This window comes from Gossypium arboreum, chromosome 3 (genome assembly GCF_025698485.1).
Source record: "Gossypium arboreum isolate Shixiya-1 chromosome 3, ASM2569848v2, whole genome shotgun sequence".
Taxonomy (NCBI): Eukaryota; Viridiplantae; Streptophyta; class Magnoliopsida; order Malvales; family Malvaceae; genus Gossypium; species Gossypium arboreum.
The window spans coordinates 34,589,990-34,662,078 of record NC_069072.1 but is presented as its reverse complement, the minus strand read 5'-3'; the positions used below and the strand labels follow the sequence as shown (position 1 = coordinate 34,662,078).

The following is a 72,089-nucleotide window of genomic DNA, read 5'->3' as shown; positions in this document are numbered from 1 at the left end:
ATAGTCATTTTGCCCAATTATGAACTTTTGGGCGTCTAAATTGATATGATGATGAAATAAATGAATTTTATTAAATTAGATCAAGAGAAACTTGATTCAAGTCTTGATCGGGGTAAGAACTAAGTTTACGAGGATTAAACTCGTCTTCATCATTTTGTATCGAGGTAAGTACATATGTAAATAATGAGTTATTGAAGCTTACTTGGGTATATTTTAATAATATACATGTTTAATTAGCTTATTGTTGTTATGTATCTAAATTCTAATTGTTCTCATGAATGTTTAAATGACATGTTATGCGAGTAAATTACAATGTGAGCAAATGCGATGCTATTCGATAAGATATGAAGCCTCGTTGAACCTTAAACATAACATAGGATACAAAAGGGCACGTTATGAAAATTATGTGGTCTGAACTCATGAGTTAAGTCTGAGTTCATGAGATAAATGCTATAGGTAACATGGGTCCGAGTACTGACTTTGTATACAGACCCGTGAGCGGCTCAATGAGCATACGTTACATGAAAGCTATAGGGTCCAGGTTCTGACTTGATAAAAAGGCCTGTGAGTAGCTTAAATGTGAGCATTTCATAGTACGAGGTAGGCCTAATTTCTTATATGGCATTTAGACACAAATTCCTCGCTTATCCATATGTATTTCGAGAGTTCAACGGGTAACCCAAAAATTTAGTTGGTGAATACTTTGATGAAGTATGTATACCGAACTCATGGTTAGGACCTGAGTAAAGAACTAGGCGCATTAAGTATACATGAATGAAAGGAAGAGTAATATAGAGACGTTACGTGATTTATATCTTTTAAGTATGACAAGCTATTTTTGGATGAATATGACTTTCTTTTTATTACACTTTATTTGCATATATGTACTTACTAAGCTCCCACGCTTACCCTCATTTCTTTTCTTTCCTTATAGTGCCGCCAAGCTAGCATTGGGGATCCAGTGACATCAAAAGCTTCGATCACACTATCACTCAAGACCTTGGTATAGCTAGTTTCATTTTTTTTTCGTTTTCTGGCATGTATAGGGACTCGAGTCTTGTTTAGTGTTTTGTTAGTTAGCCATAATGTGTTGGTTTATATGATGAATATGATACTCATTTTGTATAAGGCCATGAGTGACGGTCAATACTCATTTTGATTTATAAATAGAAGATGATATTTTCATGGATGAGTAAATTGCATAAATGAAATGTTGTTCATTGTGGTTATTTTGGCTATGTGATGTGCCCTTATGTTAGTATAGAGTGATTTTTGTGTAGTTACATAAGTAAGGGTGACAAAAAGGCTTGGTAAATGGCCTTATTTTGTCCACACGGGTAGGCACACGGGCGTGTGACTAGGCCATGTGTGAACACGGTTCACTACATAGGCATGTGATATGGCCGTGTGTCCCCGGCACGTAAGAATTGTAAGTCAGTATGCATGGTATTAAGTACACAGGCAGAGACACGGCCGTGTATCTCAGCCGTGTGAAGGGCACGGCCTAGCACACGGGCGTGTGCCTTGGCCGTATGACCCTTAAGGATTGCTGACGTCAGAAACAAAATGTCCAAGTTTTTGCACATGGGCTAAGACATGGGCATGTCAAGGCCGTGTGAAGGACACTAACTAAAGACACAGGCATGTTCCAGGCCGTGTGAAAACCCTTGTAGGTTTGCATTTAGAATAATTCTACACGAGTATAGGAAACGGAAGTGCCCCTGTATTACTTATGTCGTGTGAACCACACGGGCCAATAGCACGACCATGTTGAAATGTCAGATAGGCGTGTTGCCCCTCCCACATGGGCGTGTGCCCCTGTGTTAAGAGTTATTTTCAGAGTTCTTTAAAGGACTCGAATTGTCTCCGAATGGGTTCCAATGGATGTTTTGGGCTTAGTAGGCTCTTATTAAAGAGTTTAAAAATAAAGTTGAAAAAGTTTTAATTTGACCATGCTTTGGTGTTATGAAAATGTCTATATGCATAAGTTTAAGCTAGGTAATGCCTCATATTCTGACCCGACGTGGGGCACAAGTGTGGGGTGTTACACTCAACCATTTTGCAAAATAGTCCCACCATTAGCTAAATTAAGTTACAAGGGTCCCAAAAGTACAAAAATTATCAAGAAAAGTCATCAAAATCACTTACTTATGAGAGAACTTAATGGCTGAAAGTTTCAAGCTTCAAAAACCCCTTTCTTGCTGATAATTTCAGTGGAGAAGATGAATGATAAAAGATGAAGTCCTTTTTGTTTTATTTTATCTTATTTCTAGTCAAAATAAGCTACCAACTCCACCAAATTTTGAATTTTTTATTCATCTTTGTCCCTATGGCCGGCCACCCCTATTAAAATGGGTCTATTTTCCCTTTAAAGACCCCTAATTATGATTCTCTAGTTATTTAACACCATTTGCTAGAAAAACAAAACTTTTTCCCTTTATGCGATTTAGTCCTTTTTCAAAATTAAGTAAGCAATCGCTAAAATTATTTCACCAAAATTTTCATGCACTCATATAATCATGCTATAACACATAAAATAATATTAAAAATAATTTCACTGGCCTCAAATTAGTGGTTCCAAAACCACTGTTCTGACTAGGCCCAAAATTGGGCTGTTACAGTATCGCACTATTTGATATCCGGCAGATTTTCTGCATTATTGATTATTCGGTGGTTTTACCATATCGAGCTATGATCATAATGTTTTAGAGTTTGGCATACGAATTTTGGGGAACTCATGGTGTGTAACGGATGGTATAGGTAGGAACCTTTTTTGCATTGCATCATGTGCACGACATATTTGACTGTTATTGATTTATGCTACGCATTGTATTTTGTTGTATTGAATGGAATCGAAATTAATGATTGTTACTCGAATGAATGATGACCTATGCTCATACACCGTTTGACATTAATTTGATAATGGCTATGTAATGACATGAAATTAGGACCGGACTCGGCATTCAGAGAATCAACTTGGACCTCGAATTATTATTTTTTAATTAAGTATTATTAAGCCTTTATTGGTTTTGGCTTGTAATTTTTAATTATTTCTAGTCTGTGGCTTGGTAACTTTTCTTTTGGGGATTTTTACATGCATGAATTACTCAAGCATAATAACCGGATAATGCATGATATCAGGCTTAAGTAAAATTTGATACTTTTCCCTAGTTTCCACTACACTGGAAAGGAACTATTTTTGGAAAACAAATCAATAAGGAAACTAATTTTCCAAAATGACTCGAAAAATGGTTTTTTCATTACATTAGTTTAACTTCGAGTTTTTTTTTAAAGAAGAGCGACAAGCAAACAGGTTTTCTAAAACAGCAGCATCAACAATAAAATGAATCCTAAGCATACATGACCTAATGAATGAATGTTTTTAAGCTAACTCAAAGTACAACTACAGTTTACTCTAAAATGAGTTTATTTAAAATCTTAAAAAGTAACGTAAGTTAGCTTAGCCATTTCGATGGCTAATGTATCCTTCTTAATCTAGCAATAACATCTAAGCCGGGTTTGGGAGGTTACATTTAGTGTTATCAGAGCCTTGGTTCAAAACCTCAGAATGAGTTTTTAAATCTACTTAAGTAAGCCTACATGCATGCATACATGAAAAAGGGGAAATTTTGGGAAAAACAAGCCACAGACAATTTTGAAAATAATATTCTACAAAGAAATTCAAGTCTAAGACTCTGATGTCGGTTTTTATAGAAAAGTTATTGTTAAATTATATGTAAACATTTGTTGTGTATTACTGTAGACATAGAACTGAAATAGTTAGTATTTAATTTTTATTTGAAACTGTAAGTTAGTAAACTCAAAATTGATTGAAGTTAGCTAGTGATCATTTTTTTTCTGAAACTGTAGATCAAATTTAAGACCATAAGATACATAATTAACAACTGTAGAATGAGGAACCATTGGGCTCAGCGTCGAGTTACCGAATTTGAGTCATTTGCTTAGCAAAGAATTGTGCCTAACCCTTTGAAGACCCACATCGTGATTGTGCCTACTTCTGAAGGTGAAAACCAAGATGTTGGGGATGATGCATTGCCTGTCCCAAGCGATATTAGGAGTTTTAGAAAAGGTTTTCAAGATTATGGTTGAAAGGACTAATATGGAGGGAGAGACTAAATGCTTGGAGTTCAAAAGAAAGGAAAAGAATAAAGTTTAAAAAAGGAGAGAGTCTGCTTCCACTAGACCAAATCCGTGACCTTTAAAGTGGGCCAAATGAGTTAGACCTCAAAGAAAGGTTGTACTAGTTATTACTGGAGAAACTGTTAGATTAGCTAGGATTAGCTTAGCCATTTCAGTGGCTAATGTAGCCTTCTCAATCTAGCAATAACGTCTAGGCTAGGTTTGGGAGGTTACACCCCGTTACAACCTTCTAAAGACCTCTTGATTGGTGTGTCATCTCATTTTTATAGTGATGGAGATTTGATTTTCATACAAGACTATGGTAATAACATTTCTTTTTCGACTATTGAGTGCACATTACTTAAACTTTAAACACCTTGAGAGCTTGAGTGAACTTTCGTGTGGGTGTTAACTTTTATCGAGATTGAATTTTACGTAATTATTGAGATGGGGGAGATGCCTGCCGTTTTTAAGCCTTAAAAATTAGCCTACATTTTTGGATTTCACTGTTCCGACACAATCATCCAAATTCAAGGCAATTTCAGTTCTCCAGCTCCCTTTTCTTTCAATATTTTACTTGTTGTGATTATTATTTGTTTGTACATTGAAGGCAATTTACATCTTAAGTGTGAATAGGAATTTATATGTTTATGTGATATAGTCCTTGAATTGTTTTTCATGTTTAAGTAATTTTCTAAAACCAAACACTAAAGTTAATATTTTTTAATTTGGAGTTCTTATTAATTTTGGTGTCGAATAATTTGTGGATTTTTGTGCATTGATTTATTTATACTTTAAGACATGAGAGAGTCAAGCATGATAGGCTGTTTTTTAGAATTAATATTTTAGGTTGTCTCCCTAATTTAAAGTGTTATCTTGAAATTTTAAAATATACAAGTTTGACATCAAACCCATAATTTTTTGTGAGCTTTTGAGCCTATAGAGCATAGATTTTTTTTGGTACTCATTTTATTTTTGGTCATGAGTATGTCAACTTGATTAGTTATTCTAGAACCTAGTTCGGTTATACATGTCAAGACCACATTATTAATTGCATATATTAAGATGATAGAGTCACTTAGGATTTAACCCACTTAACCTTTATCGCAACTTACCCATTGAATTAACCCCTAGTAAACCCCATTGATCATAACACATTTTTTTTCTTATCACCCTATCATGTTAACTCGAAAACCATATTAATGTTGAAAATCACTCTCATTATTGACTTCATTTTTGTAGATTCGATTTTGTTAGTTGCCTGACTATAGTTTATCTTTTGTATTACAAAATTTTACTTTTTCTTAAAAAAACAAAAAAAAAAGGAAAAAAACTAGTTGAAAAAATTGCATGAAAAAAATTTTGATTGAGCTTGAATCGTTAATCTCATCTTTTGTATAAAAGCTCATATCCGCTTTTTACTTCTTATTGGTGTACATTGTTTTAATTCAGCAAAGGATTTTTTTTGTTTGGTAACTTATTAACTTGATTCTAGATTGTAACCAACTTTTATGACTTTTTCTATACCCTTCAACTAAGCACCATTACAACATTATAAAGACCTCTTGATTGGTGTCATCTCATTTTTATAGTGGTAGAGATTTGATTTTCAAGCAAGCCTGTAATAACATTTCTTATTCAATCGTTGAGTGCAAATTTCTTGAACTTTAAACACCTAGAGTGCTTGAGTGAACCTTCGTGAGGGTGTTAATTCTTATTGAGTTTGAATTTCAAGTAATTATTGAGATAACGGAGATGCCTATTTTTTTTTAAGCCTTAAACATTATCTTACGTTTCCGGATTTCATTATTTCTGCACAATCATCAAAATTCAAGCAATATCAGTTCTTTTACTCCATTTTCTTATAATATTTTTCTTATTATGACTTTATTTGTTTGGACATTGAAGGCAATGTACATTTTAAGTGTGGGGAAATTTTATATGTTTATGTGATATAGTGCCGGATTATTTTTTGTATTTAATTAATTTTCTCAAATCTAACATTAAAATTATTTTTAAAATTTGGATTTTTATTGATTTTGGTTGGGAATAATTTGTGGATTTTATGTATTCTTTTATTTTTACATTAAAATACGAGAGAGTCAAGAATGATAAGTTATTTTTTAGAAATTATAATTTTAGGTTATCTCCCTAAACTAAAGCGTTATCTTGAATTTTCAAATTAACAAGTTTGACATCAAAATCATAATTATTTGTGAGCTTTTTTGAGCTTATAGAGCATATTTTTTCGTGTTCATTTTATTTTTGGTTATGAGTATGTCTCATTTTATTTTTGGTTATGAATATGTCAACTTGATTTGTTACTCTAGAACCTGCTTCGATTATACATGTAAAGACCACATTATTGATTTGATATACTGAGATTATAGAGTCACTTAGGCTTTAACCCGCTTAACCTTTAACACAGGTTACCCGTTGAATTAATCCTAGTAAACCTCGTTAATCCTACCAAATTTTTTTCTTATCACTCATTCATGTTAACTCAAAAATCACATTAATGTTGTAAATCATCCTTATTATCGACTCCCTTTTTTCCAAGATTTGATTTGGTTAGTTGTCTGACTATAGTTTATCTTTTGTATTACAGAATTTTACTTTGTTCTTAAAAAAAGAAAAAAAAAGTGGAAAAAAATTAATGAAAAAAATTCAATTGAGCTTAGATCGTTAATCTCATCTTTTTTATAAAAGCTCGTATCCACTTTTTAGTTCTTGTTAATGGAATTATTTTAATTCAGCAACTATTTTTTTCTTTTTTTGTAACTTATTAACTCAATTCTCAATTGTAACCAACTTTTATGACCTTTTTCGTACCCCTAACCTAAGCCCCATTATAATTTTGTAAAGACCTCTTGATTGGTGTGTCGTCTCATTTATATAGTGGCGGAGATTTGATTTTCAAGGAAGCCTATGGTAAAAACATTTATTGTTCGACTGTTGAGTGCACATTACTTGAACCTTAAAAACACTGAGTGCTTGAGTGAACCTCCGTAAGGGTGTTAATTCTTATTAAGCTTGAATTTCAGGTAATTATTGAGATAGGGGAGATGCCTAATATTTTTAAGCCTTAAAGATTATCCTACATTTTTGGATTTCACTATTCTGGCACGATCATCCAAATTCGAGGTAATTTTAGCTCTCTTCCTCCCTTTTCTTATGATATTTTGCTTGTTGTGACTATATTTGTTTGTACATTAAGGACAATATACATCTTAAGTGTGGGGAAGATTTTATATATGTATGTGATATAGTCCCCAATTTTTATTTTTATTTTTTTTGTGTTGAAGTAATTTTCTCAAACCTAACATTAAAGTTACTTTTTTTAAAAAATTTGGAGTTTTATTTATTCTAGTTAGGAATAATTTTTAAATTTTTATGAATTATGTTATTTATACTTTAAAACACGAGAGAGTCAAGCATGTTAAGATGTTTTTCAGAAACTATTAATTTAGGTTGTCTCCCTAAACTGAAGCATTATCTAGAAATTTAGAAATTTACAGGTTATTTTATTTATACTTGATTTGTTATTTTAGAACTTGATTTGGTTATAAATGTCGAGACTACATTATTGATTGATATATTGAGAATATAGAGTAACTCAGGATTTAACCCGCTTAACCTTTAACACAAATTACCCGTTGAATTAACCCCTAATAAACCCCATTAATCCTAACACATATTTTCTTATCACCTGTTCATGTTAACTCGATAACCACATTAATGTTTTAAATCACCCTTTTTATTGACTCCCTTTTTTGTCGAGATTCGATTTAGTGAGTTGCCTGATTATACTTTATCTTTCGTATTGCTGAATTTTACTTTGTTCTTAAAAAAAGAAAAAAAAAGTTGAAAAAATGAATTAAAAAAATTGATTGATCTTTGATCATTAATCTCATCTTATTTCATCATCTTCTTCCCCAAAATTCTATGGAAGCCCTAGGAAAGAGAAAGAAAAACAATAAAGCCTAATTGGGTAAGTATTCTTGTCCCGTTTTTTAGTAATTTTTATATTTTCGAGATCATAATAACCTAATCTATTTATTTTGGGGATTAATTTGCAAAGTTATCGAAGTATCAAAATTTTTCCATGGATGAATATGCTGAAATTCTAAAATTTATGGTAGAAATTGAAAGGTTTTTAATAGATAAACAACTTGTGTAAAGTGAATTTTCATGAAATTGTGATTTAGGGACTAAATTGTATAGATGTAAAATTCATGGAAAATTTTTTTATTTTTATGAAAAATATGTGCTGTAAATGTTATATGTAAAAATCAGTTAGGCTTGGAATAAGGATTAAATTGCATCAATTTCATTTTCCAAGTTTAGGGATGAAATCGTCATTTATGGAAAGTACATGGGCAAAATTGTAATTTTTCCTAGGATGTGAATTGAATTAAATTGAGTACGAAATGGATTAAATTGATGTTAAATTCATTTATATAGATCCGAAAATACCTAATACTGAGTTGGATCGAGGAAAACAAAAAGTATCGGATTAGTAGATCCTTGTATACGAACGTTTATTGAGGTAAGTTTGTGTAACTAAATTGTGTATATTTATATGCTTGAATTGAATGTTGTGTATGTGAATTGTATAAATGTCATATACATGAAATTGATTACATATCTGGCAAAGCCCGATAAATATTAAATCTCGTTTGAATAATGGAATTCGATGGATACAGGATTTCCAAAATTGGTTGCAGTCCTGCATATGTCACGAACACAACACAACTGCTACGAGCAACCTGTTATAAGTCCTCTCGAACTTCCCGTTATATGGTTCCTGCGAGCATCCTGATTGATAGTTATCCTGCATGTGTTGTGGACTACTGCAACTCTTTGTGAGCGTCCTGTTATATGATCGGTGGTGATCCTGCATATATTTCGAACACAAATGCAGCTCTTTATGAGAGTCCTAATATAGGCTCTTTATGAGCTTCCTGATATGGGTCATTTGAACTTCCTGTTATGTATCTATCTGAAGCTCCCTGATAATAGCTCTTCAGAGTTACTTGTTAAGCTCAATAAGCTTCCTGTTCTAAACTCTTATAAGCTTCCTGTTATAGCCCGGATAAGCTTCCTGTTACATGACTCACATGAGCATCCTGTTATATGGCTCGAGAGAGTGCTGCCTAATTATGTGCCCTGGGTACCCCTGAATATGAGTTGACGGTTTATAGTGTTGTACACTTCAAGTGTACTACATGTGTATCCATTGATATTTCAAACAAATTCAATAGGCAAAGTTCTGTTATGGCTAATCTAAACTTGAGATGATTTATCATAGAAATGTATATGTTATATGAAAATATGATAAGAAAAGTATATGTGTATGAAGGTTTTTACATGTAACACCCCGAACCCGAGACCGTTGCCGGTGTCGGACACGAGGGGTTAACAAGCCAAAACCACTTATGGCACCGACCAATTTGACATTCCAGGCAAGCTGGAAAACTGCGTTGCTGTCGCCTTAAAAAGCATATCTCGAGTTTCATAACTCGAAAACTGATTCCATAAATTTTCCCTGAATTTAGACTCATATATCCATCCATGGATTTATTTCTAGAATTTTTGGTTGGGCCAATTGGTACAGTTTATTAGTTAAAGTCACCCATGTTACAGGGGTCGACTACACTGACCTTCGCGCGTTACAACTTGAATATCTCTCTGTACAGGGTTTCAATACTGATTCCGTTTGTTTCTAATGAAACTAGACTCAAAAAGGAATCTTCACATATTAGGCATGACTTCTAATTCATTCTGGATAATTTATGGTAAATTTTCAAAGTCGCAACAGGGGACCCAGAAACCGTTCTGGCCCTGTCTCACGATAACTTTAATATCTCTTAACACGTAACTCCTATGACCGTTTCGTTTCTTCCATATGAAAGTAGACTCATCAAGGTTAATTTACATAATTCTTTCACTATTTAATACCATCCCTACAATTTTTGGTGATTTTTCACATTCCCGTCACTGCAGCTGGCAGCACCTGTTTTTAAGGTAGGTCTTACCTATTTTGTAGTCTCCATGAACCAACTAGTCTTGCCATACATAGGTTCACCTATGATCATTTTTAGCCATTCCAATGGCTGATCATGTGACCAACACTCCCATTTCCAATCCATAATCACATCATGAAACCATATATATATATACAAATCACAAATGGTCTAAGTTCATACTTTACTTCTACGAGCCATTTTAGCATGGCCGTACACATGTACATCACAACACATTTGAACCAACAAGGGTAGTCCTATACATGCCATTTCAAAGTTCAACCAAAATTATACCAAAATGGAGGCTTTGATAGTGTGGATGACTTGACTTCAATGATCCCGTATCCGATCGCTAACGAACAAAATCTATAAAACAGAGAGCCAAAGCAACGGGTAAGCATTTTTATGCTTAGTAAGTCTCAAGCAATAAAATCAGCTTTAACTAAAGCATTACATTCACATAGCCAAATGAATCATTTCATTAGTACACATTCACATAATCATACTTACTTCACACTTCATCATTGTATACTTTCACAAGATATCAACCAATTCAATAGCTGAAAATTCGTTAGTCGATTGAACGAATGTTACTCAAACATATCGACTTTTCCAATGCACATATAAACATACCTTATCCTTTGGGCTTTTCGAGCGTACTAATTAAATTTATTACAGCAACCAACGCTCACCTTCAGCCCAAGCTTCTTGAATACAACCGGATATAACCACATGCACGAATGCCTTGGTCTTAGCCGGATAGAACGACTTGCACAAATTCCTTGGTATTAGCCCGGATTTAACAACTTGCACGAATGCCTTGGTCTTAGCCGGATGTAGTCACTAGCACAATTGCCTTGGTCTTAACCGGATATAATTACTAGCATAAATGTCTTGGGACTTAGCCGGATATCATTCAATTGCTCATGCACACATATACATCAATAATCATTACACATCCATATTTCATTTTCGTTACTAAGGCTCAAACACAAACATATCACTAGCATAATCGCCTTGGGACTTAGCCGGGTATCATTCAAATACTCATACACACATAAATCAATAATCATTACACATCCATATTTCATTTCACATAATTGAGTAGGGTCATTTCTTGAGGACTTACCTCGGATGTTGTCGAACGGCTTCAACGGCTATTCGATCACTTTTTCCTTCCCCTTATCCAATTGTGGCCCTCTAAGCTCTCGAGCTTTATGTTAACAAGTAAATTGATTTAGTCGTTTGAATATCAAAGGGGAATCCAAGGTACTTAGCCCTTATGAGGCCGCACACAATTATATTCACACACTTGAGCTCATTAATTATAACATAGCATCAAGCACTCATATGGCCGATTATACTTAGTCATACTTGCACCAAATCAACAATAATTTCAAGGTTTTTCATACTATACATGCACTAGGCCGAATCTACATGCAAATTTCACAACCATTCTTCAACAAATTTCTCCTTTAAAGAAACATATTTATCACTTTCTTCATAACCAAAACATCATGTGCAAACATATATACACATATAGGTGTAAGGTCAATTTCAAGGTATCCATAACCATCCAAAACACAAATTTTAACTAACATGCAAGAAGCATAAACCATGCTCATGAATGCATCATGGCCGAATACATCACAATCATGCCCTTTCAACTTCGGTCATGGTTAAACAAAAAAACTCAATGTCTTACTCAAGATTGCTACAAAGAAATTTCAAGAGTAGTCAATCCATCATTGCATGCATCATTAGCAAGCTTCACATTTAGCATGCAATGGCTTTAACACAATAATAACCTTGGCCAAATACCATTTCCATGGCATAACAAGGATTTGAACCATGGCTAACATGAACATCAAGTTAGCAACCAAAACATGCATGAATCTCATGACACAACCTCATACATACCTTAATCTTGATGCAAGTTTAGCCAAATCTCCTTCTAGATCTCTTCTAAACAAAGAAAATGAAGCAAAAATCTCTTCTTCCTCTTAAGAATTTCGGCCAAAGGAAGGAGGGGAAAAGATGAACAAATTTTTTGTTTTTCTTTATCACCTACACGGCAATGGGGGATGCTACACTCACACACATTTTTTTTTGTTTCTCTTCCCACATTTTAATTATTAATCATTTCTCTCATGCTCCATTAACAAAACATGTTTCAACATGTTTTCTTTGCCCATAAACCATGTCATGGCCGCCACCACCTATAAAAGGGGAATTTGACATGCAAGTCCATTGTTTTGCATGCATGCTTTAATTAGTCATCACACATTTCCCATCATACTTTCAAAGTTTACTACTAGGTCCTTTCTAGTGAAATTCACATTTATAGCTCTAAATCAAAACATCAAAAATGTCACACATGAATACACACATATTATAGGCATCAAAATAAATTTTAGATTATTTTTTTATGCCTCGGTTTTGTGGTCCCGAAACCATGTTCCGACTAGGGTCAATTTTGGGCTGTCACATTACATGATGAGCTTATCTTTATTACTTGAAAAGTATTAAGAAATTCATGACTAACTTGCTTGATTGAGTGCATGTGATTAGGCAATTAGCTAATTTGTTTGGATTCATGTTATTTACATGATTACTTTAATTGAATATAAACGGTAAGTTAAATTCCTGTTATGCGAACTTACTAAGCATTAAATGCTTACTTTGTTTTATTTTCCTCTATTTTATAGTATTCAGAGGCTTGTGAAGGTTGGAACTTGGTCGGAGACACATCACAGTATCCCTTGGACCTCTAGGTATATGAAACAAGCTAACTTTTGATATAATGGCATGTATAGGTTAAATATTTTGGTTATAACTAGCCATTGGAATGGCTAGTGTTAAGTATACTTTGGTGTAATTATATAAGGCCTTATCATGTTTGATGTGTGTTAAAAATGGTTTTATGGTTAAAGGTATATAAACCATCTGATGAATGAATTTGAATTAGTATAATTGATAAAATTTGCATATAAACATAAGTGCAAATTTGGTAAGTTTAATCACTTGAACATATGTGCTAATATGCTATATACAATACTTGTATTTGGCTTGATTTTATAACTTGAATTGGTTTGGAAATGTGTTAAAATGATAATGTAGATATAAGGTAAATTTTGAGTGAGAAATAAGGCTTTGAAATGGCCTTATTTTGTCCATACGAGTAGACACACGGGCATGTGTCTTAACTGTGTGTGACACACGGCCATGCACACGGGCGTGTGGTTTGACTGTAATAGCCCGGTTTTAGCTAAATCAGAATAGTACTTTCGGAACCACAAATCTGAGGTCGTAAAATTATTTTAATATTATTTTTGGTGTTTACAGTATGTGAATCTATATGTGTGAAAATTTCGTGAGCTAATTTTATCGTTTAATAGCTCAATTTGAGAAAAAAAAGGACTAAATCGTGTAAAATACAAAAGTTGCACTCTATATGTTAAAAGTGCCTAATTTCCATGTTTTATTAAAAGAAAGGTCCTTATGATGTTATTATACCATTTATAGCTTGAATCGACCATTATGGACATGAATTAATTAGTTTTTATGTTTTATAACTAAGGTTAAATAAGTAATTTGGTAATGTAAGTTAATTAAAATAAAACAAATTGAATTACACATTATCATTTTATCCTTCCATAATCGAATATACAAAGAAAATAAAGCTTTGGAGAGCTTTTAGGGTTCAGCATTTATCCAGCTTGATTAACGTATGTTTTGAGCTTGATTTTTGATGATTTCTATGTTTTTGTGATCGTTGCTTCGTGTTTTAGCTAGCCCATGCTTCAATTTTTGAAAGTGTTGATGATATTGTAAAATGCCATTGATGATAGCTTGAGCTCTTAAATGTTTGATGATGGAAAATGAGTATTTATTTATAGATTATCATGTTTTGTAAAGTGATTTTTAGTAAAATTTCATAAAATGGACTAATTTGTGAAAAGTGTAAAATGTGTGGTTAAATGTGTGAAATAAATGAAAATATGGGCTGATATGAAGCTATATGAAATTTGGCTGCATGAAATTAGAAAGAAATTGTGTAATTTGTGATTTTGTGGAATAAGGACTAAATTGTAAGAAATGTGAAATTATAGGGGTTAATGTGTAAAATGCCCCAAATTGTGTGCTTTGGATGAAATTGAATGAATTTAGGAATAAAAGAGTTAATTTTGAATTTATATAGATCCTGAAAGAAAGAAATCGGATTTTGATCGAGGGAAATCGAAAGTTATCGAGTAATTGATCCGATTCGTCTATTTCGACTACGAGGTAAGTTCATATGCAAACAAACGTCTTTGAATTGAATTAATATGTTTTATTATCATTGAATTGCTACGAATGTCGAACGAGCAAGTACGAGCATGAATCGACGAAGTTACGACATCCGAAAGTCCTGTACGAACCCTAAGAATAGTATAGGATACGAATGTCATGACATTAGGTTATCGAGATGTGATTACATGTAAGACCATGTCTGGGACATTGGCATTGTATTGAGATTACATGTAGGACCATGTCTGGGACATTGGCATCGTTAATCGATTTTGTGTAAGACCATGTCTAGGACAGTGGCATCGATATGTGATAACAAGTAAGACCATATCTAGGATATGGCATTTTACGAGCTTATGTGATTTCCAAATATCCTTAATGATTCCAAACGGTTCAAAGGGAAAAGTCAAGTCGAGAAACAATATGTGAATGAGTTAAGTGACTCAGGTACGTACGAAACTCATGCGAGTATTAGAAAGGGGAAATATTTGGTGAACTCGATTAAGACATTGAATATATGTTCAATGAGAAAGGTTTATGAATTTGAATGAGATTAGCCATGTTAAGAATATTTGAATTGATATGTAAATATTCATGTGATAACTTTATTTGTATATAGCTTACTAAGCTTTTAAAGCTTACTTTGTGTGTTCTTTCCATGTTTTATAGATTATCGAAGCTAGCTCGAACTCGGGGATCGTCGGGAATACATCATCGCACCATTGATCATCTTGTTGGTACTTTTGGAGTTTTGTATATATGGTATATGGCATGTATAGGCTAGTGTCATTTTGGTATGTTTTGAGTTGTGATTATAGCCATGAGATTTGGCTTGTAAATTTTGGAATATGGCCATTTATGTTGGATCAGTTATATGTTGATAAGTGATATGTATGTGATGTATATAATGCCTTATATGTTGGTTTATTTTGGTATGTTTGCCATAGTTTTTGATATAGCCAAATAGTTGTTATTTGGTTGTTTGGTAAATGATGTATTAATGCTTGGAAGATTAGCATATTGTGGTTGGATTTTGAGATGGAGATATGGTGTAATTTCTATTATGAAATAGAGGAGAAGTTGATGAATAAATGCATTTGGAAATTAGATATGTTGTGATGATTTTGGCATAATGATGTGGTATGTTTGAATATGGAATTGAGTGGTTGAAATGGTTTATGAATGATGGCATGTTATGTGATTGAATTAGCATGTTTTGGCTGTCTATATATGTATTGAAATGATACCATTTTAATGGCTAGGTGTGCATGAGAAAAGGGTGGAAAATTCGCTTTGCAAATGGCCTATTTTTGTCCACACGGGCAGAGACACGGCGTATGTCTCTACTGTGTTCGACACACGGTCATGTTATACGGTCGTTTGTCCCCTGGGGTACCCTTTGAATTAAAGTTAGTATACCCTATAGTTTTGACACAGCTTAGACACACGTGTGTGTCTACTAGTCATGTGTGGCACACGGGCTGGCACATGGGCGTGTGGTCGGCCGTGTGACCCAAGTCAGTAACCCCCTTAGATTTCACACGGCCTGGCACTTGGGCATGTCCTCGACCGTGTGGTGCAAGTTAGTATGCATGCCCTATTTTCACATGGTTTGTGACACGGGCGTGTCTGGTAGCCATGTGAGGCATACAGCCTATTCACACAGGCGTGTGACCCTTAAATTAAAGAAAATTTTCTTTGTTTCCCAAAGTTTGCAAATGATATCGGTTTAGTCCCGAACCACTTCTAAGCATGATTTAAGGTCTCGTAAGACCTTATGAGGGACACTGTGATTCATTTGAATGGATTTTGATTATAATGGCATAAATGTATGTGAATGAGGTGTGTTATCCGGTAATGCCTCATAAGCCTATTCCGGTGTCGGATACGGGTTAGGGGTGTTACATTGGCTGTGTGTCCCCTACATCTTAAAAATTGAGAAATAGAATGCTCAAATTTGATCACACGGGTAGAGACACGGGCGTGTGTCTCAGCTGTGTGAATCCTGCACCTAAATTTTTAAAAAATTAAATTGTCCACACAACCTAACACACGGCCGTATGGCTGGTCGTGTGACCCAAGTCAGAGAGTTAAACGGGAATGAACATGGGCTAGGACACAACCGTGTGCCATACATCGAATGCCCACAGGCCTAGGACATGGGTGTGTTATGTGGAGGTGTGTGCTACACGGCGTGTGTCCCCTGTTTATAAGGAAATTTTGAAATTTTCGCAAAAAATTCTTTAAGTTCCCAATTTAGTCCCGACTTGTTTCTAATGTATAAATTAGGCCTGGAGGGTCCAATTAAGGGACAATATGATTGGTTTCGATTTTGAATAGTAAATGACATAAATTAATTGTATTTGTTCTATAAACTCTAGTAATGCTCAGTAACCCTATTCCGGCGACAGATATGGGTTAGGGGTGTTACAGTTTTTTTTGTACATTGAGGGCAACGTAAATCTTAAGTGTAAGGAGGATTTTATATGTTTATGTGATATAGTCCCTGAATTGTTTTTTGTGCTTAAGTAATTTTCTAAATCCAAATCTTAAAGTTAATTTTTTTTTTAATTTGGAGTTTTTATTGATTCGGGTTGAGAATAATTTGTTGATTTTTGTGCATTTTTTTTATTTATACTTTAAAACACGTGAAAGTCAAGCATGATAAGTTACTTTTTAGAAGTTATTATATTAGATTGTCTCCCTAATTTGAAGCATTATCTTGAAATTTTAAAATATACAAGTTTGACATCAAAACCATAATTTTTGTGAGTTTTAATCCTATAGAGCATAGATTTTTTTCGTTCTCATTTTATTTTTGTTTGTGGGTATGTCAACTTGATTTGTTATTTTAGAACTTGCTTCGGTTATACATGTCGAGACCACATTATTTATTTGATATATTGAGATGATAGAGTCACTTGGGATTTAACCCGCTTAACCTTTAACACAGCTTACCCGTTGAATTAATCTTAGTAAACCAAGTTGATCCTAACACATTTTTTTCTTATCACCCGTTCATGTTAACTCGAAAATCACATTAATGTTTTAAATCACCCTTTTTATTGACTCTCTTTTTTAATGAGATTCAATTTTAGTTAGTTTCCTAACTACACATTATCTTTTGTATTACAGAATTTTACTTTGTTCATAAAGAAAAAAAAAAAGTAAAAAATAGTTGAAAAAAATGAATAATAAAAAATTTGATTGATCTTGGATCATTAAACTCATCTTTTGTATAATAGCTCATATCGGCTCTTTCTTTCTTGTTGATGTAAATTTTTTTTAATTCAGGAACTAATTTTTTTTGGTAACTTATTAACTCAATTCTCGAATGTAACGAACTTTTATGACCTTTTACATCCCCTTAACCTAAGCCTCGTTACAACCTTATAAAGACCTCTTGATTGATGTGTCATCTCATTCTTATTGTGGTGGATATTTGATTTTCAAGCAAGCCTATGGTAATAACATTTCTTATACAACCGTTAAGTGCACGTTACTTGAACCTTAAACACCTTGAGCGCTTAAGCGAATCTCTGTAATAGTGTTAATTCTTATGAAGCTTAAATTTCAGGTAATTGTTAAGATAGGGGAGATGCCAAAAATTTTTAATCCTTAAAGATTATCCTATGTTTTGGATTTCACTATTCCGACACAATCATCCAAATTCAAGGCAGTTCCAATTCTCTTCCTCCCTTTTCTTACAATATTTTGCTTATCATAACTATATTTGTTTGTACATTGAGGACAATGTATATCTTAAGTATGAGGAAGATTTTATATGTTTATGTGATATAGTCCCTAAATATTTCTTTTTTGTTTACTTAATTTTCTCAAACCTAACATTAAATTTATTTTATTTTTTTAATTTGGAGTTTTTATTGATTCTAGTTGGGAATAATTTGTGGATTTTTGTACATTGTTTTATTTATACTTCAAGACATGAGAGAGTCAAGCATGGTAAGTTGTTTTTCATAAACTATTAATTTAGGTTGTCTCCCTAAACTGAAATATTATCTTGAAATTTTAAAATTTCCAAGCTTAACATCAAAACCATAATTTTTTGAGCTTTTGAGCCTATAAAGCATATAATTTTTTTCGTGCTCATTTTATTTTTGGTTTTGAGTATGCTAACATGATTTGTTATTCTAGAACTTGCTTCAGTTATACATGTCGAGACCACATTATTGATTTGATATACTGAGATGATATAGTCACTTAGGATTTAACCCGCTTAACCTTTAACATAGCTTACCCGTTAAATTAACCCCTAGTAAACTCCGTTGATCGTAACACATTTTTTTCTTATCACTCGTTCATGTTAACTCAAAAACAACATTAATGTTGTAAATCACCATTTTTATTGACTCCCTTTTTGTCGAGACTCGATTTGGTTAATTGTCTAACTATTCTTTATATTTTGTATTACTGAATTTTACTTTGTTCTGAAAAAAAACCAAAAAAAAGAAAGAAAAAGAAAGGAAAAAAGTTGAATAAAATGCATGAAAAAAATTCAATTGAGCTTAGATCATTAATCTCATATTTTGTATAAAAGCTCATATTCGCTCTTTATTTCTTGTTTATGTAATTTTTTTTAATTCAACAACTGATTTTTTTTGTTTGGTAACCTATTAACTCAATTCTCGATTATAACCAAATTTTATGATATTTTCGTACCTTTAACCTAAGCCCCATTACAACCTTATAAAAACCTCTTGATTGGTGTGTCATCTCAATTTTATAATGGTGGAGACTTGATTTTTCAAGCAAGCCTATGGTAATATCATTTCTTATTTGACCTTTGAGTGCACATTACTTGAACACTTACATCTTAAGTGCTTGAGTGAACTTTCGTAAGGGTGTTAATTCTTGTTGAGTTTGAATTTCAGGTAATTATTGAGATAGGGGAGATGCCTAATGTTTTTAAGCTTAAAAGATTTTTGCTTATATTGCTGATATTCTTTAGTGTCATTTTAGTTTGAATTTCCAATGCATAATTATCTATAGATTATCCTAAGACATTATTGGTGAAAACAATAAATTGAGGGAAGTAAACTTGAATGTGGATTGAGAATTTTGCTTTAGGACAAACAAACTCTTAAGTTTGGGGATGTTTGATAAGTGCTAAAAGTAACATATTTTAACCTCGTTCTTAATGCGTTTTTGTATTATTATTGGATGTTAATTGTGAATTTTATACTCCTAATCTTTTAAATTCATGTTTTAATACTTAATAGAGCACTTGGGAGCAAAAAAGAGCAAAAAGTAGAGTGTCAGAGCAAGCTACAGGAGCCACACAGGCTGAATCATTCCACACGGCTAATAAACCACATGGTTGTGTTACCCACACTAGTGTATGGTAAACCGTATCGATTTCATGGAATTGTGCACCGAAAAATGAATAATCTCATTTTTATATTTGACAAAAATAGAAAATATCATTGAAGCCGACTTTGAAGTAGATTTCTGTCAAGCTCATTTGGTTTCTTAGGAAGATATCATGAGTTTCTTTGTTTCTTTCGGTTATACTGTCTCTTGGATGTTTCTATTTTCAAGCATGAACTAATTTTCTAAATACCTAGGGGAGATGAACCCTATGATGGATTATGTAGTTTGATTTTTATTTTATGCAATAAATACTTAGTTTCTTGTTCTCAGTTATGTGTGCTTAATTCTTGGTTTAATATTTCTAGACTATTTATTCATGTTCGATGTGATTAAATCGGAGGTTAAATAGACCTTGTTTAAGAGTAGATTTTGGGTAACTAAGTGGAGTTGCATGCAATCCTAGAAATAGGACGACATAAAACTACTAGATTAGAGTCAAATTTAATAGGGGAATCCATAGCACAAGTTAATGCGATGATAGGGGTTTTAATTAGAAAGAAATTTCAATTAATCAACCTAGAATTAGTTGCTCTTATGCTCGAAAGAGATATTAATATAATTTATGGATTTCTATGGATTAATATGCTATGTAAAAGAAATTGCGTAATTTAGATTGAAAGTGATAGATGAAACCTAGGTGAATTATTTCCTGGGTATTGTTTCGCTTCTTGGCTGTTAATCAATTATTTTCGTGTTTTGTTCTTTATCGTGTCCATTAGTTAATTAATTTAGTTAATTTTAGTTTTAATCACTAGAATTTATCGGTTAAATAATAGAAAGATAGTAATTGCTAATACTTTTAGTCTTCGTGAGAACGATACCTTTACTCACCGTAGCTATACTATTAATTTATAGATGTATTTGTCTTAGTCAAATTTTTAGTTAGTTCTGTGACGCATCATATTCTGTGTTTTGATCTGATTGGTTCGAGCCCACACTCGAAGCAGTTCATAGTACGAGAATAGTGGAGAAGATCATTTGGTTGAAAGCCGAAAAACGTCAAGGATCTGCTTATCCAAAAACACAGGTATGATTTCAGTTCAAGTTTTATTGCTATAAATATCACAATTGGGTCGGTTTTCAAATTTTTAATTTTCTATTGTGCAAAAAAACAATTTTCAAACTGGATTTTTTCCAATACATAGCAACAAAGCTAAAATTATTGAAAAATTGACCCAAGTATCGATACTTGACTCACTATTTGCATATTGGACTTCTGAATTGATGTTTCATGGCTCGTTTGAGTTAGCTTTTTCTTTGGTATGATTTATGGATGCTTGAAATGATTTAATTGGATGTTATAATTCCAAAATAAACGTGATTTGATTGAATAATTGATTGATCAAAATGTCTTAACATCTAATGTGACATCTTTATTCGGTTCACGTAAAGGGTGTAACACTCAATATATAAAACATATTTTTATATTAAAATAAAAGATAAATATAACTCTTATAAATTAATAAAAATTCATAAGTGATGGGATAGTTGCTTCAAAAGATATTATTACCATGATAATATGTTAGTATTACTTTAATATGAATGAATATTCACCTTAGGTTATAACAAAAATAAAAATAAAAAGATAATTTTTCTTAATATTATCAAACATGAAATATAAATAATATATACTTTTTAAGTATTTAATATAAATTATTTGTAAAGTTTAATTTGAATATATAAATTATATTTATAATTTATATAAATGAGGAGTGAATTTATAATTGAGCACCCAAACTGGATTTTGAAAAGCCAAAGGTTAAAAAACTTTAGCCTCTTAATTTTGCTTAAAAAGGCAGTTTGATAAGTTAATTTTGCTTGAAAAGTTGACTATTTAAAGGCCTAAAGGTTACTTCAACATTAGTTTTGAAAAGTTACCTGAAAAATAGTTACACGAAAAATGGTGCTTTTGAAAAATGTGATTTAATATTTTAAGTGTTTGACAATATTTTTAAAAATGTTGTGAAAAGTAAAAATATTTATTTTAAATATGAAGATGTAAAGTAAAAAAATTAATTTAAATGATTTTTAAATTTATTAATATTATGATAAATCAATTTTAATTATGTTTAAACAATTAATATAAATTTGTTTATAAAAATTAATTTGAGCATATAAATCATATTTTTTTAGTGTAACTTGTTAATTATTTCATTACAAATTACGGTACAGTAAGTCTTATCTGAGTAGTCGCGATTCTAAAAAATATAAAATTTATTTTCTTTACTTGTACCCTTTCTTTTATTTCTTTCTTTCTTTTATCCCTAACTTCTTCCTTTTCTCTTCTATTCTCCTTTCTTCTTACTCAGCAAAATTTAGTCACCTTTGAGTGTCCTTTGGGTCCCTTCTTTTCCCACCCCTTACGAACCCGACCTAACTTTTAACATTCACAAACTAAGACAATGTGGATTAGAAAAAGTTTTTTCTGCTTTTCTCTGCTATTGAAGTGAGATGAAATTGATGATGATTGATTTAGAGTTTTTTTTTTTTCTTTTAGTTTTGTAAGCAAATTGTTATTTTGCTGGTTTTTGGAAGTTTCGGACCACCAAAGTCTCTAAGCCATGTCGCTAAGGAATGAGTTGAACAAGTGATGTCGTCTAATAACAAGAAAAGCGCGATGATCGGAGAGATTTTAAAGATAAAAAAGATATACAAAGTTTATTTACAAATCTTTATGAGCTCAAATGGTTTACAGTTACTATGTTTATTTTGTAAAGTTGGAATTTTTGTACTTTGATTATTTATAATGTGAATTTTAATTAAAAATGGTGGCAAAGGTTGTTGGAAAGAAAAAGTTTGAACCTCGAGAGTATAAGAGCAAAGTTTCCTATTTTATTTTTCTCCTTTGGTGCCTGTGGTTGGCTTTAGGATTTTACTTCAATTGAAATGCTTTATTAAAGTCGATGCTACACTTTGGCAGTTTTGGCATAGAACAATGTTGGTAGATTAATTTGTTTGGTTTCCAAAATCTTGAATTCTGTTCCAAAGCTTTTATCATAGATATTGCTTTTCATTCTTGTAACTTTGATGCCTTTTCAAGAAATTTGAAGTTTAAATCATTGAGTAAGAAAAAAGGAAGAATATACCAGTAGAAGGAAGAAGATAGGAGGAAATAAATAACTAAAATAATATTATAATTTCCGAGATAAAATTGAGACAATGTCTAATTGTTAAAAATTATTATTTTTAGAATCATATGATAAAATTAATAAAATGTGCAAACGTTGAAAACTAAATTTATTATTATGTCAATTTTAGAACTATTACATTTTTCTTCTCCACAAAGTTAAGGGTAGTTAAAAAAAGGGTTAATATATAGTTTGCCCCTCGAATTTGTCCAAAATACTTAGTTGGTAGCTTCTTTTTTTTTTCTAAACCTATTTAATACTTGAACTTGTATTCCGTCACCTAGACTAGTACCTCTGCACTAACATCATGAATTTGTGCTGACATGATATTTATGACAGCTAATCTAGCGGTGACATGTGACAACCTCTCAGTATACCATGTGGCAACCTCTCAGTATGTCATGTGAAAAATATATTTTTAAAAAATAAAAATATTTAAAAAATATACAATTAAATAAATAAAATTAAAACTTTTTTCACATCAAGAATGAAACTGGACAAACTGATGCCTAGATACATCTGAGTCTAAACTAACATTTGTCCAGATTCATTCTACATGTACTTTTTAGTAAGTTTATATGGTTTTAATTTTTTATTATAAAATATCAGGTTATTTATATTATTTTTGATAATATCTAAAAGTAAAATGTTTTAATCTCATTTTTAATTCTATTTTAGGTGATTATTCAATGTTAACAGTAAATTTTATGCTCCTAATCCTTTAAATTCATGTTTTTATATTTAGGATAGCATTTGGAAGCAAAAGGAGCAAAAAATAAGCGAAAACCAAAAAATCAGAGCAAGTTACAAGAGCGACATTGTAACACCCCCTAACCCCAAACCATCGTCGGAACAAGGTTACAGAGTATTACCGGATCTATCAGACAATTTACAATTAATATACACATAATTACCAAACATAGCATAAAATACCTATATTTAACCTATTTAAACACATTTAAATATACTCAAAACTTGCCAAATTTAGGCATTTTACATGTTATCCAATACTCAATTCTATTCTCTTATCATATATGATCAAATAGTTCAGATTCATACTTATTACCCTAATTATACCATGTACCATTACCAAGCTTAATTCTACTTATTTCATTAATAAATTAACAATCCAAAATGACACACACGTAAAACATCCTAAGCACATGCCATTACCAACTATTAACACGTTTTACCTCATTGAATTTAGGATCGGCCTGGGATGCTGATTCAACGTTCTAGCTTGAATTTAACCTGCGCACGGAAACAAACTGTATGCTGAGTATGTGACAGCCCTAATTTGACCCTAATTGAAAGGTGGTTTAGGGACCACAAAACCGAATCACAAAAATAATTAAATGTTATATTATATGTCTATTATATGTGAAATTGCATGTGTGAAAAATTCATGCTTTGATTTTGTCATTTGGATGTGGAATTGTTAAAAAGGACTTGTGTGATAAAACTTAAAAATGTGATAGGTAGAATTTAAAGGGCTGAATAATGCATGGTATATTACAAGGAGGACTTGCATGTCAAATGGACCACTATTAAATTAGTGGACGACAATGATGATAGATGATAAGTAATATATGTATTTTGTATTAGTAAAATAATAACTTAATGGATATTATATGCATTCCATATTAGTATTATAATATTTAATGATTTTATAAGAGGAAATATATAATTAATAAAAGTAAATAGGTGATGAAAACAAAGTTTTCATCCATTCTTTCTTTCATTTGCCGAAATCTAAAGAACAAGGTAAAACAAAAGGCTCTTTGATATTCGGCCTTGGTGAATCTAATTGGAGGTATGTTTGATTTTATTTCTTGATAATTTATGTGAAATTGAGTTAATTGCTAAGCTCCTTTCATAGCCCATGACTCAATTTTTGTTATTGGTTTGAAGTGATGCATTCGGCTATGGGTTATTTGAGTGTCTTTGAAGGTGTTTGATGTTTTTGGTATTAAATGTGATGATAGATGAGTTGAGCTTGATGAATAAGGATAGTTGTGGTTAGATAGATAGATGGTAATCGGCTATTAGAGTATAATGCAAGAATTGTACATGGTAGTTTAAAATAAGGCTTGAATGGGAGATATAATTGCCGAATGATCAAATAGTTAATGAATTGAATATGTAACACCCCGTACCCGAGTCCGTTACCGGAGTCGAACACAAAGTGCACACAGACTTAACTTAATTATTTTCACAGTCCATAAAAAAAATTTCCAGACAAGCTGGTTACTGCATCACTGTCGCCTTAAAAATCGTATCTTGAGTTTCAAAACTCGAAAATCAGTTTCGTAATTTTTCCCTGAAACTAGACTCATATGTCCATCTACATATTTTTTTATAGAATTTTTAGTCAAGCCAATTAGTACAGTTTATTAGTTAAAGTCTCCCATGTTACAGGGGTCGACTACACTGACCTTCGTGTGTTACAACTTGAATATCTCCCTGTACAGGGCTTCAATACTGATGCCGTTTGTTTCTATAGAAACTAGACTCAAAGAGGAATCTACACATATATGGCATGACTCCTAATTATCTCTGGTTAATTTATAGTGAATTTCCAAAGTCGGAACAGGGGATCCAGAAACTGTTCTGGCCCTGTTTCACGAGAACTTTAATATCTCTTTACATATAACTCATATGACAGTTTCGTTTCTTCCATATGAAAGTAGATTCATCAAGGTTTATTTACATAATTTATTCCCCATTTAATTCCATTCCTACAAATTTTAGTGATTTTTAAAATCCACACCACTGCTGCTGTCAGAATCTGTTTTCAAGGTAAACTTTACCTATTTCGTGGTTCCCATGGACCAACTAGAGTTTTGTCATACATAGGTCCACATATAATCATATTTAGCCATTCCAATGGCTGATCATTTGCCCAACACTTCCATTCCAGTCCATAGTCACATCATGAAACCATACATATATACATAAACACAAATGGTCTAATGCCATACTCCACTTCTACGAGCCATTTTCGCATGGCCGTACACACATACATCACAAAAAGTACTTGAAAAACAACAAAGGGTAGTCCTATACATGCCATTTCAAAGCTCAACCAAATTGTACCAAAAGGGGCTTTGATAGTGTGGGAGACTTCGACTTCCAAAAATCCAGTCGATGGTGACGAGCCAAAATCAGTAAAACAAAGAAACAAAGAAACGGAGTAAGCAATTTATGCTTAGTAAGTTTGAGCGAAGAATTTAAGCACAACCGAGGTATAGCATTCATATAACTAAACGGATAATTCCGTATATACATACTTTCAAATCATTTCTACTTTACATTCCAACCCCTATGTTCATACATAAGGGATCATCTTATCCAAATACCGGAAGCTCATTACTCAACTGAGCGAATATTATTCGAAGGAACTCAACTATTCCAATGCACATACGAACATACCTCATTGCTGGAATTTTTGCAAGTGTATTAACTGAAATTTTACAGCAAGATTGCTCATTCCCGAATCACGTACCTTGAATTTAACCGGATATAGCGACTAGCTCGATTGTCTTCGGACATTGCCGGTTATAGTGATTCGCACAATTGCCTTTGGGAATTAGCTCGGATTTAGTAACTCGACGAATGCCTTGGGACTTAACCCGGTTTTGGTAACTCGCACAAATGCCTTGGGACTTAACCGGTTTTAGTCACTTAGCACAAAAGCCTTCGGGACTTAGCCGGATACCATTCGAATAACCAAGCACATATATCAACAAATCAATACACATTCTTATTACATTCTCATTACCAAAGCTCAAACACAAGACACTTATCATATTTACAATTTCGGCTCAATAGCCACACACAAAGAGCATGATTTGATTTGCTTAAAACATGATCTAATCAAATCATAATTTAAGCTCTATTACTCAAGAACTTACCTCGGATGTTGTTGAATGATTCCGATGGCTATTCGACCACTTTTTCCTTCCCTTTATCGGATTTAGCTCCCTTTGCTCTTGAGCTTAATTTAACAAGTAAATTGATTTAATCATTTGAGCATCGAAGAGGAATTCAAGGTACTTAGCCCACATATTTTCATTAGACATTAAAGTCACATATGTACGAAATCATGAATCAACTCAACACATTAGTTAGTACTCTCCTTAGCAATTTTCCAAGCCAAGAATAGGCATCAATATGCTTGCCTCTAACCGAATGCATGCACACCAATCCCCTCATGTGGCCAAATATGCATGTCCATGTTGAGGCCAATTATACACTTAATACCACACATAAGCGGCATACATTTTACTAACTAACGATTCCATATTGTAACTCAATACGCATCAATCATTTACTTCATAACCGAAACATCATCATATGAAAATATATACCTTGAGATAGTTTATATGTCATTCCAATACATCATGTGCAAACATATATATATATATATATGCTAGAGCCGAATCTCAAAGTTGATTATAACTAAACATGAACATAAATCCAAAACACAAATCTTACCTACCATGCAATAAGCATAAATTATACTTATGGATGTACCATGGCCGAATACATCACAACACCATACCATTTCAATTTTGGTCATGGTTAAACAAAGAACTTAATGTCTCACTCAAAAATGCTAAAAAGAAAGTTCAAGAGCCATCAATCCACCATCACATGTATCATTAGCAAGCTTCATATTTAACATGCAATGGCATTAACACAAAATCCACCTTGGCCGAATACCACCCCCATGACATAGCAAGGATTTGAACCATGGGCTAATTAGAACTCAAGCTAGCAACTAAAACATGCATAAATCTCATGGCACAACCTCAACATACCTTAATCTAGATACAAGTATGGCCAAACCTCCTCCTAATCCTCTTCTAAACCAAGCATGAAGCAAAACCCTTCCTTCTTCCTTAGAATTTTCAGCTCAAAGAAATGAAAAAAGGATGAACAACAATTTTTTTTCTCTTTTCTTCAACTCACGGCAATGGGGGGTAACACACATTCTTTCTTTTTTTTTTTTCTTCCTTTCATTATTCAATTCCCATGCTCATTATTTTATTTTTTCTCACATACACCATTGTCACAACATGTTTCATGACATGTTTTGCCCATAATCCTTGTCATGGCGGCCACTAGCTATTAGGGGGAAATTTGACATGCAAATCCTCCCTTTGATTACATGCACTATTAGGTCCTTATAGATTAGCCTATCACATTTCAAAAGTGTCACACAAGTCCTAATAACTGAATTCACATGCAATCGACTAAATCGAAGCTTGAAATTTTCACACATTCATAAATACATATTCTAGACAATAAATATTACGTTCAAACATTTCGGTGACTCGGTTTAGCGGTCCCGAAACCACTTCCCGACTAGGGTCAATTTTGGGCTGTCACAGAATAAGTGTCTAAAATGTTATTCGGGTATTGGTGTTAAGTTGTAAAAATTCTTGTTAATTGTTGGAAGTATGTGTTTATTTGTTAAATTAGCTTATTCCATGGTCGAATGTAATATTTGGTCAAGTAATGGTTTAATTGAATAAATAAAATATGAGAGCATTCGGTCATGGTGTTATGTGCTAGCATGAAATGTATATATATGAGAGTTTTAACAGGAATTTCGTGTATTATGAAAGATGATGTATATATTTAATCATAGGATGGTATTGGTAACCTTAGAAAAGAATGCATGAAATTAAATAGGTTACTCTCATGACCGAATATGCTAAAAGCTAATTCATAGACTAATTGATAAATATGTGTTAAAGAAATGTGAACAAATATCTACTTGATTGGTATTCGGCTATGGTTAATTGTATAATTAATTGACCGATTGTGGAGTAGTGAATCTATTTAAATTGTGAGTGCATGAATTGATTTTAAGGTGGCCAAAATTGTTTAAATGAAATATTTGTAAAGATGCATAGTGCCGAATGTGTTCATGAATGAATGAGTTATGTGGGTTGTTTAAATGAAAGAAATGGATAAGTTAAGGTATAATTGAGTGTTCGAATGTGAATTACAAAGTACATGAATTTGAAAATGAAATGGTGATAGACTTAAGTGGACAAATGATGCGAATGAATTAGCTTTTGAAATGTATATGGTTGTCGTACGTATGTGTTTGATTGAGAAGTTAAATTTGTTGATTTTAGCTCAAGAGCATAGAGAACCAAGGTTGGACAAGGGAAAAGAGAAAGTAGTTGAATAGCCGATCCGAGACTGTTCGAAAATATTCGAGGTAAGTTTTAAGCAGTTAAACATAAATAATATTCGATAATGACATGACATATTATGAGAATTAAGTATTACTTGTAATGTATGTATATGGCCGAATGGAAAATATAATATGGAAGTAAAATGTGGTATGCTTTTATGATCAAATGGTAAGTGTTAGATGAATATGAGTGAGATGTTATGTCTAAATGTTATGTGTAAACTATCAAATGATAAGTGTGAATGATGAAATGAAATAAAAGTGAATAAAATGTAGGATGATATATTCGAATGATGCTAGTACCTAATTTGGTGTGATTATGTTATATGAAACTTGTTGATTTGAATATCATACGGTACTATTCGGGCCTTTGAGCCTAGCAGGCTATGATACCGGTGAGATACTATTCGGGCCTTTGAGCCTAACAGGCTATGATGCCGGTGAGATACTATTCGGGCCTTTGAGCCTAGCAGGCTATAATGCCGGTAAGATACTATTCGGGCCTTTGAGCCTAGCAGGCTATAATGCCGGTAAGATACTATTCGGGCCTTCGAGCCTAGAAGGCTATAATACCGGTGAAATGATATCGGGCTTCGAGCCTAGCAAGCGAAATGCCGGTGGATGAATTCTAGTTTAAAACCTAGCAGGCTAAATGCCGGTGATTTGATAAAAGTCTAAGACTAAGATACCTCGTGTTAGAACGACAAATGAATACATTCAATACGTTAAGTTGGCCAGGTACGTATTATGTACTTATATGTGATTTTGATTTGAATTGAATCATAACTGTATAATGTGATACATATGTGAATAAATGTTATAACTACATCTATGATCATGATACATTCGGTCAAGGTGTGAAAGTATGTGAAAGTATTTGATTTATTTATGTTATATGAATTCAGATTAAGTGAAATAAGAATGCCAAATGTGCATTATATGCTTGTGTATATTCGGCCAAATGGCAATATACCTAGAAAATGGCCTCTTGAGAAATTGAATGATCGAAGTATAATTGAGTTTATTTGTTTGCATTGCTTAAAACTTACTAAGCTTATGAAAGCTTACTCCGTTTGTTACGTTTCTCTGTTTTATAGATTGTTGACTCAAGTCACCTACTCGGGGGGATCGTCAGTAACTCGTCACACTATCTATCATTTTGGTACTACTATGTTTTGGAGCTAGTATGGCATGTATAGAATAGACTTAAGTGAATGATATTTTGAGATGTTGTTGTATATAAGCCATGTGAATATGGCAACTTTTGAATGTCGGTATAAGTCTGAATTTCAATCTTTGATTGTGTTTGGCTATGCATATAATTGCTAATGAACTTATGTAAATGTGAATGTACAAATGTAGTGTTTTGGATTGGTAACTCTTCATAACCCACTCTGGAGACGGATACGGGTTATAGGGGTGTTACAGAGTATGAACTCAGTGGTATTTCTATAATCCAAACATTAAATAGTAGAACATACACTTAATATCATTTAATGAGCATAAATATTCATTTATTCATTTCATGGATAAATTCTTTACAACTCATTCAATCTTTATCATCTATTAACCCAATTAGCTTTTCAAATAAATTCACAATCATTTAAATAATAATATTTTCCATTCATATGTCTCACTTATACTTCTGTTCACTATTCAATATCAGTAAATAATTTTCAGTATCGATCAATTTATTAGTTTCATTCAGTAACATTCAATCATTCGATAACAATTAGTCGTTCAATAATATTCAGTCACTCTTTAACAGTCAGTTATTCAGTAACGATAAATTATTCAAGATATCAATTATTCAAGAGCAATCGGTTATCCAAGAATGATCGGTTATTTAGTACCTTTATTTACCCCTATTAACATGACTCGGACTCAGACGGATACACGGATCCAACCCACACACCGGGATAGCATACAGTGTTTCATCACTGGAGCGAATACCTTAATGTGATAGCGATAAAGATATGATGGCGGTACATGATTACCTCATCGAAAAAAATCCAGAATAGTAATAAGAATAAAGAAGGTACGAAGTACCTCTTGAACGAATCCGAGCGATGAATAAAGAAGGTGACACTTATAGTGTCTCATTGACACAAAGTCAAAATATCCCTGAACACTTCCAATCCTATGGCATGCCAACTATATCCGACTTAGCCCGATACTATTAATAGGATTTCTAATTCATTTTCCAGTTTCCAATCATTACACATCTCAACAATCATATATATTCATAATACGATATAATTCATTTCACTTTTCAATAACAAATATTCAATTTTCACAATAATCACATATATCTGTATAAATTCAATAAATTTAACACATACCTAATCAATCCATTTCAATTATAAAACACAATATTTCTCACCTCAATTACTATCATAATATTCAATCAAAATCAACAATTAATAAATAATTTCACTTTTCAATTCTAACCGATATCTATTCTAATTCAAATTTCATCTCAAAGCACTTTCTATACATATTAAGTAATAAATTCAATAATTAAATATTAAGTTCGGATTATATAAATACAAACCGTAATTTTTGAGCTAACCTCGTCGACTTTTCCTTTTTCTTGCTTAGCCGAGATTTCCGGCACAAAGTTAGCGACGAGAATTAAAACAATTAAAAATTCATTAATATACAATTTCATTTTATTTATTCCAATTTCAACTCAATATTTACATAACTTCTAATTTAATCCCAATTAAAACTAACTTGTTTTCTTTACAATTTATTCTCTATTTTTCACTCAACTATCACTTAAAATCAAATTTCAACTCTCTAATTTCACCATAAAACCATAATTTTGAATTTTCTTCAATTTAGTCCCTAGAGCATAAAACTTATGAATTACTTTACAATTAAATCCTTATTTCACTTCTAACTTAAAATTCTATCAATTTAATCACTAATTCAATCATTTTATTCAACATGAACCATATTTGAAAACCCATGAACTTTCAAAATATCAATTTAATTTCATCAAAACCTTATTACAAAACTTCTAAAACATCAAAATTAAGTGAAAAGGGCTAAATTGACTTACCTATTAAACTTCCAAACCTTCAAACCCTAATTCTCCCTTTTTCTTTTCTTTCTCCTTTCTTTCTTTCCTTCCCCTGCTTTTCGTTTGCCTATTCTGTTTATTTTCTTTGTTTCATTTCTTTTTCTTTCTTTATTTACTATATATATATAATATAATAATAACAATAAAATATCTATATTAAAATTTATTTAATAACAAATATTTATTTAACACTTGTATACATATATATTATTACACTTGTACCAAATCATTTTTATACACTTGTCTTTCTTTTATTTATTTCATATAAAATCTATTTACTTAAATAAAGGCAATTAAATAAAATATATTACAATTGTACAAATATGTGTATTACACTTGTATATTTTATTTACCATAAATTTGTCTTTATTTAATTTATTTCATAATATTGTAACGCCTCAAATTTTTTTGATTTTCGACTTTTTGCGATTTTCGAGCTTGGAAGTGTCTGAATTTGTGGTTCGTGTTATTTTGGCTTAAATGTATGTTGGGTTAAGTAATTATGAGCTCTGGGGAGTGTTTGGGAGGTCCTAAGTTCAGGCTGTAACTTGGGCTAAATTTGGGTTTTTAATTGAATTAAGCCTGACTTGAGGTCAGTGGGCTTATAAGGAATTGTTATTAAAAATTTAACAAAATGGGCCTACTGGTCTAGTGGTTAAGTGATAAGGGATTACGTTTAGGGTTAGGGGTTCAATTCCCTGCAGTGGCGTTAGGATTATCTTTTGCTGCAAGTTTTAGTAAGCGTTAGGCTTCGTTAAAATTCTGGGTTGTGGGCTTTAAGGGAAAAACCTAGGGTTATCTTTTTGTTCCTCCTTTTCGGCAAAATAGCTTTTACTTGCCGTCTTCTCTTTTCCCCAAAAATTCCCTTTGCTACCGAAATTTTCTTTTCTCCTTCTCCTCTCCATTCGTTTTTCTTTCCCTTTCGTTTGGTTTGGTGCTTTGCTAGTAGATTTCGTCGATTCGGTAAGTATCGCTTTATGTAAGTTAAGCGATTTCTGTTGGAGATTATTAAGAGTGATTTGTTCATTGTTTAGGGGATATTCAAGGTGCGGTAGATCGCTGATCGAGTTTTTAACAACGAGGAATCACTATTCTTCGTCGAAGGTAAGTAGATCTCGTGTTTCGGGTTTTATCCAATCTTAAGTAAATCGATTCACGTAACTGATTTGGGCTCGGTTTTATTAATCTTAGGATTTGGAGTGCTCATGGTTGGATTAGCAGCGAAAACGAACCAAGTGTGTACTCTGATTGTACAAAAAACGAGTTTCGACGAAAGTCGAAAAACCAATCTGTCGACGCCACACGAGCGAGTGGTCTGCCTGTGTGGTAGCTTGTGTCGCAAGACACGGGTATGTGGCAGATGAGCCAGGCCGTGAGCGCGCCACACGAGCAAGGCCAATTTGGGCCATGTGACCCACACGGGCGTGTGAGCCCAATTTTCCTAAAATGTTCTGTAAGGTTGCACGGGTCGCCTAAGTCAACTGTGACCTGATTGTAGGGGCGGTAAGCATTACTCAGACCCCATACTCTAATTGATTACTGAATTGCATGCAAAAACATGTTAATTATAAGCATGTGCAACTGTTTGATTATATATGTCTGTTCTGCCATGATATTGATATGATCTGATATCTGTATATAAGCATGCCATGATATGTATGTTGCATTGCATTGGGTTGGGATTGTTGTAAAGAGAAGGAAGTTTGAGAGGCGATTAGCATAATATCTGGTAGCTACGCTGCCTTATCTGTTGAGTACTGTTTTACGGTACCTTTTGGTGTGTAGGGCTGCATGGGTTGACTATGTCCCCAAACTTGGTGTGTAGGGTAGGTTGGGTCGATTTTATCCCCACATGGTGTGTTGGGTTGGTTGGAGATAGTGTGCAGGGTTGGTGGGCATGTTTTCTGTTACCTGATCTGTTATGTATGCGATATCTGAATGGCTAAGGCCGAACTATCTGTATTCTGTTATCTATTTGTATGCACGCTGTTTGTGGGATGTACACACTGAGTTTGTGAAAAATCACCCCCTTTGTTTATTTTGTTTGTTAGGTAATCCTCAGCAGTAAATGGATCAGTGTGGTGGAGGGCTCAGTGATGACCACTAGTAGACACTTATTGGTTTTATAAGTAATATTCATTTCATTTGTTTTACTTTCATACTTGTTTTTGGGATTACTCATGTGTTCGGACTCGAACTGTTTTGGGTTTATTCTGGGATTTTTTTAATTCTAAGTTTATTGATTTATATTTGAATGATGTTTTAGCTTCCGCGTTAATGAAACGTTTCACATAATAAATGAAATAGAGATTTCACGGCTTAAGTAAAGATAATAGACTGTTCGCTTTTCATTAAATTCGGGTTTGAAGAAGGTTTTCTAAAAACACTCTCATGTGACGTTGCCAGGTTCAACCATAACGTCTAGGCCGGGTATGGGGTGTTACAAATATAATATCAATTTAATAATAACAATAACATTAATATTTACTTAAATAATAAGTAAATACATACATATATTACAAATGCATGTATAATATTTATTTCACATATATTTTATTTTTATCACACACTTGTCACAATTTAATTTATTTATCATATAAATATCTTATAATATAATTATAATAAATTAATTTAATATCATTTATTACTAATAAATATATATATTTTATAATTAAAATCTAAGTAAAATCTTAGATTTTTACTTTATATGTCGCATCACTTATGATAAATGGCATAATTGTCATTTTGGTCTTTTTTATTTTTTTTAATCTATAATTAAACTTTCACACTTTATTCAATTTAATCCTTTTATCCAGTTATCCTTAATTAAGCTAAATTCACTTAATTAAACTTTAATTAACCACTCAATTAACTTTTTAAATATTTTTGATAAATATTTACGGATCCATTTTTCAGTAACGGAGACTCAAAAATACACTTTTCCGGTAACCGTCGAATTCGGGTCATTACACACATGGGTTGACCCCTTCCACATGGCTTGACTATACGATCATGTGGTAGGCCAAGTTGATTTCGCAAAGTTGCACCATAAATTGTGGGAAATCACATTTTTTAGGTTTTTAGGCATTTTAAGGCGTATATATGATAAAAATATGATGATATGAGAGCGTTGCCATAGAATATTCAAGAAAACAACTCGAAAAACACCATTGAAGTGGATTTCCGTCAAGATTAAAGACTTCTAGTTGATTTCTTAGGAGATTATCATGAGTTTCTTTATTTTTTTTGGTTATATTGTCTCTGGGATGTTTTTATTTGTAAGCATGAACTAATTTTCTAAATACTTAGGGAGATGAACTCTATGATGAATTTTGTCGTTTGATTTTTATTTTATGTAATAAATGCTTAGATTTTGTTCTTAATTTCTAGATTTGATCCATATTTGATATGCTTAAATTAGAGGAGGAATAAATCCTATTTAAGAGTAGATCTTGCATAATTGAGTTGCATTGCATATAATCCTACAAATAGAACGATATAAATCTACCGGATTAGAGTCAAATCTAATAGGGGAATTCATAAATCGATTTAATACGATAATAGGGGTTTTAATTAGAAAGAAATTTCTAATTAATATAGAGTTGGTTGCTCTTACTCTCAAAAGAAATATTAGCATAATTTAGGGATTTCTACCAATCAATATACTAAGTAAATAAATTGCGTAATTTAGATTGATAATGACAGATGAAATCTAGGTGAGTTCTTTCCTGAGTATTGTTTCGCTTATTGGTTGTTAATCGATTATTTTACTGATTTGTTATTTATCACGTTCGTAGTTAATTAATATAGTTAAAATTAGTTTTAATCAATCACTCAAATTTATCGGTTAAATAATAGAAAGATGGTAAAAATTAATACTTTTAGTCTTCATGGGAATGATATCTTTGCACACCATAGCTATACTATTAATTGATAGGTGCACTTGCTTTAATTAGATTTTTAATTATCTTCGCGATGTATCGATTGTTATTGTTATTATTTTGAAGTTAAAAATATATAATTTAAAAAATTAGAATATATAAATGAATCAAAATAAAAATTACACTAAGAATGTCTAGATTCAAATGCATCTAGACAACTTGTAGATGTTCTTTTAGTTCTTTTATTTATTTATATATTTTTATAAAATTTTAATTTTTATTAATTTATATATTATAAAATTTTATATATTTTCAAGATACTATAGGATTTTTTAGTATATATTTTTAATTTTTATATTTTATAAAATTATATTTTTAAATAATAAACTTATTAAAATTACATTTAGAATGAAGTTTAACAAATTTGTGTCCAAGTTCATTCTAGATGTGAAAAATTATACTTCTATTTATTAATTTATATACTTTTAATTTTTTAACTTATGATTCTCATGTGGCATGTTAAGAGGTTATCGGTACCATTATCAAATTTGTTATCAATACCACGTCAATGCAAACAAAATATATTAGTATGAAGGTATCAACTTCAATAATAGAATATAAATTCATATACCAATTAAATAAAAATAGATACAAAATAAAAAACAAATATTAAACCTTAGAAAATTAACTAAAAAAATCTATTGATTTCGGTAAACATTTTATTACGAAAAAAACTACATCAAGTATAGTCAAATGATGTCAGCTTAATTTTTAACAATTGAACGTATTTCCGCACTATAAAGCCACAGTATTCCAAAATCTGACAACTTTTATCTATCGGTAATCTATAAAGATACACACTTTTGTTTGCCTCAGTTTATATGTTAATCACTTATATTTAAAATATTATGTTTTAGTCACTTATGTTATTATTTTGTTACAAAGTGATCACTCTACCGTTAAGTTCCGTTATCTCTCTAACGGTAATTCTACGTGGTAGTCTAACTAGATTTTAAGTGCCAACTTAGATTTCTAAATGGGATAAAAATAGATTTTTAATTAAAATTTAATTAATTAAAATTTTTAAATCTAAACCTTAACTAAAAAAACTGTTCACATACTCTTTTTAATTTTTCTTCCATCTCTTCTTTTTTTCAATGGTTTTTTTTTTCTCATTTGACTGGAAAAATTATTATTAAGATCAAAATAGTTGAAATCAAATTAACTGCTTCATAAAGATGGATTCAATAGAAGGTTCATGTATGTCTTTTTTGTATTCATCTATCTCTTTTATTCAGTACTGAAAAATAAAAGATTAGATTTTTTATTGTTTAATGAACACCCTAAATTAAAATTCTTGATATTTTCTTCTACTTTTTGAAATTATTTGTAAACATGTATTTTATTTTGCGTCAATAGACATCCCATAAAATGTAACTAGAAACATGTTTCATTCAAGCTAATTTTAAAATTTTCAGAAAAGAGCTGTTACTTTCACTGTTCTTGTTCCTAATTATTATATTTTCTAGTTCTTTCATAGTTCTTGAATAATTGGTTTATGAATCAAATTTTTTCTTATCTGAATCAACTTGTATGTTCACAATTTCTTTGTGGGTATTCCAGATTATCAACTTGTATGTTCACAATTTCTTTGTGGGTATTCCAGATTATTCTTTCTTATTACTGATTTTAACTATTTTGATCTTAATAATAGTTTTTCCAGTCAGATGAACAGCTTTTTTAGTTAAGATTTAGGTTTGAAAATTTTAATTAATTAAAATTTTTTACTTAAAAAATTATTTTCATCCCATTTAGAAATCTAAGTTGGCACTTAAAATCTAATTGTACTGCCACCTATGATTATCGTTAGAGAGATAACGAAACTTAACGGTAGAGTGATCACTTCGTAATAAAATAATAACATAAATAACTAAAACATAATATTTTAAATATAAATAATTAAAATATAACTCGAAAAAATAAAAGTGACTATTAAAATTTTTAAGATTACCTTTTATCTATTTAACATTACTTATAGTTACGAAAGTACTTTTCCATTAACAAAGCGAACTCCCAAAACCAAAACCAACAATAACAATTTTAAGACCCGCGCTTTCTCAGTTTCTATTCGCAGTCGCCCCGCCCTTTTCCAGCTCTGCGCTCTCCTCTCTTATATTTTCTCTTCTCCTCGCCCAAATCAAAATAAAAATAAATTAAAAGGAAAACAGATTAAAATTAAAGTTAAAATGAAGCGCGTTTTCGAGGAAATCTCAGACGAAGAATGGGAGAACCACTCTTTCAAGCCTTCTCGTGTTTTGAAGAAAAACCCTAATCCTCCTCCAATTGAGTCTTTCGCTTTCAATTCCCAAACTCAGGCTAGCTTTTCCGACCAAAGCAGCGATGATTGTGTCGAAATCGAACATTTGGCTGATGATTCCAACTTGGAAGACGACGTTGAGCCCGAGGATGCCGGGCCGATCAACCGTGCGCGTCGATTCGTCGTTGATGAAGACGATGACGACGAAGAAGATGGTGATGGAAGAGACAGCAATGAGAATGGTTTTGAGGACCTGTATGACGTTGAGTCGAGTGAAGAGGAGCAATTGCAAGAGGATGACGTGGTGGGGAAGGCGCTGCAGAAGTGTGCGAAAATATCTGCGGAGCTACGGAAGGAGCTGTATGGGAGTTCCGGTGCTTCTTGCGAGCGATACGCCGAAGTAGAAGCTTCTTCAGTGAGAATCGTTACACAGGTATTAAAAAAAGCTTAAGGCATTCTGTTTTTCTGTATGGTTACTGAGAAAATTGAGGAAGGAAGGCCGTGATGCCGTGATAACTTGCATTCTTATGTATATATATAATCAGAATGCTTTATGAAGCTGTAAAAGGTTGTAGTAAGTTTGAGCGAGCTAAATTTAGCGAATTTTGTGATTATGATTTTTGTCTAATCTTTAGTTTAATGAAAATCACCAATAGCTTTAAATTTCATTTTTATGTTCATTTTAGGGGAGCCGGTTATTTTCTATATACTGCATGACAAAATTTGGGGAATGTATTATTTGCGTTGTCTTTTCCACATCAGCTTCGTTGTTTCCGAATAGACTTGTCTATAAATTGGAATATTTCTTACTCTTGCAGAATGATATTGATGCAGCATGTGCAGTGGTGGACCCGGAATTTCAGCCAGTTCTCAAGCCATATCAACTGGTTGGTGTAAATTTTCTTCTTCTGTTGCATCGTAAGGGCATTGGTGGAGGTACTTGTTCTAATCTTTTGACATCATTGTTGGGCTTTATATTTCTAGGTCTTTTTTATTGATTTAGTACCTAAAACAAGAAATCGTAATTGTTTGTGGGGATTTGGTAAGTTACTGAACATATTTCGTATCACCTGAGAAAAAAAAAAGCTTCGCTCACTCTTAAGTTGGCCTACATTCTTCAAGTACCTTCGAAGATTGTTAACTGTAATTGGGTGATTAAAAGTTAAGATGAAGAAAAGAGACATAAAATTCTTAACTATGAGTTGTGTTATCCATTCTTCTGTTGCATAATAAATGCATTGACCTTTGTCAATCACTTTCTTGAAATGTATCAATAGCTTTCATGGAAAAGGAAGGAGAAGGAAAAGATAAGAACCTTGAGTGATAGTAGCTTAGCGGAGTTAGATAATATGCAGGCTTAATACTCTTAGCTTTTGAGGGAATGATATTGAACTAGTTAAGTTTAAGAAAGTATGTGAAGATCTGTTGAGATTCGTACTTGTTTCAGTTAGTTTCCAATTTGATAAGAAGATTGTGAAAAGAATTTGTCAAGGTTGAGTCTTATTGCTGAATTTGATGTTGAATCGACCAAAAAGGGAATGGTTGTTCATTTTTCTTTATGATGCCATGTCATATTTCTTTATGATGCCATGTACTATGTTAATAGGTAAGTAATTTGGCATTCCATTTTTCTTATTGCCTTATGAGTGCAGTACATAAATACTGATTGCTTTTGCAGCCTCTATTTCATATAATTTGGAAGGACAATTACAACTTTTTGTATATGTGCAGCTATATTGGCAGATGAGATGGGTCTTGGGAAAACCATTCAGGTACTTCAACTCTAAGTTCTTGCCCTTGATAATCCTCTGTATTTGGTTTTTATCAGACTAAATTGCTTTTCTCTACAGGCTATTACATATCTGACTTTGCTGAAACATCTGAAAAATGATCCTGGTCCTCATTTAATAGTTTGTCCTGCCTCACTTTTGGAAAACTGGGAAAGAGAACTTAAGAAGTGGTGCCCCTCATTTTCTGTACTTCAGTATCATGGTGCTGGCCGAGCATCTTATTCAAAAGAGTTGAGTTATTTGTCCAAAGCTGGATTGCCACCTTCATTTAATGTTCTTCTTGTGTGTTATTCACTTTTTGAAAGACACAGGTATACTCTAATGTTAACTGGGTTTTTATGTTTGTGTTCTATACTATCTGCCTGTCTGTGTGTGTTTGACTTTTTTATTATTGGTTTTCACAGTGTGCAGCAGAAGGATGACCGTAAAATTCTGAAACGATGGAAATGGAGCTGCGTGCTAATGGATGAGGCCCATGCTTTGAAGGACAAGAACAGCTACAGGTGGAAAAATCTAATGTCAGTTGCTCGAAATGCAAAGCAGCGTCTTATGCTAACAGGCACACCACTGCAAAATGATTTACATGTACTATTAGTATTACCTTTACCTCCCTCTCCTAAAAATAATTCTAAAATCTAAAAGTATTTAAGTAAATAATGGTTGCAGAGCATTGTGGCCATATTGTGCAGCATGTGAGTGATATGGTTAACACTTAGCAGTTAGTAAAGTTGAATTTAGTGCTGAAGCATTAAATTTCATCAATTAAAAACTACAACCTTAATGAACTTGATTTTGTCAGAGATAAATTAAGTGATGGAAAAAGAATACAAATGCTTATTAATGGGTAGTGTGCGTTATGACAATTATGTTTCCACTCAATGAATCATGCTCTAAAATTTAGTTTTTCACAATAAAGTTGTTCATCTCTTAATATCTCATATATTTTCTTACTGTCAATGGAATCTCCAATTTTTGTAAGAAATGCATGTCCTTTGATTATAAAAGCTTCTTGTAAGAAAATTTCATTACTATAAACGCCGGTGGTATGAGAAGCATTAGAAGGTAATTTTATTTAACATTCTTCTGAGTCCACATGTTACATTGCTGTTGCTGAGTGGCTGGATTTTTTGTTGCAGGAGCTGTGGTCTTTGCTAGAGTTCATGATGCCCGACCTTTTTGCCACTGAGGATGTAGATCTGAAGAAGCTACTAAATGCAGAAGATAGGGAGCTAATTGGTCGTATGAAGTCCATCTTGGGACCATTCATCTTGAGGCGTTTGAAATCAGATGTGATGCAGCAGCTTGTCCCAAAGATACAGCGGGTAGATGCTTCTTACTCCTTTGTTTTAATCCGATAATGAGTGTTTCTTTCCTGAGGAATTTTGATTTGAAAAGTCCTTTCACTGTTAGAGGAGTTTAAGCATCACTTCTGCAGGTTGAGTATGTGATTATGGAAAAGCATCAAGAAAATGCTTATAGGGAAGCTATAGAAGAGTATCGCACAATTTCGCGAGCACGCATTGCAAAGTTATCAGAGCCTGACTTGAATAATATCATTGGGATTATTCCTCGACGTCAGATCTCTAACTATTTTGTTCAGTTTCGCAAGGTGCTTCTTGTTTTTTCTCCTCTACATGCAGTTAATTTGAAATGGGTTCCCAGTTCTTAATCCTAATTTCTTGTTTTGAACTAATTTAGATTGCAAATCATCCATTATTAGTGAGGCGAATATATGATGATGATGATGTTGGTCGCTTCGCTAAAAGGTTACATTCGATTGGTGTTTTTGAATGTACCTTGGACAGAGTAGTTGAGGAATTAAAGAATTACAGTGACTTTTCCATTCATCAGGTAATTCTTTCTTTGAAGTTCTGTTTTTCTTTAAAGACTAGCATACTTGCTTCATTTACCATTTGTAAGTATTTTTGATCAATCTTCAATTGTGTTCATTGTTTAGTTCTTTCTCAACAAACTAGTCATATAATGTTTACCTCTAATAAAAAGTTATTACTTATGAAGACATTAACTGAAAAGGAGGTATTTGAAATATTTTTGAATTGGAAATAGAATTATTTGATAAAGTTGAAAAAGTAGATTAGGATTAACAAAGGAGACTGGTAAATTCAAGAAAAGGATTAGAATATCTGTGAATTATTCAGATTGCAGGTACGTTGCTGTCACTCTTCATTGTTTTGCCATGTTCCTGTAGTTTTGCTCAGTTTTCTTCCCGCTCCTTTGTTATGAATACTCTATGTTTTAGTTTTCTTTTCTACAATTAACCATATTGTCCCCTTTAGCTGTGAATGGATTTTAAGTTGGTGGTAGTAAGATAATGCTGTCAGGTTGATCCAACCTAAAAGCTAAAGTTCTGTGGTGAGTGCCTGAAATAGGTTTCAACTGCAACATATTCTCTTTGTAGTTTGTACTAGTTTGTTGCTTTTGAAAGTGTTCACCACGTCTGAGCCCATTATTGACTCTATGCCCGAATCAAAATGAGGAAACCCTGGATTTGAACCATATTCTAAAAGCTAGCTTATTTTTGTAAGATTGTGCTTGAGGATGTGGTTTTAAATTGCTGAAAATTTCAACAATGGTGCATGTTAATGTTGTTTTTGTTATGCTAGTTCTTGAGGTGCCTCTGCTCTACGTTCATTATAGATATATCTGGTATTCCATATTGGATCATCTATTTTCTTTGAGCCAAAACCTTTTTATGCGATTTAAGGTTGAAGCACATTAGTTGATATGATGTTGTGGAATCAGGAACTGATTGCCGAAATTGTAGGTTGATGAATTGTAGCCTTTGATATTCATCACAGCCGAGCTTAGTCACCCATAGATATGGTTTTGCCATGCATATCTTGTTGAGCATGCTGATATCTACTTATTTGTCAAAGGTGATGAGAAGTTTAGCTTGAATTACTGCATGAATAATAAATAAGCAGAGGTGGGTATAAAACACATACCTTATTTGAAGCTTTATTTTGGACGGCTTGTTTGGTTACAAGTTTAACAAATTCCTGGTTTGAATTCATTGAGTGTTTGTTTGAATCCTAATCAGATGGTTTGAATTCATTGAGTGTTTGTTTGAATCCTAATCAGACCCTAATGAATCTAGTGAACTACAAACTACCGCTGTAATATTCCCATCTTTTATGCAATTCATCCCTAATTTTACTCATTTTAAGCCTTATGTTGATAGCATATTATTGCACAGGATTTTGAAGATTCTGATGAACCTCTGTATTAAATACAGAGACATTGTTCTTTCATTCTATTGTCTCTCTTTATCATTGAATGCTTTTAAGTATTGAATGCCGACATTCCAATTTTTCTATGCTTTCATTTGAAAATGCCCATCTTTTAATCGAGATATCAAGGTTGGTAAAACCATCACTTTTCATAGTTAAACTTATCTTTCCAAATAGAATTTGTCTATTTCAACTATAACAAGTGGATAAATAGACTGCTGCATGTACATTCAGTATCACTAGCATTGTATGTTCTGTAATTATTGCCATTGGTATGGTGGCTCAAACTTAATGTATACATTACCATTGATTCTTTTTCTCTGCATAAAGACTAGGGTTTTATTGCAAGCTTATGATGAAAAGGCTTTTTGCATATTTGAAACTAATTCTGACCTAAATCATAAATTCTTTCTGTTCTAGTTTTGGCATTCATATATTTTCTTTGAACATCCTTATTACAGCTTTTACTTCGTTATGGAATTACTGGTGGTAAAGGAACTCTTTCTGATGAACATGTTATGCTTTCTGCTAAATGCCAGGTATCTTTTTATTTCTTCTCTCTCTTTTTCTTCCAAAATGTTGTTCTTCATTTACATTTAACTCTCTTTTGGTGCCAGGCATTAGCAGAGCTTCTCCCTTCACTCAAGAGAAGTGGGCACCGTGTTCTGATTTTTAGCCAGTGGACATCAATGCTTGATATCTTAGAGTGGACTTTAGATGTGATTGGGGTTACATATAGACGGCTTGATGGAAGGTGATGCTTTACGTTTGCTTTGTTTAAACGTTTCATTTTCATTTGTGGCTAAAAGCTTTGGTCTTCTTTTTCCAAGTTTGATTCCACTTTTTTAATGTAATGCTTAGCTGATGCAGGACTTTTTAGTTGGCATTTTACTTGTATACACAGTTGTTCTTGTTTTCTTTTTACAAAGCTTCCATTATATCAGCTGAGCATTAAATTTTATCTTGCTTTGCAGCACTCAGGTGACCGATAGGCAGACTATAGTTGACGATTTCAATAATGACACTTCTATATTTGCGTGCTTGTTGTCCACGAGAGCTGGAGGGCAAGGTTTGAACTTAACAGGAGCTGATACTGTAGTTATTCATGACATGGATTTTAATCCACAGATAGACCGACAGGCTGAAGATCGCTGCCATCGAATTGGCCAAACAAGGCCAGTTACCATATACAGGTAATTGGAAACACCCTTTGTTTCACTTTATTTTGCCTTCTCTAGTCCCTCCCTGTTTCTTCTCATCTCTCTTTGTGAAGTTCTAGTTCATCCTTTAGTGAATGTATGCTCAAATCTTTTCCAGGCTGGTTACGAAAGGTACAGTTGATGAGAATGTTTATGAGATTGCAAAAAGGAAGTTGACTCTTGATGCAGCGGTGCTAGAGTCTGGATTGGATGTAGGCAATGAAGATAACACATCTGAGAAAACAATGGGGCAGATATTATCATCCCTACTTATGAGCTAGAACAAGAGTATGTGATAAATTTTGGGGTTTTTTTTTTTTCCAGATTCTTTATACTTATGTTGCACCCATTGTTGTATCAGCTATGTTGATCGTAATAGTTAGGGTCACTTGGGGGGGAGGGGGAGGGGGGAATGAACCTTCAAATTGTTAGGGTATGTCTTGCATGGGTAATAATCAACACCGAACTCTCAACATCAATGTACCAGCATATCATTGAGAACTATGAAGAGGAAGGGACCGGTATCTTTTGGTGGCTGTAGAGTTCAAGTTTCAAATACCTATCTGCCGAATCGTCTCTTTTTGTTCTTTTTTCTTTTCAACATGAAGAGCATAGTAATTGATTATGATCTTATACTATATCTGCCATAGCAAAGAACATTAGTATCATTATGTCGAAATGTCAAAACTTAAAGAGAATGATAGTTAATTTTAATGGTACGTTTGTGTACTTATATGTCTTATGGGTAAACTAGTCATGGTTGGAACTAGTGGTCCACGAAACCATAACTATCAATGGCCTTCCAATGCGATCATGACTCACAAGCATAGAAGCGAGCACCGAAGCACCCAAATCATGTTATATATTTTGGTCAAAATATCTAAAAAAGTTGAGAATTCCTCTCCTCCCTCCATGTAATGTTCTACGAAAACTATAAATTTCGATGTCCTTCCAATGTCACCATCGACTCGCAAGCATCGAAGCACTCAAATAATATATTATATATTTTGCTCAAAATATTTAAAAAAGTTAAAAAGAATTCTTCTCTTTCCTTACCTCCCTCCCTGTCTCTCTCTATATATAACACTACTATATCATTTCTAGTAAATAAGAATTTTAAAAGAGCATACGTTTATTCAATTTTATTTCAATTTCTTGTACTTTCTTAGCAATTTCCATTTCATGATCTTTCTCTCTATATATTAGACCATTTTAGTAAATTCGAATTTTTAAGAGGGCCTATATTCAATTTTATTTCTAATTCCTGTACTCTTTTAGTGTCTCTCTAGTTTATTTCCTTTAACTCCATTTAAATTTTTAGGAAAAAATATTATAATAATACTTTCAATTCGTTTTTTCTTAGTTTAAATTTAAAAAAACAAATTTTATTTTCTTTCTTAATGTTCATTATAAAATTAAATTAATATAATTACAATTAAATATCTAATTTTAATAATTTCAATGCCAACATTTTACTTCATATTTGAGCTTTAATTTAATCATTTATTTAAGTATTTTTAACCTTTTATTTTTTTAAAGAAGATAATAATATAGTTTGAGACTAAAGTATAATCTAAATATTATATATATTTATATATCTTTATCTCTAACTTCTTTTCTATAAAGAAAGGCCACACAGGCCAAAACATCAAATTAACTTGCATCTAAAATTATAAAATTATGAATAATCCATATCAAAATCCAAATTATAACAATATTTAAGCGACCAATTACAAAGGAAATCAACCACTTTTTTACAGTATCTATTGATCCATCTAATATCAAAAGCACTAAAAGAAACACTCATGTTCTGAACCTTCTTAATCTGGTGCCCAAAAATCGTGATATCAGCCCGAGCCTTTCGGACTCTATTGACAATAGTTGTGCAGTCCATCTCAAAATTAACCTTGTTGAGATTGAGGTTTCGAGCAAAACTAATACCTTCAATCAATGCCTCCAACTCAGCCCATTCCGAATTAACAACTTTAACTTTAAACATACCTCTGCCCCTTAAAACAAAACCATCTGAGTCTCTAGTAATAAATAATGCCCAGCCCGGTCCCCCTTTTATGCACAGCAACATCGACATTTATTTTAAAAAAACCTTCCATCGGTTTTTTCCCACTTGCGGACAACTCCTAATTAAAATAAATTAGATCAATCTAAACCTTTTAAATATATTTAAAATAAATAGATATATTCGCAAATTTTTCTAGTTCAATAAATTACATTTTAAATATATGTTATTTTTTAATTACAAGTTTTAAGTTGGCTTTAAACCTTAATTAACAACTTTTTTTCCCCAAAATTAACAGTCATTTTAATATTCTAACTTTTATAATAGTAAAATTAATCACACTAACTTTTCATTTTTAATATCTTTAACTTTTATAATAACACAATTTAATCACATCAAGTTTTCATTATTTTTCATTATTTTTATATGTAATCGTTTATGAAGTTTAATCTCTATATAAACTTACCATATGCTTGACCAAAATCTCATCAAACATCGTTTTACAAAATATCCAATACTTTCAAGCCTTTTTCATCAGACCTCATCAAATATCATCACAAGTTTTTCTTCTAGCCCTGACAATGGTGTTGTTCACCCATGCATGACCACTGGAAACCTCGAAGTCAACACTTGAATCTCGATTGACAATTAGTATTTTTTTAATTTTATTATTACATTTTAATTATAATTTAATGTACAAGTAATTTTAATTATATACACATATATTTATATATAATATATTTTCATATTCAACATATATAATATTTCAACTCCTTTCGAAGTCTTTATATAGAGAAATTAGTTTTTTAAGTTCAGGATAATTTTTTTAATTTTCCATCACATAAACTCTAAATTTGTACCTAAATTTATCTTTAGTTTCTCCTTTTCATTCTATTTTAAAACTTATAATTTCCTGATAAAATTGTTTTACTATTATGGATAAAAAAATATATCATGTTAGGATTTTATGCGAGCTAGTTTTATTAGAGCGAAATTTTATTGATTTAAATTTGAAATTTTCTATTATGCAATGGATTTAGTTTTCTATCTACCATTTGATTCAATCAAACATTCAATGGTTATTTGAGAATTTAAAAGTTAAGTTTATTTTTGGTAATTTCTTTTCTATGTTACAAATCTGCCTTTGATTTTTTTTGGTTACAATTTATAATTGTAAATGTAATTTGATTTCAAGAAAAAACATGGATTAAAACTTATAAATTATCTATTTGGTTAGACTATATTTTGTTTGATAATTTTTTGAGGTTATGTTCTTCTTTAATTTTTATTTTATTTACAGTGGCTTTAATTGGTTTTGGAAGTTACATTTTCATTTATAATACAATTGATTTTTATTGAAAATTGTTTGAATTTATTTCCTTTTTTATAAAAAATATATAAAATAATTACTACTTAGTATTATCTTCCTTGACCAGGACACCATTTCTCTCCTCATCTTGAACTCCGTTGATGTTGTGAATCAACAATTGTTGCGGCGAGCGTGGAATAACTCTAGGAATGTTGTTTACCAGATCATCGACTATGAACTTTAGAAAGATAAGGGCACGTCCAGGAATTATGGCTGCATAGGGTGACTGGGAGGATACATGCATGGCAATATCTACCAAAGGGGGGCAAAAGCTGGAATTGATGATCGGAGATATTGGAATTGAGTTTTCACAGAAGAATCAAGTCATGTCTGATGGGTATTCTAATTTCAAGAAGATTGATGATATTTGTGAAGGCGTTTGTGGAAATGCTACTACCAGGGCTTCTGGGCTGAAATCGGCTCATTTGTGAACCAGGGAAGAAACAACCAATCTTGTAGGTTGCGTCCTGTGCCTGCTCGCTTGAGGATATCCTATGCAGCCAAACCAGAGACTGTGGATAAGGTGTGCGAAATAGTAAGGAAACGACTAGCTTTGTCAAGTGACAATCCTGTCACTGGGGCATAAAAATTTTCTAATCTTGGTGCTGATTCTCTTGATACGGTATTCCCCCAACCCCTCAATAATCACTGATTCGTTTTCTGACTGCCAAGCTTTTTCCCTTTTCTTCTTATTTGGGTAAATGTAGGGTACAGAGTCATGGATCTCCTGCATGTCTATATATGTATCCTTGAAATTATCCATCTTTCTCTAATTAATCTTAATTCATTCCTAGAATTTGTTTAGGATTGAAGATGAAGGTGTATGTGTGTATATATATATATCTGCCTTCATCCTTTCTTACTGCTAATTTCTTTGAAAATCGTATATATTATCCTGCTTATGATTTCATTTCCAGTATTGTGCACAAGGCTTGTGCTAAACTGTGTTGGTAGGGGGTCTAATTAATTATAACCTAACAGTTGTCACCATGTAACAATTAGCTTACCATGTATAATTTATTATTAGTATAAATAATGAGTTCCATATATATTCCATAATACTCTCGTTTAGTTCAGAAAAATTAACCAATCCAAGTTGATAACTGAATTATAGAAATTTATCTCTGCAAATTGATTATGTAAACATGATAGATAATGAATCTTATTAAGCTTCGTCCTGTTTGATTCTTGTCTGCCTTTTTCTTTGATTTATTTTGTTATGTTGTCTGCATTTCATCCTGATTTGGTCAATTGGAGTAAATTACTATGAGTCTGATGTACTAATTGCTTTCTAATTGTTAAAAATGTGTTATAAAATTTTCTAATGAGCAGCATTTGGAACCAAGGACTCTTATCAAATGTTTGCTAGACATGAACTCGTGTATATTGTTGATACAAGATTAGATTGGTTATCCCCATTGTTTTATGCACCTTCTTCTTGGGAAATTGTTTCCTTCATGGTTTGATTTCTGGATAGTTGATGATCCTATGTTTGGTGGTTGTTTGAGATATATGCTTGTTTCTTTGGAAAGTAACAACTCTGCTTTTTTGACTGTGTGCTGTCAGTTTGTGTTTACTACTTTCAAAGCTATCCAAGCAACATGCATAACCTTTGCCGACAAATTTTTAGAGTAATTTAAAATGATTTGATGGAGAAACTAACTCTCCTCATTTACGTATGGCATGAGCCTTATCTGAATTTGTCCTCTTTTTTAGAGAACTTGTATGTTTTAAACATTTAGAGATTGCTTCAATTCATATACTTCTTTTCCTGATATAAATTTTGTTTTATTTATCTGCATGCTGATAGTTCCCATCCTTCATTTGAATATAAGTATACGGAATGAGTTTTTGTATACGCTAACATTTTGCAGGTAAAATCAAACTAAATCATCTATGGTAGATGCTATTCTCCCTACTCTTCTCCCCTTTGCTTAAGTTCATGTCATGTACTACTGCTTACCTTATGTCATGATCTCATACTTTTACTTAGTATTGGTGATGTATGTCAAATTTTGTTTCTTTGATATTGTATTTGTCGGTACCAACTGCATGTTTGTCGACTTGTATTCCGTTGCACGCACGCTTTGATGACTTTAGATATATTCACACCATCTGAAAATAGGATGTCTTTATGAGTCTGCAGATGGCACGAATGCAGTATATGCACTCGTTGTATTTTCCAATCACTGCTTTATCAGTTTCATGCACCTGCAGTTACAGTATTACCATTTCTGTTTAGTATTAGCCATTTTTAATCATTTTGTTTCAATTCATTTTGTTGATGGAGATGTTTTGTTGCCATTTCATGTAAAAACCTCAGTAGTGATAGTCAATAATAGGAGTTTTACTTATATTGTCAGCTGTATAATGCCTTTCTTTTCCTCTTAATAGTGGTTGCATTTTGGTTGATTTATGGGGGGTGTTTTTATGTTGCAAATCACTTGGGTCGACTTTGCTACATTATTAGATGCTTTCACAGTGCTTTGATTTAGTTTAGATGATAATGGTTTTCTGTTGTGGGGTTTTAATTGCTAATTCAAGGTAATTAGTGCTGGGTTTTTAGTTAACCAAAGGACTACCTTTTGAATTTAGAGTTTGTTTCCCAATATTACATAAGAGAAACGAAGTTGTTGTCAGCCTATTATTCTTCAAAGGGAATTTGTGGAAAAAGCTATGGCAAATCCTGATTGATGATACCCTCCCAAAGTTGTTTTTCTTTAACCTATTATTTCTGTGCTTTATATACTTGCACTTTTAAGTAAAATCAATTAAACATGATACAAGTTAACTTGCTATATTCTCATCATCCCCATCTTGAGCCCCTTTTGGCTTTTACGTTGTATCATTGATCATGGGAAAGATGACTTTAGTTTCCTACTTCTATTTTCTTTTTTATTGCCTTGCAATGCGAAATAAGGATGTTTTTATTTTTAATGATGCATGCTCCTTAGCAAAGGTGATCATGGGCCGGGCCGGGTTCAGTTTGGGCCCAGGCAAAATTTTAGGCCAGTCTATTAGGCCCGGGCCCGGCCCAGCCTGAAATATGGGCCTAAAAATTTGTCCAAGCCCGGCCCGAAATAAATTTGCTAAGCCCGAGTCTGCCCGACCCATATTAAATTTTTTTTGCTTATTTCGTTAAATTTAAAAATATAATAAATCAAATATATTTAAAAACATAAAACAAATATTAAAACAAATAAAAATGATACTAAAATAATTCTTAAAACAATACACAAATTGACAATATAATAAAAAATGGTTATATTAAAAATTTAAAATGATTAAAAATAAAATAAAAAATATATTAATATATAATTCGGGTCGGGTTGGGCTTGGGCTAAAAAACTCTTACCCAAGGCTCGGCCCGTTTTCTAAACGGGTCTCTTTTTTGTCCAAGCCTATTTTTTGGGCCTATATTTTTATCAAAACCCTCTCATTTTTCGGGTGGATTTTTGGGCCGGGTCGGGCCGCCCGACCCATATCAGCTCTATTCCTTAGACTGATTGTTGATTAGTTTCTGCATTGATCACTAAGGCTTGCTGATTTAAGATTGTGACCCTTGGTTTTCTAACAACTCGCTAACCTATGTTCACAGTTGATATTTTTTACGGTTTGCTGATTTAAGATCGTGACCTTTAGTTTTCTAACAGCTCGCTAACCTACGTTTACAGCTGATATTTTTTATGGTCTGCTGATTTAAGATCACAACCCTCGATTTTCTAATAGCTCACTGACCTACGTTCATAGTTGATATTTTTTATGGTCCGCTTATTTAAGATTGTGACCCTCGGTTTTCTAACAACTTGTTGACCTACGTTCACAATTGATATTTTTTGCGGTCCGCTGATTTAAGATCGCGACCCTTGGTTTTTTAACAGCTTTTTTACCTACGTTCACAGTTGTTATTTTTTACGGTCCACTGATTTAATATTGCGACCCTCGGTTTTCTAATAGCTTGTTGACCTACGTTCACATCTGATATTTTTTACTATCTGCTGCTTTAAGATCGCGACCCTCGATTTTCTAATAGCTTGTTGACGTATGTTCACAACTGTTATTTTTTACGGTTCGCTGATTTAAGGTCACGATCCTAGTTTTCTGATAGCTCGTTGACCTATGTTCACAACTGATATTTTTATGGGCTATTGATTTAAGATCACGACCCTCGATTTTCTAACAGCTCGCTGATTCACGATCACGACTGTCGTTTTTAAAGCTCGCTAATTTCTTCAACAAGGGGACAACTCTTTACTTACGAAAATGCAGTTTGCGTTATTCAGCAATATAGTTTTGACTCCTGTAGCATACTATCGGACAACAAAATTTGCTCTATAAAGTTTTAAGTTTAAGCTTATATAGTATGTCCCAAATTACACGTTTCACACATGTGAGATTGTTTCAGACGAGTAATTTTATAATTTTTCTTCGACAAGGTGGGGGACAAATTATTATATATGATTATAATAAAAATTATTTGACCCGAGATCCAACTTGGGATCCAACTCGATATACTTATGATCTAAGTACTAAAAAAGAGCCCATCTTCATGATCAGGGGATGGTATTGAAAACACCCCATTTCTTTTATGATCTTCTTTACTCCTTGACCACAACACCATTTCCTTCTCTATCTTAACCTTTGTTGATATTGTGTATCAACAAAATGCATTTCGAACAAAATTATAGACTATTTTGACAAATAATTTTTGTTTGTACATGGAGTCTTTGGATATCATTGATATGTTAAAAGAAAAAAATTATACTAGTTTTTGGTGTCTTTACCATTTTTTGTACTGTGTATATTAAATTTCAATATAATTATACTGAAATACCCTTTGATGTGTCTTTTCTTTCAACTAGAATTTTATGTATTATACCGGCAAGTAGAAAGTTGAGAGTGTACTCAATGACAAACATGCAAGTCTATCTATTTTTTAAGAAGTTAATGTTGCACTTACAAAATGGTGGATACTCTTTAAAAATATTTACGTTTTGTTCATACGTTTGAAAAACATAAATTATTGAATGAATAAAAAAATTGATTATAATCTTAACATAATAAATTATAATACATTTTTGAAATATATGCGGACCAAAATTTTGGATGCAATTGAGCATATTATTTATATTTTAAAAGTGTTATTAGGATATGTTATTTTAATATTTTCACTATTGAGCATAATATAGAAGAGATCATTATCATAATTTTGATGAATTTTTCTTTATAAATATGAAAATATAAATATGTTTTCATTTTTATCTACAATTTAAATAAATTTTAATACTTAATAGATTTATAAATTTGTAGTTTGTATATCATGTAATCAATTGGTTTGACAAAATAGCACAATTATAAATAATATTATGTTTAGACAATTTCTTGCTATAAAATCTTTATCTCTATATAATATAAATTAAATTAAGTGCTAAATTAACAAAATAATAATTATAAAATTAATTGATTAAATATTGAAGGTTAATTATTATAAATGAAGAGAAAAGAGCAAAGAACAATATATATTATTATGAGAATCAAAGAAAATATATCTGAAAATGATATGTTTGTATTGTAATAATTAATTAAATAAGTTTGCTTTTGATATTGAGAATAATTATTATTTATTAAAATTCGCAATTATCAACAAAATTTGAAAGCATATTTTGGGCATATATATATATATATATATTATTAGATACTCAAACTATTTTTAATGATTATTCAATTCAATAATTAAAATTAAGATTTGAATATAACTTTTTGAAGTCATATTTATTTTACATGAATATTTTAATTGAGCACATGTATATTATTAGATATTTATACTATTTTTAATGATTATTTAAATCTAATAATTATAATTAAAATTTGAGTATAGCTTTTGAAGTCTTGATTGGTTATAGATATTTATTTTACATGAATAGTTTAATTTGAAATAATAATTTTAGATTAATTTTTTAGAGATAATAATAATTGAAAATGAAATAATATTTTGAAATTTCATGTAAAATGTTAAAAAAATTCAATCAACTGAAAATCAATATTTGAACAACTTAATTTTTAAAAATGTTTGAAACTCTTAGATAGAATTTTTTCTATGAAAAATATAAAAATAATAAGTAAACAATGACTTACTTATCACATAATAAAGAATAAATTCAATTGTTTTATTTTATTTTATTTCACTTAATATTATATTATACTTTATTAAGCAATCTAATTATATTTCGTATTTAATTTTAAATATATACCAAACACCTTTTATAACTTAAATTCAACACTTAATGTTTTTATACTTATTTTTTAACACTTAATTTTTAAACATAGTTTTATTTTAATAATTTTGAACAGAGAGACCAAACTTTTCCTATTTTTCCTTTACCATTTTTTATTCACGAAGTCTTTTGTACTTTAAATATTTTGAGAATTTTATGTTTTATTTTTTTTTTATTTTAATTAACTAGCTTTAATATTTTAACTTTTATCTTATTATGATATAAAATAATTGCGCAAAATTATTCCTAGATTAATGAAAATTTCGACACCTAAAACGCATAAGTTGAAAATTAATTATAATTAACACATTTAAAGAATTTTAAATCTAGGTATATGTATGTAACTTGATAAATTAACATATTAAATGTCATATTATAAAATTTAAAAATATAATTATGCTTCCGTATTTGTAAAAATTATAATATATAATCGTTAATTTATTCTTATATTTTTATATAAAAATTACTAATATAGCATCCGTACTATGATGTTAATTACTATTATGTTATTAATTATTTACCTGAATTGTTCATTATTATGTTTTTTATCTTAAATTGTTATTTTATAATATTTATCATTTAATTATTAAAATAATCATATATTATGAATAAATTATATATAGTCATTCAACTATGAAGAGATTTGAACTTAATCGTCATTTGAATTTAATCGTCCAATCATTAAAATAATAAATTTAAACACTATTGTTAATGACATTAATTTTTGATCATTGGTGACAAGCTGTTGTGCTCCTAAATATATTCAATTTAAGTCATAATCATTATTGAAACGCAAGTTGTCATCATAGTAATATATTATGATGAAACACTTAAGAGTGGAATATTTCAAGGATTATATCCTCAAAAGAGAATGTTAGTATCAAGCTAACGCAAATACTAGAATTCACCTAATTCTATGATTTACCAATCTAACAAATATCATAGTTATTATTGTAAACAATTAAGAGAAGTATGTACTTAACTAACTAAGAACCTAAGTAGTAATCTAGCAAACTTGAATTTAACCTTCATAGCAAGTATAGAACTAGTAATTAGTAGGTTCAATTTGTTAATTTATGATTAAATTTGAATTTGTTTATTTTAAATGTATTGTCATTAATCTTAACCCTCTCAGTATCTTGACTCGCCTTAAGGACTAGGATTCAGTACTAAACCGTAGCTCTTGCTAGTAAGCCTAGCCTACATTGAGTCTCTCAACTCCTTGTACTTAGCGAGCTAGATTGGTATGGTTAATTAAGATGAGATCTCTCATTTTTTCTTTATTCTAATAATGCCCATGGTTGCCAAATCATAAACATGCATTAAGTTCTCCAAGCTAAGCAAGCAACAATTTAAATCCTCACAACAAATTAAGCATTTAATAATCTCATCATTGATATTGATCACTAGTCACATAAATCATTTAGCTACACTTAGATCTAACATACACAAAGTATTCAACAATGGTAATCAACATTATAATTGCAAAAATATAACACGGTTAAGTTTAGAAATGTCCAATTAAGTTTAGATCTCCCAATTAGTAAGGGCCAAAGCTTGGATCCTTTTACACTTGGCTTGTCTAGCAAAACTTAAGATTGGAATTAATAAAAACTAAGAAAAAATCTTAAATACTAAAGCTGACAAGGAAAACCTAATGGAATTACAAAGTAGAAACTACAAAGGATTAAACTTTTTGCAAAGGAAATAAAAGAAAATGATAAAAACTAACAGTCTAGCTTTCTCCTTTGCTCCCCCTCTCTCAATTTTCAGTTGAAAGAAACAATTTATATTATCAAATTCAAATAAGGAAAATTCATATAAAGATTTTCACTAAATTTTTCGTCAAGCATGAATGTCGTGGCCTACCATGGGGAATGTCGCAACTTCCTTTGCGATTTCCAAAACCAAGCCTTTCATTTTGAAGAGTTAGAAGAAGAGTTAGAAGAAGAAGAAGAAGAAGAAGAAGAAGAAGAAGAAGAAGAAGAAGAAGAAGAAGAAGAAGAAGAAGAAGAAGAAGAAGACAAACCTTAACAATTAGTAGTGACTCCTAATATTAAAGAGTTAGAAATATAAAGTTTAGCATTGAATAGGATTGATCATGTTAGCTTTGATGTCTCAAGCTTTTGATATAACAACGTTTAAGATTAATTTTAAATATATTATATTTCTTAAGTCATTTGGTGAAAATATGATTGAAAATTTTATCAAACATTTTCAAAATACTGCAAAGTATTCAAAAACATGTTTCAAATATGTTTTAACCTATCTAAATGTTTTTGAGTCAATTCCAAAGTGTTCTAAGGTGTTTAAAATGTTTTAAAGATATTTTGGTGGCTTAGTTTCATTTCTTGGGGGTCAAGTATCGAAACTTGCAAGTTTGTAGCCAAAAAAGTCTCTCTAGGAGGATAATGTATCAGTACTTGTGATCGCCTCTGGACGTACCAACGTCTAGAGTAAAAATCTTGCACAAAAGATACGAAAAAACAGTATGCACAAGTATACGAGTCAGGTTGTAATATAGTTACAATGGAGTAGGTGAGTACTTTGAGGATCGTACCTAAGGGAGGCAAGCACTAAATTAATCTTAACTTAAACATAAATAGATCTAATTAATACTCTAATCAGTTTATAGTACGAAGAGATAAAAGAAGAATTTTTGGATTAGAGTAAAATAATAATAAAATGAATAAAAGCAAAATAAGGCTAGGAGTTTCGAGGGTATTTTAGGAATTTTAGCCTATATGTGCTTGAAATTTCGTAAGGTTGGTATTCGATACTGTTTTTGACAATGACTATTAGGAAATTAAGTCAATTTTTGAAAATGAGTTTTAAATACCTTTAATTTTAGGAAAATGACTGATTTGTAATAGGGTAAAAATTGTGAGCATTTATACTGATTTGTAATAGGGTAAAAATTGTGAGCATTTATGTTGGAATTTCACCAATTCTTAGAATTGAACCAATTTCTTCCCCCACCATGTTTTCATGTCAGGTTTTTCCCTTTCATTGTGCTTGCCATCCCTTTGATTTCTTTAGCTCCCCTTACTCAGTTTTGACTCCCAAACTGTGATTCTTTGATTTATACTATTATCAAAGCTTAAACTTCCATAAAATGTCTTCAAAATAGCCAAAAACTCCATTGATTTAACCATTATCAAGTTATTGGGTTTTCTCGGGTTTGCATCAAGAGTTTGACTTTTGGCAATCATAGGAAATGTTTTGATACCTTATTAGTTTTCCATGACATCTAGTCCTTAAAATTGAATTATTAGCCTTAAATTGCATGTTTCAAATAAAAGCTGAAAATTTGGTTATTAATGGTGAATTTTGGGCTTGTGGATTAAAACTCAGTTTTACAGTGTTTTAACATAGCTAGAAAGTTTCTAAAGTCACTTTTAAGTTTTGTTAAGAGTTTATCATGTTTTAATGAATTTTCGTCATTATGGCCAAAACTTGTTGAAAAATTTTGATACATTGAAAAATGTAGTTTTATGTAGTTTAAAGGTTGAGAATTAGTCGTAGATGAATATATAGATGAATGAAACTCATTCTGTACGAAAAGATTAAGTGTAGACCGGGTTATTCGAATTTTAAGTTTGTTATGCTAAAGGTTTTGGTTAGAAGAGAATGAAGCTTAGGCTTATGTTTGTGACTGTTTAAGGTGAATTATTAGCTGATTGTGGATTGTATATTTGTGTGGTTTGTATTGTTGAAGCGTCAGAGTCAATAGGACCTTCAACGAGTAGAGATAAAGGCAAAGAAAATCTTACCTAAGCTTTCGGTTTTCCACGGGAGCTGATTTTTGGTGAGTGTTTTGGAATGGCTGATCGTAAAGGATTCATTGTGTAATTGGAAATTTAAAGGTAGCCTAAACCCCCTACTTTAAATTTTGAGTGTAAGTGTTCTCACACCTATGTTATAATGTGATAAATGTGTGTTGTGCAATTGTGAAAATATGAGCATGTATGAGATTCTATGATATGTGTTGTAAGTTGATGATGACTGATATGAAAGTGAATATATGAGTATGTAATTCATGCCATGAGATAGTAAATAAGTGGGTACATTTTCATAATACGTGACAGTGGTTATAATGTGTTGATGGCATGTATATGTAGTGAACATGTACGAAAATCAGTATATAAATATGTGTTGATAGTGTGGATATTTTGGCCATGTGAACCTTGAGACTATTGGATATTGTTGGCATGCCATAAGATTGTGAGTACTCATCTTTTTGTTATGATATTTGGGGCGTTAAGGCCTGGGATAGTTTTTGGAGAGATAAGGGAATGTGAGCCCAGCTCTATTCAACGAGATATGTGTGTTTGGTGTGTTGGAGAGTGTTAGCTATATGCTTCACTTATGGGATATGTTGACTCTACGAGTCTATGTGGTGTGTTGGAGATCTGTGTATTTGATGAATGGTGATAGAGTCCACTTTATGTTTTATGATCCCAAGAGCTAAACTATCATTAAATGGATCTAATATGTGTTATAACATATATGTGCGTGAATAATCCTATGAACAGTAAGTAAAAGTATGCATGAAAAAGGGTTAACATGTGAAATATGACATGGAATTAGAGATGTTATGAATATGTTATAAGATTGCTTGTTGTTGTATAATGACTTGTTTGCGTAAAGGTTGTTCTGAGCATTCACTGAGCTTATTAAGCTCACCCACTCCATTTTAACCTTTGCAGAGTAGTTGCGCTTTCGATGTGAGTGGTGTGGCCTTCAAGGAAATGATCCAAGCCATTCTTTTAGTTGCTATGGTAGGTGTAATTGGTTTATTTATTATATGGGACTTTAAGGCAATGTGGTAGACTTTATATCGATTTTGTTAAGTCATTTTTGGGCTATGTGCTTGTTGTTTATGTTTGGAAGCATATGGACTTGAACATGATATTTGAGCTACTATTTTAGACATTTTAATGCTTATTTGACTAGATGAATGAAGCATGATGTTTAGGGATTAAGTCGAATGGTTTTATTGCTTGCAAATGTTGAATTTTTATAACCTGGAGCAGAGTTATCAATATTAGGGCTTTAAAAATGATACCTTTGTATTTTTTGAAACTGCAAGAAGATAAAATAGAGAATTGGAATCGATACCTCGGCCCGAGTATCAATAATCAGGGTAAGTGTATCGATACCTTGCAAAAGGTACTGATAAATTTTGATGTTTTGAAACTTGACGAGAAATGGAATGTAAGTTTGGTCTCGATTTTCCATGTGGTATCGATACCACTTAAGGAAAATATCGATACCCCCGAGACAATATCGATACCTACGTAACAGCTTTGGAAAATTTGAAATTTGGCCCTTTTGCAAGTTTGATTGATATTTTTATTATCCTTAGTATATGTACGACATGTTTTAATGGTAAGAAGTGGTTATACGAGTATAATTCATACACTTGATTAAATAAAGATGGCGATTGGTTAATTGTGAAACTGTTTTCTAAATAAATGATACGTGACGGTGGTGTAATGTCCTTGTATTCGGCTTGGCGATCGGGCTAGGTATAGGGTGTTACACTGCTATAATAGGGTATATCATAAATCTCATAGATATCTCTCGGAGTAATTGGCTCGTCTTCGCCTCTCATTGTGACTGTATCCCAATTTTGTCTTCTAATTTGTTGGTCTCTTGTACAACTGAAGTTACTGCAGTTTCTTTGGGACTAATACAGAATCACTCCTAATGATGGTTTCTAACCAAAGTCTAGATTTCATTTCACAAAACCATTGAGGGTTTGAATCCTCCTTCTTGAATGAAACGTTTACCCTGTAACTCAAGAAATTATTTTTTAGTATTTGGGTTCTCAAATTTTGCAGGGTCTGAAACTACTGGAGTTTCTTGGACCGTTGCTTTCTTACTCTTCCTAAGAGGCATCTTCTATTATTTGACTTTTGAAGTAATCAAATAAAAGTTCAAAAAAATCAATGGAACAGTAAAATGAGGAAATAAATACTTAAACCTCGAACTCCTTGCTTCTTCTCCACATGCTTGATAGCTTTGCACCCAGCCTTAGAAACACCAAGAAGGTTGATGTAGTTAGCGTTTGGATTTGAAAATTGGGGTTTGTAGATAAAAGAGAGTAGAGATTTTTTAGTGGTTAAAAGAAGTTTAGAAGGTGATTGGAAGTGTTTTTAGGTTAAAAATTAGAGGTTTATAAAGTTAAAACCTGGGTGAACTAAGGTTTAAGCCGTCGAGTTGTACAAACAGGTTCGTTTGACCTTGCAAAAAATTATAGCATTGTCATGACACAAAGGTTTCGTGTCACGAAATCCCTGTCAGTTTCCCAATGTCGCGACATCGGGGTTTGTTGTCACGACATTCCAAGTTATGTGGAACCAGAATCCAACTTGAAGGCCTGTAGAAAAACTCGATTAATGTTTCGATTAGTGTGCCATTCCATACCACATAACTTGGATTTTGGTTCCAGAGGCTTTCAAGTTTTTCTACAGGCTGTTCTACTCTTCTTCAAGTGTTTCTTATAGTAATCGAGTACTTCATGCTTTCTTCAGCCTTATTACCATGTTTACCAGCGAGATCGTTTGGATGATGCCTGTCATGTGATCCTAAGTCCTATGGATACATATTTTTTTGATCTTTGTCAACATAGGAAAGATCCCTAGGTCATTAAAATTTTGGGGCATCTGATTAAATATTACTTTCTAACAAAAAAAATTCAAGTTAATTATTTCTCCTGAAAGTGCATGTTTATCCTTATTCTTTCTCACAAGGTTCCTAGTCCTTGGGCATTCTTCCACTAGATTAGCAATAAATACCATCAGATCCGATTGTTGGGGTATATCCATAATGTATTGATTTTGCACGCTTTTTCCATTGAGAGAATCTAACATTGTTGAACAGATGAGTTCAATTCTTGACTGATTCCTATGTCAACTCACCATTTCCTCAATCAATTCTATGACTTCTTGGAATGTTGCTTTCTCTAATCCGTCTTAATATTTTGCCATACTCAATGTTAACAGGTTATTTGAGAGCTCCCCTTCCTCATAACCATTTATAATTAAATTCTCCTCCTTGTTCGTTCTTCGGTCTTGCTCGTACTAATATCTTACAAGATTTGTATTAATGTTACTGGTGTTATCTTGGAGAGGGGTTAGAGTATCTCCTTGGAGTTGGCTTAACTCAAATATTAATAATCGCTTGTTCTCTTGAATTTCCCATTCTTCATAGACTCTTTCTGAGTTCTCATCTAACCGCATATAACAAAAGTTGTCCATTATTTATACCCAATCACCCTTGGTGGTTACTACTGGCAATACTTTAGACAAGAATAGGTACTAGAATTCCTTGAAGAACAAAAGCATGTTAGTAATGTCAACTAAATCTTAGCTATAACCTAAAAGTTTCCTAATTATTCTATTAGAATGAAAAACTTAAAATAAATATCGTGACGTTGCCTCCCCGACAATGGCGTCAACAAATTGATCGCCTCCAAACATACCAATGTCCAAAGTAAAAATCCTGCACAAAAGATATAGAAAAGCAATATCCACAAGTATACGGGTCAGATTGTAATATAGTTACAATGGAGTAGGTGAGTACTCTGAGGATAGGACCCATAGGAGGTGTGACAGCCCAAAATTGACCCTAGTCGGGAAGTGGTTTCGGGACCACCAAACCGAGGTATAAAAATAATCTAATATTCATTTTGATTCCTATAATATGTGTTAATTCGTGTGTGACATTTTTGATGTTTTGATTTAGGGTTTTAAATGTGAATTTCACTAAAAAGGACCTAGTAGTAAACTTTGAAAATAGGATAGGGAAATGTGTGATGACTAGTTGATCATGCATGCAAAAATGAGGGTTTGCATGTCAAATTTCCTAAACTAAAGCCTAGTGGCGGCCATGACAAAGATTATGGGCAAAACATGTCATAGACATGTTTTGTTGGTGCATCATGGGAGGAAACAATAAAATAAAAAGTTAGTAATAAGAAATGAAAAAAAAAAGAGATCATCATTCATGTTCTTGCTAGCGAAACTAGGAAGGAAAAGAGAGAAAGAAAAGCTTCATCCTTGGATTCTTCTTGGCCGTTTGAAAGGAGAAAGGTTGAAGATATTCGCCATACTTGCATCTAAGTTAAGGTATGTTTGATGATGTTCCATGAGATGCATGCATGTTTTAGTTGTTAGCTTGAGTTCTACCTAGCCCCATGGTCTAAATCTTGCTATGTGATAGAGATGATACTCGGCCATGGATGTATCATTCTTGCTTGGTGTTGATGTTATGTTGACGAGATATTAAGTGATTTTTGAAAACCATGTTGAAATTTGATTAAGTGAGGTGAGTATGGTTTTCGGCTATAAAAGATTAATAAGGGTGATGGTTGTGTTTCATGCTAAACTTAGATAAATAATGGTAGTTTGCTTACATCTTGATATCTATGAGTTCTTTTCTTGGTTCTACCATAGACCCACGAAGTATATGTTTATGTGGTGTTGTTGGAGATTATGATAGAAGCTAATGAGTGAGAGTTTGATAGATACTATGAGGTTAAACTTCATGAGATTGTAAGCTTGTAAGTTGGATGATGAAATTCATGCTTTGTGAAGGTAAATGGTGTGGAAGGAGCATTCGGCCATGATGAAAATATATGAGATAGTTATAATCAACTTGAGATTCGACCCTTGCACCTACATGTATATATGTTGCACATGATGTATTGGTATGACATATATACTATCTCAAGGTATATATTTGCATATGATGATGTTTCGGTTATGAAATAAATGATGGATGCGTATTGAGTTACAATATGGAATGCGTTAGTTAGTAAAACGTATGATGTTTTTGTGTGGTATTAAGTGTATAATTGGCCTCAACATGGACATGCATAATCGGCCACATGAAGGGGGGTGGTGTGCATGCATTCGGTTAGAGGCAAGCATATTGATGCCTATTCTTGGCTTGGAAAATTCGGCTAAGGAGAGTACTAACTAATGTGTTGAATTCGATTCGTGATTTCGTACACATGTGACTCTAATGTCTAATGTATATAAGGGCTAAGTACCTTGAGCTTCACTTTGATGTTTGAATGAATTGTATTGAATTGCTTGTTGTGATTAAAAATTGTGCATGACCATTGTGTATTTGAGCTAAAGGATGGCCATATGACCATTTAAACTCCTTGTCATATTCGCCATAAGCTATCATAATGAGATTTTAATAAGTTAAATTTGTGTGAATTAGCTCAAGAGCTTAGAGGACCACAGTTGGATAAGGGAAAGGAAAAGTGATCGAATAGCCGTCGAAATCGTTCGACAACATCCGAGGTAAGTCTTCGAGTAATGACCCTACTTGAATTATATTGAAATGATTTGTCATATTATGGCGGACAGCCGAATGTGCGTAGGGACTAAGTTATAAAGTCAATTGAAATCATGCTCTTTGTGTGTGGCTATTGAGCCGAAATTGGAAATGTTTGATAAATGTTTTGTGTTTGAGCCTTAGTAACGAGAATAAAATATGGATGTGTCGTGATTATTGATATATGTGTACATGAGCATTTGAATGATACCCGGGCTAAGTCCCGAAGGGATTTATGCTAGTGATTCTATCCGGGCTAAGACCAAGGCATTCGTATGAAGTTGTTATATCCGGGCTAAGACCCGAAGGCATTTGTGCAAGTTACCAAATCCGGGTTAAGACCCGAAGGCAATTGTGCTTGTGGTTATATCCGGCTAAATTCCGAAGAGACTCGGTTTGAAGGTGAGCGTTTTGGTGCTGTAATAAATTCAATTAATATGCTCGAAAAACCCATACGATAAGGTATGTTTACATGTGCATCGGAAAAGTCGATCCGTTTGAAATAGTATTCGTTCAATCGACTAACGAATTTTCGGCTCTTAGATAGGTTGATACCTTGTGTGTATATGTTGATGAAGTAAGTATGATTATGAGAATGTGTATTAATAAAGTGATTCATTTAGCTATGTGAATGTAATACTTTAGTCAAAGCTGATTTCTTTACTTGAGACTTACTAAGCATTAAAATGCTTACCCCGTTGCTTTGGCTCTCTGTTTTATAGATTTTGCTCGTTAGCTATCGGATTCGGGATCATCGAAGTCGAAGTCATCCACACTATCAAAGCCCCTTTTTTGGTACAAATTTTGGTTGAACTTTGAAATGGCATGTATAGGACTACTTTTTCGTTTGTTGGTCATAGACCCCTTTGATTTTGTATAAATTTGGATAGCCATGCAAAAATGGCTTATATATACTTTGGCATGGTATCATAATCATTTTGTATGTTGTTCATTAAGAGGTATGGAAATGTTTGGAAACGATTAGCCATTGGAATGGTTAATCATGATCATTCCTTGTGCCATGTATGCTAAAAGGGCTAGTTGAATCAAAGAAATTATGAAGTAGGTAAAGGTTACCTTGAAAACAGATGCTGACAGCAGCAGTGATGTGGATGTGAAAAATCACTAAAAATAGTAGGAATGGAATTAAATAGTTAATAAATTATGTAAATGAACCTTGATGAATCTACTTTCATATGGAAGAAACAAAACGGTCATATGAGTTATATGTTAAGAGATATTAAAGTTCTCGTGAAACAGGGCCAGAACGGTTTCTGGATCCCCTGTTCCGAATTTGGAAATTCATTATAAATTAACCAGAGATAATTAGGAGTCATTCCATATATGTATAGATTTCTCTCTGAGTCTAGTTTCTATAGAAACAAACGGAATCAGTATTGAAGCCCTGTACAGGGAGATATCCAAGTTGTAATGCACGAAGGTCAGTGTAGTCGATCCCTGTAATAGGGGAGACTTTAACTAATAAACTGTACTAATTGGCCTGACAAAAAATTCTAGAAAAAAATTTGTGGATGTACATATGAGTCTAATTTCAGGGAAAAATTACAAAACTGATTTTCGAGCTTTGAAACTCAAGATATGATTTTTAAGGCAACAGTGATGCAGTAACCAGCTTGTCTGGAAAATTTTAAATGGACTGTGAAAATGATTAAGTCAAGTTTTTGTGCACCTTGTGTTCGACTCCGGTAACGGACTCGGGTATGGGGTGTTACAGGAGGCATGAACTAAATTAATCTTAACTTAAACATAAATCTATCTAATTAATACTCTAATCAATTTATAGTACGAAGAGATAAAATAATAATTTTTGGCTTATACTAAAATAATAATAAAAGAAATAAAAGTAATTAAATGAATGGAAAGCAGGGTTTGACGTCGCAACATAATGATCAAGATGCTAAAATACTAAGATTGCATTCGGTGTCATGACACAAACAGAGGATGTCGCGACACAAACAGAGGGTGTCGCGACACAACCCTAAATCCAAGCCTGAGCCAAGCAAACTGCCATAAGTTTTGCAACATAGAGCAGTGGAAGTCGCGACATTGGCCTTATACATGAAGATTTAACGAGTTGAGGGTGTTTTGGTCTACATAATAAAATTTAATGTAAAAATGCCAGCCGAACTAGGGCTAGGGATGATAACCAACCCAAATATTATAAATAGCCTTATTAAACACTTGAGAGACATCTTTTCTGTAACTTAGAATTTTCCTTTTAGTTTAGTTTTTAGCTTTTAGTTTCTTTTGTACTTAGGATTTCTATTCAGTTTATTTTTCATTAGTGTTCTTCGAAGAATCTGACTTGCGAATTCAACAAACTCTTTTTGGATTTCGGCACTTTAATTATTCAATACGAATAAGGATTTGTCTAAACTTTTACTCTTGACCTATTTTTCATGTTTATTTTCTTCATTAAGTTTAATTGTTTATGGAATCCATGAGGAACTAATCCTCTTGTGGGGGATCAGGGAGTGGACGTGAGAGCATTTAATTTCTATGAAGGGTTTCTTAGTGGCTCAACTGTTTGGGGGTATGAAGAGCTTAAACCCTAGGTGTAATACCTCTAACCCGTATTTATTGCCGAAATAAGGTTACGGAGCATTATCAGAGTTTTCAAATGCAGTGCTAAAATGCAACCGTGTACCAAGTGCTTCCTATAACTTTTTCCAAAACTGTGACGTAAATTGCGGATCTCTATCCAAAATGATGGTAATTGGTACCCCGTGCAATTTGACAATCTTAGAAATTTATAATTCAGCTAATCTATCAAGGGAGTAATCTGTACGTACCATAATAAAATGTGCAGACTTCGTCAGACGATCAATAACAACACAAATTGTATCTTTCTTCCTCGGAGATAGGGGTAAACTCGATACGAACTCGATCCTATTTCCATTCCAGTATTAGCACTGGCTGTAATAAACCTGAAGGTACCTGATGTTCAGCTTTAACTTGTTGGCATACTAAACATCTTGATACAAAATCTGAAATCTCACATTTCATTCTCAGCCACCAGTACTTCTATTTCAAATCACCGTACATGTTATTACTTCCCGAATGAACAGACAAGCTACCATTATGAGCTTCGTGTAAGATTCTCTGAATGAGCTCTGAATTCTTTGGTACACAAATACCTCTGAACAATAAACAATCATCGGGTCCTACCTGAAATTCTGAATCGAAAGTCAATTCACTCTTATCTCGTTTAGCTAGCAACTTTTCATCACACTTTTGAGCTTCATAGATCTGCTGTAAAAACATCAATCTAGCTTTCAACTCGGGTAAGATGAAGCCATCATCAGATAATGTCAGTCGCGTATTCAATGCTTGCAGAGCAAACAAGGACTTTCTACTCAAAGCATCAGCATCTAGGTTTGCTTTTCTCGGATGATAATCAATGATAACTTATAATCTTTTAACAGCTTAAGCCATCTGCGATGTCTTAGACTTAAATGTTTTTGCGACATTAGATACTTCAAACTCTTGTGATGGGTAAATATATGACATTTTTCGTTGAACAAATGGTGTCACTGAATTTTCAATGCAAGCCCAATAGCTGCTAACTCTAGGTCAAGTGTCGAATAGTTCTTTTCGTGCTGCTTTAACTGTCGGGAAGCATAAGCCATCACTTTGCCTTACTGCATCAAAACACAGCCTAAACTATTTAAAGATGCATCGTTGAAAATCATAAATTCTTTACCCGATTCAGGCTAAACCAAAACTGGAGCCTCGATCAACAGTGCTTTCAACTGATCGAAACTTTACTGAAAATTCTTGGGCCATTCAAACTTCACATCTTTCTGTAAAAGTCGCGTCATTGGTGTAGCTATTATTGAAAACCCTTTTATGAATCTTCTATAATAACTAGCTAATCCCAGGAAACTTTTAACTTTAGATATGTTTCTCGGTGGTTTCCAGTCAACAACTACTGAAATTTCTCTCAGATCAACTCTGATGCCATCAGCCGATACTATATGTCCCAGAAAACCAACTTCTCGGAGCCAAAACTCACATTTACTAAATTTAGCTTAACGTTGTTTATCTTACAGGGTTTGCAACACAATTCTCAAATGTTCAGCATGCTCAGACTCGTCTCGTGAATATATCAGAATGTCATCAATAAATACCACAAAAAATCTCTCTAAATACAGCTTGAAGATTCTATTCATTAATTCCATAAATACTGTAGGTGCATTAGTTAAACCAAATGGCATCACAAGAAATTCATAGTGTCTGTACCTGGTTCTGAACGCAGTTTTTGGCACATCCGAATCTTTCACTCGCAACTGATAATAGCCAGAACGAAGACCAATTTTTCAAAATACTATGGCACCTTTCCACTGATCAAACAGATCGTCAATTCGAGGCAGTGGATATTTATTCTGGATTGTAACCTTGTTAAGCTAACGATAGTGAATACACAATGTCATCGATCCGTCCTTTTTCTTAACGAACAAAGCTGGTACACCCTAAGGTGAAAAGTTAAGATGAGCAAAACCCCTATCTGTCAATTCTTGCAACTGTGCTTTCAACTCTTTCAACTTAGTAGGATCCATTCTATACAGTGCTATCGAGATCAGTGATGTCCTTGGTACTAATTCAATAGCAAACTCAACCTTTCTAATCGGCGGTAATCCAGGTAACTCTTTTGGAAAGACATCAGGATACTCGCAAACCACTGGCACTATTTCAAGATTTGATTCATACATTTAGTATCTAACACATATGCAAGGTAACCATTACAACCTTTTCTCACATATTTCTACACTGACATAGCTGAAATAACCATAGGCAACCCACTCGCACTATCTGAATCAATACAAAGTGTCTTACCATTCTGACATTTCAATTCAATAAGCATTCATCTATAGTTTACAACAACGTCATGTAGAATTAACCAAGCCATGCCCAAAATCACATCAAACTCGTCAAATAGTGATAGCATCAAATCAGCCGGAAAAATGTAACCCCGAGTCATAAACGGATAGTTCTTGCAAACTTTATCAACTAATACATATTGACCTAAGGTGTTTGACACTATAACCATGAATTCAGTGGACTCAACAGGTAAATTCTTACTAAACACTAACTTTGTGCACACATTTGAATGATTTGATCCTGGATCAATCAAAGCAATAACATCAGTGTCAAAGATAGAGAAAGTACCCGTAATAACATCTAGCACAGAAGCTTCCTCTTGTGCGTGAATAGTGTAAGCCCTTGTTGGTGCTCATGCCTTGGATCTCACAATAAAGTCCTTTGTTACACCCCGACTACCACTCACATGTCTAGGGTTACGAGGTGGTTTACCCTTTGTGGTAGTGTTGCTAGGTCAAACATTCTAAACTATTTCTTTCTTAGATATTTCTAGGCAATCACGAATAAAATGCTTAAGCAAACCACACTTGAAACACGCCCCATCTTTGCTCTGCACTCACCAAAATGTCGGCATCCACACCGTTGACAATCAGGTTTATTATCTTTAACATTACCTACGCTAGCCACAGACGTAGCTTGCGTCTTAGAACCAGCATAATTTTTGCCTCGGTCTCTATCAGGTAACCCTCTAAAGCAATCAAGCAATTATGGTATTCTTTTGATCTCTTCGACTGTGATTGCTTTGACTTCTCGATCGACCTTTTTCTTGAATCTCTGGCTTCAAAATTGGCTTTTATTTTCTCATTACTAAGCTCCTCCGCTTTATCTGCTCAGTCAACTAAAACAACAAATTCTTTTAGCCTGAGGATCCCAACTAGAAGCTTTATATCCTTGTTTTATCCGTATTCAAACCATTTACACATTGCAGTCACAGTCGGAATGTACTCCGGGGCATATTTACTTAATCGAACAAATTCCCGTTTATACTCTAACACTGTCATACAACCTTGCTTAAGCTTGAGAAATTCTTTATGTTTCTGATTAAGGAATCTTTGTCTTCTATATTTCCTTTTGATCTCATTTTTGGAAGAATTCCAAGTCTATATGCTCTCTTAGCACAACTAAAATCAGGGTATTCCACCACTGATATGCCGAATCTTTTAGTATAGAGACAACACACTTTACACATTCAAATGGTGTACAAGATAACTCATCGAAAACTCAGATAGTATTCTCTAACCAAAACTTAGCTCTATCAGGATCATCATCAACTGTAGCTTGAAATTCTTCAGCCCTATATTTGTAAATTTTTTCGACTGGTTGTTTATTAGCTTTTTATTGTTTCCACAACTAAGGGAACAACAGGAACCGGTTGGGGAATAGGTGTGGGTAAAGGTCGTTGAGCCGTTGGGTTCGTTCGTACGAACTCGTTAAACCACTCACTCATCATTTGAAAGAAATCTTCCTTAGCTTCCCTTCCCTGGCCCTTAGATATGGGCCTCGAACCACTTAACCCAGCTTCGTGAGCAAAAGCTTGTCGTTACTTTAAACTTCATTAGAGTCGGCTCAGTTGGATGTCATTGCTATACGAAAACATAAATTAAAACAACCAAGAGATATCACAGTATCACGGGTTATATAATGGCATGTATAGCTAGACTTATACACGTTACGTTTAGTTTGAGAATTAACTAAACCATAGCTCTGATACCAATAAATGTAATACCTCTAACCCGTACCTACCGCTGGAACAAGGTTACGGAGCATTATTAGAGTTTTCAAATCAAACAGACATAAATTTCAAAATTTTCAAATCACATCAATAAACAGATTAAAACCAATTCAAAACATACATATTGTCCTTTAAACGAGCCCTCGAGGCCCTAATTACACGTTAGAAATAAGTTAGGACTAAATCAAAAACTAGATAATTTTTCAAAAAATAATGAAAATTTTCAACACTGCAGGGGTCACACAGCCAAGAGACACGCTCGTGTCTTAGGCCTTGTAGGCATTCGAATTAGGGACACACGGCTGTGTCCCAGCCCGTGTCCGTGCCCGTGTAACTCACTAATTTGGGCCACAAGGCCAAGCCACACACCCGTGTGCCAAGCCGTCTGCTAGGCCGTTTAACAGCCTGACTTGCAACCCTTCAAAAGCTACAGGGGACACACAGCCAGTCACCTGGCCGTGTGTCACACACAGCTGAGACATACACCCATGTCTCTACCCGTGTGGACGAGAATAGGCCATTTTACAAGCCATTTTTCTCACCCAAACTAGCATGTACCTAAAACCTAAATGCAGATATGCACATGTTTTAATAATACACCAAAATCAAGCATAAACAAGTCATATACATATGGTATAACATCATACAACGAATATGCCCTTAGGCACCTCAAATGACAATATATAAACATGTTTAACCATGTATTCAAATTGGCCAAAATGACTAACTAAGTTTCAACTAAACTTACATCAATTCAAACTATTGAATTAACTTACCAAAACCTATGAAAATGGTACAAAATATGTCATTCATTCACTAACATCAATAGACATATATATACCTTTCATAATAAGATACCAAACCACAAAAAGTTATAAGGCTTATACAATATGCATATTCATCTATTACAATTCAAACATATTAAGCCAAACATCGACCATAATAAGGTTAATATTTACATGCCATAAACTAAGCTTATATAAACATCAAAATGCTAAACCACAAGCCAAACCAAATGGCTATTCCAACCACTAAAACTCATGGCCAACATTAGCCAAAATACCTATAAATGCCATTATAACCAAAATTAAACATTCGTAAGTTCCAAAAGAGTCGATAGATAGTATGATTGATCTCCAATGACTTTCCAACCTGAACGAGCTTCCGACAACTACAAAACACAGAAATTTAACACAACGTAAACATGTCATGCTTAGTAAGTTCGTAACACATATAGTTTAACCTTGCCAATACAATATACAACCACATAACATGGAAACCCAATCCAACTTGGGAATAACTAATTCAAAAACTTATACATGTACATTCATATTCTTAACTTTCACAAGGTACGCATTACTTACCTTTCATCAAACTAATGTAATTTACATTGAAAGCTAATATCGAAGTTCACACGAGGTAATAATACAATGGTTGACCCATCCCTTTTCATAATTCGATAACCAAAGTTATCCCTTTTCATAGTTCGACAGCCGAAGCTATCCCTTTTCATAATTTGATGGTCGTCACCATCCCTTTTCATTATTCGATGGTCGTCACCATCCCTTTTCATAATTTGGTAGCCAAAGCTATACCTTTTCATATATCGATTGTAACACCCCTTACTCGTATTTGACATCGTAATAGGGTACGAGGCATTACCGTACTTACACGCAAGAAATCATGCAGAATCGAGACATAAATTTCCATCCAAATTAAAAC

General features: G+C 32.6%; 1 protein-coding gene across 1 annotated transcript; it reads left to right on the top strand.

Annotated features, from left to right (window-relative positions):
• The first annotated feature begins 38,217 nt into the window (after positions 1–38,217).
• LOC108453279 (protein CHROMATIN REMODELING 19-like) lies at positions 38,218–45,444 on the top strand. The gene is made up of 12 exons (XM_017751290.2): positions 38,218–38,908; positions 39,294–39,411; positions 40,207–40,247; positions 40,326–40,576; positions 40,670–40,850; positions 41,402–41,587; positions 41,701–41,874; positions 41,964–42,116; positions 43,978–44,055; positions 44,134–44,270; positions 44,491–44,709; positions 44,834–45,444. The coding sequence occupies exons 1-12, from the start codon at positions 38,405–38,407 to the stop codon at positions 44,994–44,996; spliced, it is 2,205 nt and encodes a 734-aa protein (XP_017606779.1). The 5' UTR covers positions 38,218–38,404; the 3' UTR covers positions 44,997–45,444.
• The last annotated feature ends 26,645 nt before the right edge of the window (positions 45,445–72,089 follow it).

Bases quoted from the DNA above. Each gene is read 5' to 3' on its own strand.
- LOC108453279 (XM_017751290.2), top strand. From the start codon at position 38,405: ATGAAGCGCGTTTTCGAGGAAATCTCAGACGAAGAATGGGAGAACCAC. The intron at 40,248-40,325 runs GTACTTCAACTC...TTTTCTCTACAG, and splicing joins GTCTTGGGAAAACCATTCAG to GCTATTACATATCTGACTTT. The intron at 40,851-41,401 runs GTACTATTAGTA...TTTTTGTTGCAG, and splicing joins CACTGCAAAATGATTTACAT to GAGCTGTGGTCTTTGCTAGA.